The sequence below is a fragment of the Girardinichthys multiradiatus genome, chromosome 15 (assembly GCF_021462225.1).
Source record: "Girardinichthys multiradiatus isolate DD_20200921_A chromosome 15, DD_fGirMul_XY1, whole genome shotgun sequence".
Classification (NCBI taxonomy): domain Eukaryota; kingdom Metazoa; phylum Chordata; class Actinopteri; order Cyprinodontiformes; family Goodeidae; genus Girardinichthys; species Girardinichthys multiradiatus.
The window spans coordinates 9283390-9349455 of NC_061808.1; the positions used below are offsets into that span (position 1 = coordinate 9283390).

Here is a 66066-nt window from a genome sequence, read left to right on the forward strand (position 1 = left end):
GTGTAAAAAACAAAAAAAAGCAGAAAAACTGGCCCACACTAAGACTGAAAATCAATCAACCTTAACAAAAGTAAATTTTTGACAACATGTTCCCAAAATGTTTCTCAGTTTGCTAATCAGTTTTGTTGCAAATCATGATTCAGTTAAGAAAAGACGTAGAATGTAAAGCGCTTCTATGGGTGGAGGAGAAAAGCTCCAAATAAAGGAAAATCTGCTGGTAGATTCTCCCACATGCAAAAATTACAAATAATTATACATATCAGAAACATTATTAAAATAGGGAGTGAGGCAGTAAATGTGTGACAACAAAAAGTTCCTAATGTCATAAAGGTTGTCTAACTTTGTTTTTACTTTTTAGTTAATTAATGCAAGCTGACTGCCACAGCAATATTGTGCTAACATGTACACATAGGTGGTTCTAGACAGGGGCCAATAGAGGCCAGTGCCCCTGTAGAACTGGTCCTGGCCCCTGTTAGGGCCCCTGTACTGAAGACATAATACAAAATCAATTTCTTATGTTGATATGCACTGGGACAAAACCGTAACTGATTCCTCCTTTGGACCATTTTCATTTTTTTACTTTTACAGTTTTACTTTAACAATGAATTAAAAGTGAAGTTGAAACACTTTTAGCTTCAGCCATATGGAGATAGGATCTGAGTTTTCATCTGCTAGATCAGGGGTCTGCAACTTGCAGCTCCAGAGCCGCAAGTAGCTCTTTGGCTCTGTGGCTCACTTAACACATGAAACAATAAAATATTGCCCCGTTTTTTTTTTTTGTTTCACTGTTTTGTTCTGTGCCCGCATGAAAAACACTGACCACCCCCCCATCTTTCTGCATTTTATTTTTTTTATTTTGACCCATTATCTCATCACTGTCACTTTATCAGTCTCAGTGACATGTTTGTAAATCTAGAAGGTGAAATAACAACTGCAAATGTCAAACCGTGGAAGATAGCATCCATGTGAGTGACGGAGCTTTGACTATTTATCTTTAAAACGGACGTCAGAGCTTTAAATTTGGTTGTACCGTGGGGTTTTTGAGTTCAAGCACCAACATATGCTTTACAATTCTTCAGATGAGAATTTTCTATATGTCAACGATTTGCCCCCTCCCCAGGAGTTTGTATCCTTTTTTTCAGGCTTCATGACCCTGAGATGGCTCCCTTTGTTGGTTGTTGTCCTGTATTTTTCTGCTGCTTGGATACCTCATCAACAGAGCTGCTAACATAAGCCTGGTTAGTGTCAACTCTGACAAATAATGAGAAATAATAAAAAATCTTTTAGGAATCATTTCCTATATTTTGTGTAAGATATTTAAAAAATTATCATCTGTTTACTTGGATATGTAATTTAATGAGATGTTCCAGGAGGTCATTTTTCCCCAGTGCTGATGAAGTGTGCAACTGATAAAGAACAGAACCTCAAAACATTTCTGGAAGGAGTATTTTCACAAAATCTACTCAATAACATTCCATCTAAATACCTTGGACTCCTCTGAGCCTAGCAAGGTACCTGGATAATAAGAATACGGCGTCCTTGAACACATTTTAAAGACTTCTCAATTAATTTAAGGCATAAACATCTAGCTATAAATGTTTCTTCCTCATTAATTAATCTAATTTTGTATATGGTTCATTGTTATGTAGTTGTTTGCCCTGTCGTAACCTGTACTGCTGTCAGTCTGAAAGCAGACGCTTTTGTAAAACACATTATCCCAATTAGATTTTTCCTGGTGAAAGTAATGTTGAAAAAACAAACACTAATAAAACGTACATTCAAACTGTTAAGCCAGTGAGAAATCACATAATTATCCACTTAATTTTAATGGCATGTTTAGTATTGCATTTTGTGTATGTGCATGACTTAAAGACATGCAATGTTGATACTGTGTTTTTTTGGTGCAGATTTTGCTTAGCTTCGGGCTAAATAAATAATTGCTGGAGGTGTTGCAGAAGCATAAATGCTGAAATGCAAATGTTTGATCCTCCCTGTCAAGGTATCTTTATTAGCCACCCATATAAGAAATGCACGATTTGACTGCAAGTAATTGACATTGGCTAGTAGGCTAGTAGACGGTTACTAGTATCGAGGTACCGGTTACTAGTACCTCTGTACTTGTATCAAGGTTTACCAAGTTTTCAATACTGCTAAAATTATGCATAATGCCATTACAAGGTCTTTTAATGAGATTCCAGAGAAAGAGTCTAAGTGAATTGAGTTTATATACAGTAATTTAGCACTGCCCCTTACCCATATGTGGCCATGCACTGCCAAATTATTTTTAGATTCTAGTATCCTCTCTTATTTTTCAAAATATTTTTTATACAGTAGTCAGACAGGAAATGGTGTAGAAAGAATAGGGTAAGGGAGTGCAGAAAGCGTCAACGGGCCACATGAATAGTCTAATAAAGCAGAGCCATCCAATCTTCCGGTTAAAACTATGGTTTAAAAGTTACAAAGAGCATATCTGTTAAGCAGCTAATTGCAGACTGGCTACCTGAGCAGATGGCCTGACCAAATAAACAGCCAAGCGAGAACAGAAGAGGACCAAGAATAGAGCACAGATGTACCCCCCAGGGAAGGGCGGCAGATGCAGAGGTAAAATCATCCATCATCACACTGAAGCTCCTATCAGAAAGGTAGGACCTAAACCATTGCAGAGCTGAATCAGTGATGCCCACCCTCTGCTCCAGTCTGGAGATGAGGATATCATGGTTCACTGTAACAAAAACAGCTGTTAAATCTAAAAACACACGTGAAACACAGTTCCCAGAAATGTGTCATTTAAAAACCCTTAAAAGAGCAGATTTAGTGCTGTGGTATGCTTTGAATCCAGACTGGAACACTCCCAAAATTCTAGATTCATTCAGGCCTTCAGCTGGGGGTAAAAAACATTTGTGAGACAATGAGGCCAAAAGATTTTGCCATTTTTTGTAGAGTATGTACAAAACTGGTTTCAAATGTACCCATGTGTTAATTTGGGAGAGACAAATCCGTGTTAGGAATTTACATGATAAGACTTGAAAATGGATGTTTATGGAAACTTCTGTCCAATCTGACTGAGCTTTTTGCAAAGGAGAATCTGCAAAAGTTGAAAAATGCAGCTGGAATTGCTGCAGAAGGTGGTTTTAGAAACCATTGACTGATGGAGGCTGAATACAAATACAAGGTAGACTGTATTAGTAAAAAACAAAATGAAAATACATAAATTTTCCTTTCTCTTCACAGTTATGCACTACTTTGTGTAGGTTTTTTGCATAAAATCCTAAAAAAAAACACATTAAAGGTTGAAGTTGACCTGTGACAAAGATTTTAAAAAGTTCGAAGGAAGACCATGAATAATTTTGCAAGGCACTGAATATTGCACAAAAAAGATAACTTGATGAAGCAATCACTTAATCTAATTTATTTGGGAGGATTCACTGAACAATTAATTAGCAACTCATGCAAACTTACATTGATGAACCAAATCTCACACGAGCTGCAGGTAAAAAAAAAAACAACTTAATATTTCCTCAAGTCTAACACAAGTCAATGATGCTCAGTGAATACAGCGTGCTTAGACAGAATGAATAAATGAAGCATGTCAAATATCCTTTAACAAAACCATTACAGCTAATGAAAGCAACCTTCGGATGTCAGGATGGGCAGCCTTTGCTTTCCAGAGCATTTATGTACTTTTTTTTTTTTTTTTTAACTGTTTCGACTAATATTTTATCCACACCCGTTTCACAGAACTCCAAGCGATTGACAACACTCATCTAACTGCATTGCTTTGTTTGGCTCAACATGTCTGGATGTATTCATTATTGCTCATGGACACTTTTATATAAATAAACCTGGAAATGACCTCCAGAAATGTGGGAGCACTGACATCTAGTCAAACCATAGAGAGAAACAGCAGTTAGGATATCAGAAAAGAAAACTTTGACACCTCTGAACATGATAGACATTTTAAATAATAGCCAAAAACTGCTATTGGAATGAGTTTACTTTGTTGACTTTGACTTGGTCTCTCCTCAACCTTATTTGTGGTTTTTGCACTTCGACTTAATGTCAATAATTGATGACATTCTCATTAAACTTCTAGATAAAAATCCTCTAGATATTGGTAGAGAGCAAAATTCATGATTCCATAATTACAGCAAGTATGCCAGGTCCTGAAGCAGCCAAGCAACTCCTCATTGCACTACTGCCACCATATTCTATTCTCTATTATCACACTACTCATGTTCAACTTCCAAAAGGTTCACTTTTGAGTTATCAGTCTACAGAATATTCTTCCAACAGTGTTGGGAAACATCATGATGCTATTTGCCAAATGTTGTTTCAGCCTTTGCATTCTTTTTGGTCAGCAGCAGTTTTGGCCTTGAAACTCTCCCAACAACTCCTCCTGCCGATTAGCACTTGGAGTAATTAGGTAGGCTGGCCACTACTGGAAAGGTTCACTGCTGTTCCATGTTTCCTCCATTGATAGATAATGGCTGTCACTGTTGTTTGCTGGAGTCTCAAAGCCTTAAAAATATGGCATTGGAACCCATTCAGGGTGACATATGCCATTGACTTTACTTCTGATGTGTTCTTAAATTACTTTATAGCTGGGTTTTATGTGTTGCTTGTATGAAGACGCCTAGGTAGTAAAATAGATCATAGATCTTTTAGCCCATTTGATGTCAGACAGGTTTGTATTTATTTTGCTTGTATTGATTTCTTGGTTTCACAGGTCTAGCAGTTATCAGATCTGGGTGTTACTAGTGAATTTGAACACAGCTGACCAATAAGATTGTGGTAATTCACACCTTATTCAACATTTAACCATAGGGGCCATTATATTTACACATTATACTGTATTTATACACTGATTTAAATATTTTTATTTCACTCAATAAATGAAGTCATTTAAAAACTGCTCTCTTTTGTTTACTTAAGTTATCTTTGTCTGATATCAAAATTAGTTTGATGATCTGAAAAATGTAAATGTGACTAAACAAAAACAAATAAATCTGTACGGGGTAAATACTTTTTTTACAGCACATTAAAAGACATGTTGTTTGGAATGCGCCTCTGGGGATATTTACGTGCTTTGCCAAGGTATGCCAAGAATGTTGACGTAGAAGGGGACCTATTCTGTATGTTCAAATAAATGTTGTGGACAATGTCTATTGCTGCTTTTGCTAAAGTCAATACAGTTTGTTTGTTTCTTAGAGTAATGGACCTATGAACTATGGAGCCAGAAAAGGCCATCGATTGTTTGACATTTTCCAAGAGAGAACAAAAACTAAGAATTTTAAACCTCTGAACATGATTAGTATTATGGTGTGCAAATGTGTGTGGTGTTGGGAGCGCATAACCAGCCAGAAAGCATAAGACAGAATCTGAAACGTATCCAGACTTTGCATTTAATGATTACATTTATCAAGGGCTTAAAAAGAATGTTAAAAGAAAAAAAATAGAAAATCAGCGTGAGTTGATACTGACTGCGGTAGATAAACTAATGTGCAGATTTGAAAAATGAGTCCTATGTTGAGTCTTTTGTCGCACTCTTTTCAAAGGGACCCAGTCTATCAGTTCTGAGACTGAATCCAGACCAGTGGGGCTGCATTAACATCTGTTAAAACAGCCTCAACTCAAACCACCTGTCGCAGAATGCCTTTTGTATTCCAGTCACTTTCTTGACTTCAATAGTATCCTGTTACATTTAATTAGGTCAAATAAAGGACTTATGATGTCAGTGGCTTATAGAACAGCTTAAAAGTTAAATACAGATTTGAGAATCTATGCACACATCTCCTAAACTGGAAAATTATTTTTGTGGCCCATTGTGCTGAAGTTCGTTTATAGTTTGGAGGGCGGACATGAACAGTATGGAGGAAGCCAGTTTACTGGCCTGACAGAGTGAGGATGCAGGGAGTATGGTGTGCTTAGAGATGGAGGCATGGCAGTGGAGCCATTAACTGAGCCAGACTTGGAGCTGACTGTTATGATTTGGGGTTGTTTGGTTTTTGGTTTCTGGGTTTTTCTTATATTTCTCTCACAGTTTTTGAATCATGCTTCTGTTTATTATTTTTCTGGTCATGTTTTAGTCTTGTTCATGTTTTGTCAAGTTTGGTTTTTGGTTCTGGTCATGCTTTAGTTTTTGTTTGTATTCAAGAGTCTCTGTTCTTGCTCCAGCCACGTTCTGTTCTGTCTGTTAATTATCTTTATCCGGTTCACCTGCTCCAAACTAATCTGTCTCCTAGCTTCACCTGGTTTACTTTCCATATATTCACTCCTGTTCAGTTGTTCATCGCGGAAACATTATTCAAATATTGCTCTTGTCCTGTAGTCACGCCACGCCTGTCTCAACCAGCCTGGCTAAGTCTGTTTTTTGCCTGTTCTGCCTGCCCGTTCGTTGTTCTGTTCCTGCTTACCATCCCACTTACCATCATGCTGCCTGCTCATCTGCATTCTGGGGTTCTATCTCGCAAACCATAACACTGACCTGCTGAAAACAACTATAGCACTGTTTTGTTTCTTCTATTGTTTCTCCTAGATAAAAAGATGGGTCATTGACACCCGCAAGTAAGACACACATGTTTTCGGTTTTGACCATCTCGATAGAGATGCCTCTGAATCCAATTGGACATACTGGAGGGGCTTTTGTCCTTTAAGCCATACAACAAACCACTGGGTCTGCCGCAAAACTTACAGGGGTTGGACAATGAAACTGAAACACGTGTCATTTTAGTGTGGGAGGTTTCATGGCTAAATTGGACCAGCCTGGTAGCCAGTCTTCATTGATTGCACATTGCACCAGTAAGAGCAGAGTGTGAAGGTTCAATTAGCAGGGTAAGAGCACAGTTTTGCTCAAAATATTGAAATGCACACAACATTATGGGTGACATACCAGAGTTCAAAAGAGGACAAATTGTTGGTGCACGTCTTGCTGGCGCATCTGTGACCAAGACAGCAAGTCTTTGTGATGTATCAAGAGCCACGGTATCCAGGGTAATGTCAGCATACCACCAAGAAGGACGGACCACATCCAACAGGATTAACTGTGGACGCAAGAGGAAGCTGTCTGAAAGGGATGTTCGGGTGCTAACCCGGATTGTATCAAAAAACATAAAACCACGGCTGCCCAAATCACGGCAGAATTAAATGTGCACCTCAACTCTCCTGTTTCCAACAGAACTGTCCGTCGGGAGCTCCACAGGGTCAGTATACACGGCCGGGTATCAGGATGACAATGCACCAATACACATAGCAAGACTGGTGAAAGATTGGTTTGATGAACATGAAAGTGAAGTTGAACATCTCCCATGGCCTGCACAGTCACCAGATCTAAATATTATTGAGACACTTTGGGGTGTTTTGGAGGAGCGAGTCAGGAAACGTTTTCCTCCACCAGCATCACGTAGTGACCTGGCCATTATCCTGCAAGAAGAATGGTTTAAAATCCCTCTGACCACTGTGCAGGACTTGTATATGTCATTCCCAAGAGGAATTGACGCTGTATTGGCCGCAAAAGGAGGCCCTACACTATACTAATAAATTATTGTGGTCTAAAACCAGGTGTTTCAGTTTCATTGTCCAACCCATACTTCTCACTGCCAACTTTATGAGATACTCCTGTTAAACTTGTTAACATAAACACCAAATCAGCCCATCACACTGCAGCAACTTAATGCATTTAGGCATCTAGATGTGATTAAGATATAAGTGATATGATATAGAGAATGGTCAGAAAAAATAGAAAACATTCAAGGTTTAAGAAGAGAGAAAGGCAACATCTGCCCAAAGAAGTATTAATTACAACCAAAATATCCTGAAAAATATGACGCACAATCATGTCATTATAAATACAATGGCAAATAAAATACTGCCAGGCAATCAATTCCTAATGATTGACTATTCTAGTGAGACAATAGCCAATCATGAGAAATAATTGGCTATTAATTTAGGTGAAGATCAATAGAAGAAATGCAAAGCTAATATTTTGAGCCAGTACTGCATTTGATTGCCATGGAAACGGTACACAGGCTGGTGAAACATTGTTGCTGTTAGAGGAGTAGGACTGTTTTTCTTTTCCTGCTGCTTGGACATCAAGACATGTGGCAGGTGCTACTCCCAACACAAATATTGTTGATCTATGAACATTGCTAATAGCTCATTAATAGTATAATAATTTCTTAGTACCAGCTGTGCTATATGGCTATTAAATTTAAGCACAAATTGTTGACAAAAACAAATTGTTGTTTTTTTCTTATTAGACCAAAATACTCCATATGCATTTAGTCTCTATGTTCTATGCTACCCCAGTCACAAACTGTGAATTTTGGCATTACATTTTTACTTTATGATGTAAACTGCAATGCATACAGTCTATTCAGGATCAATGTTAATTCCACGACTGCTGCTTGTGTAACACTGTTAGGAGTAAACAGCGGTTCAACAGCTGCAACACTGCTGATGCTCAAAACAGCCCTTTGTGTTAGTTGACCAAATGTGGGGAAAACATTTTACTGGAAGCCCAATTAGAATTAAATAGGATCTGCATTTACACTCTCAGCAGCAATTACATCAGATGATAAAGAACATCCAAACGCCTTTTTTCCTCCCCAGCCCACAGTACTAAGGGATGCAAAGAACATTGTCCATGGAAAGCCATAAAAAGAAGCTGGCACACCGTAACGACCTAGTAGGCTGAAAATGGAACTGCATCAACATAACATTGCTATACATAGTCAGATATTTAAAAGTTTCAAAGTGAGTTGATGTTGCTGCAATGAAATATTAATTTACTTTAAGGCATTATACATTTCTGAAAGGGTTACTAATAACTATATAGTGCATTGTATGTTTTGTTGACTAGCTTAAAACAACTTAAGTGCAGGTCGGGCGCAAATGAAAGCATATACTTTATTTCCAGTCATTCCATTAAAGCCAAGGTTTGAGTTTCTCTTCAAAAGCAAGTCCAAAAGATGATGGAAGCAGACACACGTGCGCATGCTGCTCTGTTGATACAACACGATCATATGATTACTGTCATAGATTTGTCATTGGCCGTTATCAGAAACTCACTGGCATGATAAAAGTGAGATGATGAAATCTAGGTCATTTTTCTTTTCAAGCTCATCTGGAAAGAATAACTTTGGACTTAAAACTATTTTCTAAATACTTTCAGAGTGATAGATATAAAATAGAAAGCAAATGTCTCTGTTGCAAGCTAAACTCAAGTTGAACATTAAAAACATGTACCCACAGTGCAGATCAGAAGTTTACACACTGTCATTATCGCAAATAGGAGAACTAAATGAAAACAAATTATTTAAGAATTGGGTACGAGTTCTAGTTCTTCAATCCATACAGGGTCAGAATTTTACATATGGGCTCAAAAATATACCTACGGTACATCCCCACTAGTATTTGGTTAAATGTTCAATATAATGCAAAAGAAAGCACATGCTTTTGTAGCCATGAACAAGGTCCTGCAATAAGCTGGATATTGGACAATTCTTATTATCAGAAATGGTGCAGCTCATTTAAATTGGTTTGTTTTCTGCTATGGATTCAACTTTTAGGCACAGTCTGAGAATTTACAAAACGTCAAGGCCATTCCAGAAGCTTAATGTTAGCCTTCCTCATATCTTTTATACAGAGTTGTGTCCAGGTTTCCACCATCTAGCTGTTGATTTGAAATTGTAACAGTAGGAATTAGTCCTTCTTCTATTTGCTAACGTCTAAATTACTGTCAATACATTTTTATAGGGTCGCGGGCCACTATGGATAAGCGGTAGAAAATGACTGACTGACATTTTTATAGGGTTGAGTTTAGGGCTGGGGGAAGATATTTTAGACAATGTTACCTTACTTTATCTATTTAAAGAACAGTTTTTTTGTTTATTTTTATTATTTCCATATTTCAACCCTGTAGCTCTTGATTTGAAAGGAAATTAAAGAACTTGTAGGTAGTCCTCCATCCTCAGCAAAAAAAAAGCCCCAGAGCATAATACTACCTCCTCAGTTTTACTCCTGCTAATGATGAGTGTGTGTATACTTTGCACTGGCTTTGTATGTATTTTCTTTTATCCATTTTTTGTGTTAACCCAAACACTCCTTTCAGTTCATTGATGATCAAATAGGAAAGATGATATGCAAAGTTAATAGCCTGCCGGATTTAATGTAAACATGAGCAGCTGACAAGAAAAAAAATCACCTTATCAGTGATAAATTGCAAGGAGGGGATGGACAAACATTAAGACCCCTAGAGAAAATTGGAAGATCCTAATGTTGGTTGGTTTTACAGGATATTACTCCATCATCCCATTAATGCTTTATTCTGTGAGGGGTGCTGGAATTTATCCCAGTCAACAAGCAAATTATTCCACCAACTATCACTTCTTCTTAGCTTCAACACAGCCAACCATGCATACATGTTTTTCCAATGAAGTGTCATATAGATTCAAGGGCACATGAAGCCCTCAAGATGACTGACATGTTTTACCACTCCTCACTCATTTCCCTTTTGATGCTACATTACCGGAAAGTGACTTACTGCAGGAAGGCGTGTTGAGTCAAGAATCAGAAAGAAGCCTAAGGCCAGACTGGGACCTGTCTGGAAGCTAAACCTCTGCAGTAGGATGGGGGTCATGGAAGGTTTTGTTCAGCTGTCATAAAATGTCACTCATCAACTTCCTGTACATAAATGTGTATAGTGTATTTTCTAATGGATTATTCTGTTCAGGTGAAGTTGCATGGCATGTAAATACTTGTACTTCACAATGTTTTTTATTTTATTTAGTTATGTCCCTCCTTTTCGGCTTGCTTTCTTGTTTCTCCATTCTTCTTTTCTATTATTCCTTCTGTTTTTATACTGATTATGTATATTTTTTTGCCATATTTGGTTTTTTTTTGTTTCATTCCTTTGGTACTGTCAGACCCCCACAAATTTACCTCCATTGGGCCACTGGCATGAATGTCCAATATATATAAAGATATAATTGTCTCCCTCTCCGTCCTGAAATACATATACAAAATAAAAAGAAGATGGAAATAAACATCGGTTATTAATATTGGCACCCTCGTCCCTCACATCACACAGTCTTGGGGTGTGAGGGACCCCAAGACGTGGTTCCCTGGCTCTGGCAGCGGAGTTTATGTCAGTTTAGCAGATACTGAGGGCTGGGGATGGCCAAGGGATCATGGCAGTGCCATGGGGAAGCCCTTCTGGGGACAGTCTGTAATGGTGGGGTGTTGTCTGTGTGGGTGCTCGGGCCATGTCCCAGAGTGGTGGCGCCACGGGGGCTGTGCTGGGCTCTGTTGGGCATCCCACCCTCAAGACCTCTCAGGGACTGGGCCCCCAGGATGAAATACAATGTGCCCCTAATACCTTGGTCTCTGAGCCACACAACACTGATCCAGCGCATCCCCTGGCCTTAATTCAATAGAACATCTTTAGGACATCATGTTTAGGTCCATCCAACACCACCAGGTTGCACCTCAGACTATCCAGCAGCTCAGTGATGCCCCGGTCAGGATGTGGGAGGAGATACCCCAGGTGTCAACTCATAAGGAGTATGCTGTGATGCTGTCAGGCATGCATAGCAGCACATGGGGGCCATACAAACTATTGAGTACCATTTTAAGATGCAGCAATGACATTTCAGCAAATTGGACTAGCTCGCCGCATCAGTTTTTCAGTTTAAATTTCTCGGTGACTTTGGATTAAGCTTTCTGTTGGTTGATCATTTTCATTTCATCAAACAATGTGGCATTTGTTTCTTCTGACACATTATCCATTCCATATCATTATGGATATCCAGCACATTTTTTTTCAAATTGACATTTAATGTGTTTTCCGTGGCGACCTGTCAGGAATGTACCCCCTCTCGTCCAATTACGGTTGGAGATAGGCACCACCCCCCGCAACCCTACAAGGATACAGCTGGTGTAGACAATGGATGGATAGATGAGGACCTCTGCAAGTGATTAAGAGAGTATGTTCAACTTTAAAGTATAGAAACATGCGTGTTCGCGTTCCAAAGTAGACTCACATTTCAAACTAGTTATATTTGGGATTAATTTCATTTACTATAAATTTTTTGATATGCGGATCAGCAGATTATTTATGTTCTGAGCATTTCCTGCCTTCTTCCCTAACAGAGCTTCCAAACCAGACCAAAACACTGACATGTATAGGAGCTCAGATTAAGAAATCAACCAGATTGCTTTTGGCTCAAATTTAAATTGGCCCTTTTGCTCACACAGATTAACACTTAATAAATCTTTCGTATTACACAGCAGACTAGTCAACAATCAAGGTACCTGTAGGAGTGAAACGTTCTTCTCTCCATGCTGAAACAAGCACCGTATAGGGTCCCTGATCCCAGACAGACTCTTTGGCACCAAAGCTTGACTTTGACCTTAGGACCCCTCAGGGTACCACTTCATCCCAGGATATCTGAACCGACCTTCACCATCATCCAATACCTCCATGTCTGTCAAAGCACATAGCTCTGAAACCTGCTACACACCATTGAGAGATATGTGGGTCTTGCAAATGAAGAAGAAAAACTAAATAACGATGTAACTCAAAGAAGTTCACTTTCTGAAAACCTGTCGGTTGATAGTGGGTCTGTGCACCATCAGAAAGATAGTCAAAACTATCTGTTTTCATGCCACTGATAAGAGGTGGTTCTCTTTCATTTCTTGTTCTTTGTACACTTTTTCCCTTGTTTATCTAAAGTACTTTCTTCTAAATATCTTAAAAAGCATTTATTTAAATGAAATTTATTTTTGATGTTGAGGACCCATTTTAAATGATCTAATATTGTTGAAAAAATCTGCTGAAACACTTCACGTTGTTAAAAGAGGTACACATTGGACATCACAAATTGTTGTACTGAGAAAAATGGTTTGATGGGATTAAGAAATGGAGTTTGAAGTTTTGGGCTTTCAGTAAAGTTATAAATTGAGTTTGCTTATTTCCTTTTGATCTCTTAGTTCACAGTTTTTATTTCATAGTTTACTTTTTTAGGTTAATCAATATATCTAGAAAGGTTTCCTTTGTAATTGGTGTATTCATGTTCACTTGGGGAATGCATATGATGAGACACCAACGCAAATCTTCTTAGCCTCTGTACTCCAGGTTGAGTCTGGAATAAAGCAGATCATTCAAATGTAGAACTGGATTATCATTCTTGCTGTTAAGTATGGCAGAGGATCTGTAAGGCTGAGGGCTGGATTCTCTTCAAAATACCAACACATTTTTAAATAAAGATGTGGCTGCCTCTGTCAAAAAACATGAAAATGGGTCATTACTGGGTCTTTCAACTGGAAAATAATCCAAGGCATCAAACCAATCCCCTTCCCTGGTAACCTCAGGCTACAGACCTAAATCCTTTAGAAAATATATAGTGTAAATTAAAAAGAGGAGAGTATATCAGAGGACCCAGGACTCTCGTTGATCTAAAGTCTCTAGAAGGGATCTCCAACTCTAGTCCTTGAGAGCTACTATCCTCCAGCTCTTTGATGCATCTCCAACACACCTGAATCCAATTAATGTCTTGTTACCAGGATTTGCCAAACTTGATGGCATGCTAAAAAGGTAATTCAATCATTTGATTTAGTTGTGTTGGAGCAAGGATGTATCAAAAGGCTGCAGGGCAGTTGCTCTCGAGGACTGGAGTTGGAGATCCCTGCTCTAGAGAGTGCCAGACTATTGGCAAAAGGAGTTTCACATGTTACTATTTCCTTGTAGAAAAACTGTAAAAGTGCTGTTGATATTGTAGAAACCCAAGTTGGTAAAATGATGCAGAACACTGTGTTTGTCCATGTATTTTACTCGACATGATCTTAGGACATAATCAGTGGCCTAGTAGTCACTTGTTGTTTTTGTTCTGTTGACTTTTGTTAGGAAAAACCCACCCTAATACACAAGTAAAACTAGAAATTTACATACACTGTAAAGGTGAAGATGTGGGTTCAAGATGGTAAGAGAGTGTCATTTTCCAAATCCTGTAACAACATGGACCAAAAGGCCACTCAAAGAGAAAGACACAATTTTTAGAGACAAATAAAGTTTATGTTTATAATGAGTAAAAAGTCCCCTCATAACTGTGAAGTATGGGGGTGGTGCATTTTAATGCAAAAGGGACTCCTGCACTTCAGAATATAAATGGCATCGTAAGAACAGATCATCAAATTGGACAATTTGTATAAACATCTCAAGATATCACCCAGGAAATTTGGGCACAAATGGATCTTCAAAACAGATACTGACCCTCCTGCCAAATAAATAACAAAGTGGCTTAAGGACAGTAAAGTCAATGTTTTTGTGTGGCCATAACAAAGCCCTGATTTCAAGCCCATAGAAGATTTTTGGGCGGATTTGAAAAAGTGTGTGCAAGTGAGTCAGCATACAAATATGGTTAAATTACACCAGTTCAGTCAGGAGGAAAAGGCCAACATTTGAGCAAACTGTTGTTTGAATCTTGTGGAAGGAGACTCAAGATGTTTGACCCAATGAAATACATAAAACAGAGCTATTGTTCAATATCACACTTGTTTTCAAAAGATATAACAAGAAAAAATATTTAGTGGGTAACTGGGTGATGTGAAAAAGTTTCATCACTCTGCATGTCTTTCAGATAACAGCTGATACATTTGTTTGGTTTGAACTTGATTTAGTACACCTTTTACTAAGAAAAGTGTTGGATGACACTAGATGATAATAAAAAATCTTGAGCTGAATATTTTTCAATGCTTGTGGGAAAAGTGTCCTCTTAAGGTTTCTTTTTAGTCTACTACTAAATAACCATAAACGTATTACAAATGTAACATTTTACATAAAATTATTCAATTATATGTATAAAAATCCCAACGAACTCCCCATAATTCATAAAGCACTTCAGGTATTCTGCACCTCCACCTTGAAATGCCTCAGGTTCAGTTTCTGCAGTAAACTCACGTCGGCTCCTAGTGGTTGAAGCTGGAACTGCAAAAGGTGGTTGAAAGGCAATCCCAAAAACTGAAGCTCATCAGTTTATTATATAGAGAACATGACGAACAAATAATATAGAGAAAATATAGGGGAAAAATCCTGAAATGTATGAGAAATTCGGTTGAACACATGTATAAAATGAACAAACAAAATTTTATTAAAGGTCTTGAAAAGGAGACATCCACATGAGACTAATATTCAGTTTAGCACAACGGGTTGTGTAAATAATTTTAAAGATAATGTAATTTCTAATATACAAAAAGCAGTGAAAATATAAAGTTTGAAATATTCTGAGACATTCTCTGTGAGGTGAAAACGCCCCAGAGGTGATGGATGGGAGCGGGGAGAGGAAACACTGGCCTATTAAGAGTCTGATTGCAGCTCAAGTCCCTCGTCCAGTTCCCCCCTCCCTTCCTCCCTCCACGACGCCCTGTTTTCGTTTCCCCTCTCTCTCTAAAAAGGATAAGCTCGTCCCTTTTTCTCTCCTCACCATGATTGGACGAGGCCACGTCTTTACGAAGGCCATCAAACTATTTAAATAACACTTTGTGCTCCCTCAGGTTAAAACGGGAGTTTTTTAGCGGTAGATACCAGAGGAAGCACATTTTCAATGAGGCTAAGAGGAAAAAGAAGAGCCAGTTTTTTTATTCCTCATTTCGCTGCGGATTTTTTACTTTTTAAATAAGAACTTTGGAATTATTGCTTGTTTTTTTTTTTTTTTTTTGTTGTTGTTGGTTTTTTTTTTTTTTTTCTTTGGTTGTTTTACATATTTTCAAGGGATTTCAAAGCTTCTTTTTTTTTATCAAGGCGAAAAGGTTAGTGGCAAAATATTTCTCTTTGAGTTGTAACTTTTGCTCATATAGTGTACCTGTTACAACCCAGTCCTTAATGGCTGGATATTTCGATTTAATTGCGGCAGCAGATTCGTGCAGCACCATGAAGGTGACTGGAATATTTTTGCTGTTGATGCTTTGGACCTGTGAGGGTGCGAGAGTCGCAGGTGAGTTTGAATTATTTAAATTCCAGATTATTACATTTTTTTCCAGCATTTCCAGCATTAAGTTGATCCTAGAATTAAAAGAAAAAAGTTTGCATCGCCTTAAAACAATATTCAGTAATCCTGCAGAGAAATGCTCACTGCATCTTATTATTCACCCGCAGAGAATCGAGACGACAATAGTGTGTTTGATTTGTTTGAGCTCATCCGAGTCCCCAGTAAGAACCACGGGGTCGCCCTGGCGAAGGGAGACGACCCATACAGCCCTGCCTACAGGATCCTTAACCCGGACCTTATCCCCCCGGTCCCCGAGAGCGCCTTTAGGGACCTGATCGACTCAATCCACGCAGAGAGGGGCTTCCTACTTTTGCTCAACTTCAAGCAGTTCAAACGGACCAGAGGCAGCCTCCTGACCGTGGAGAAGCGAGACGGCTCCGGACCCATCTTCGAGATCGTCTCCAACGGCAAGGCGAACACCCTGGACATCGTTTACTCCACCGAGAACAAGCAGCAGGTGGTTTCCATCGAAGAGGTAGATCTGGCCACGGGTCACTGGAAAAACATCACGCTGTTCGTGCAGGAGGACCGGGCGCAGCTGTTCGCCGGATGCGAGGAGGTGAACACCGCCGAGCTGGATGCGCCCATCCAGAACATCCTGACGCACAGCACCCCGGCCGGCGCGCAGCTCCGAGTCGGCAAGGGGGCAGTGAACGACAGGTTCATGGTAAGAAGACGGAGCACTGTAGGCAGAAGAATGGGCTTTTTACTCTGGAATGCCTTGTGTTTTTAAGTTTTTAGAGAATAAATATGTCTAAAACATTCTATGTATGCGTAATAACGCACACAAATCATGAACGACTCGCTGGGCTTTTAAAAGTTTTAAAATATACAGCAATGATAACCACTTTTCCTTTGTGACTTCGATTTTTTGGAACATTGATGTTTGCAGGGGGTGCTGCAAAACGTGCGGTTTGTGTTTGGAACAACACTGGACGCAATCCTGCGCAACAAAGGATGCCAGAGCTGTAAGTAATCCTGACCAAGAAGCCAATTGCGCTTAATTATCCGCGCCAGGCAGTGCCGATACAAAGCAAGCCCCTGTCAATGAGCTGTTTTATTTGTAAATTGCATGCTCATTTATTTCTGAAAGCTCACAAGTGGTTAACTTGTCTCTGAGGAATGTCAGGGTACAAATCTCCCAGGGTGCTGTGGTCTATGTTCTGGCGTCTGATGTATTATCTAATTACATCTGACATTAATTTGAAAGGGGATTAGATCTGTCAGTAAGGATACATATAAATAACTTTTCTAGCTGTTACATTTGTGATGTCCTGTCTTGTCGTTCAGTTGCTCCAAGTGACACAATGATTGTGACGAATCTAAACGGTTCCTCTGCCATCAGAACAGAGTACACTGGACACAAGACTAAAGGTAAACATCACAGAGGGTGCTGACATTTGGGCTTTATCAAGGCATGGGCTGGTATGAGATGTTCACAGTGTATACAGAAATATGTGAAAACCAGCAATTATTAGCACTGCCATAATGACATAGTTTAACAATTGTTGAGGTAATGATGAGTTAATTTGTTTTGTTCTGGACACAATTAGGTTTATTATGCACTGGTAGCAGGCATGCAGTTAGTTGCTATATGGATATGCCACTAGATTCTTGCCAACTTTATTTTTAATACTAATTTACCCTAGTAAGAGTGATGGGTTGTGCCCCTTCAGCTATCACACCAAATATGTCCTTATTTTACCTGGTTGGAAATGTTTCCAAACATTTTTTTTTTTTCTTCTAAGCAAGGGAAACGTTTAGTTGTCTACTTTCAGCCAGCTGGCCAGTAGTGTGCAGCAACATATGGGGGAGGGCGGTGTTGTGTTACTCTATGCTCCACACAGATGGAGTAGAAGAATTTTAGCAGTTTTGAAACCGTAACTCAAAAAACAAATATAGTATATATAGTAGTATAGTAGTATAGTATGGTATAGCTTAAAACCTATAATCAGTCCATGTCTGAAACAGGCTCTGCTTTTTTCTGATAAGACCTGCAGATGGTCTGTGGCTTCTCCTGCGAGGATCTTATCAGCATGTTCAAGGAGCTGAAAAGCCTCGGTGTGGTGGTCAAGGAGCTGTCCTATGAGCTCCGTCAGCTGGTAAGGACCATTAACATTTTTCACTTTAGTGTAATTACCTACACTCACCATGTTCCTAATTTTCATCACCTCTCTCCTTATAATATAATTTCAAAACTCTTTACAATGTATTTTTCTCTTTTTCAACAACCCCAGACGAATGAGAACAAGCTTATTAAGAACCACATTGGCATACATAGTGGCGTCTGCATCCACAATGGCATTATGCGCAAAAACAAAGACGAGTGGACCGTCGATGACTGTACTGAGTGCACTTGTCAGGTGAAACCCTCCCACAATGACCTACTATATTTGTGTCTGCTGCATTTCAAATAGTCAGACAAATATGAAGGTATTAAACGTATACACAAACTCTTATATTAGGGCTATACAAACTTAAGGATGAACCCTTAACTATCACCTCAGCAGCTTAGGTTGGTAATTAGTATTTTGTTGGCTCGGCAGCAGGCCGACAGCCTTTAGTGTTGTAATTACATGTCTCTAGTTAGACGTTCAGAATGAGTGTGACCCTTAGGGACTTGAACAGACTTTAAATGACGTCCATAGTTAGGAACAAGACTTTGGCTCTGACAAAGAGGGGCTACTTGGTAGGAATCCTGTGAACAAGTGGATCTAATATCCAGTTTTGATTCCTCCTTCTATATCCTCATTGTTTCCTGTCAGTAATCAAATCCAGGAAGGTGAGTATTAGCATGCAAACATATAGTGCAGTTGGGATCCCAAAGTCACTTAAGGGAAATTCATAGAGGTTTTGGTGTAAGGTGTTATTTAGTTGTTTGTCTCCAAAGATCTTTAGCACCAGTGTGATACTGATATTTTCAGGAGTTCGGCCTTATGCCCACCTTCCCCTGACCCAGAGGGCAGGTGGTTGTCTACAGAGGGTATCCACTCTGTGTCAGAGCTCTGTGTTTTTAACTTTTCCGGCATGGTTGTTTTGTTCCGAGGTTGGAATGCATTGGTGGCACAAACAAACATGCAAACTGATTTAAATCGTTTTGGAAAGCACAGTATGAGTTAAAACATTGTTTTCTTTTCATGGTTCAAGGTTCAACGTATCTTTATAATCTCCAGTGGGCACACACCTTTACAATACAATGAAGATGACTTTTCTGTTTGACAAAAAAGGATCTGTTCCAGAACAGATAGGTTGTTTCAATATTTAAGCAGAAATGTTGACACTGACGTACAAGTTACTGTCAACCACATTCTTATGGTGTTTAATGACAGTCATCAGCAAATTTATTGGTGTGGCACCTGATATGATGGTTTTGACAATCATTAGTGTTTAAGATTAATATGAGTTTAGATGCAGCTGGAATCAAATTACATTTAAAGATTTTCCTTGATCCACTTGATCCATTTGTTTTATTATAAGGTTTTCTTTGTGCAGAACTCTGCCACTGTGTGCCGCAAGATCTCCTGCCCTCTGATCCCCTGTGCTAATGCCACTGTTCCCGATGGGGAGTGCTGTCCACGTTGTGGAACACGTAAGAATTGATGATAATCATATTTGCAAGCATTAATTATTGACCATTGAAGATTACTGTGCATATTTGACCGTATGTGATGTCATTGTGTGGATAAATTCAAGTCATAAGCTTGTATACAATTCAGCCAACAGAAGACACACTAGAACTGTGCCACATTCCCGGAAAGACCCATTTGTGTTTGCTGTACCATACTCGAGAAAAACCACAAAAAAATTCCCTATATGTTACGCTTTCTATTCAAGAGAAGGCTTGCTAAGTTTAAATAAAATTTGACTGAAATAACACCAGCTGAGGTGAAAAGAGGCTTCAGCTCTAAAGTAATTTCAATTCCGAGTGGGAAAAAACAGGGTCCACTGGGTCATCTCATCAATACAGTAAATGTTTCCCTGGGTTTTCTCATAGTGTTAGTCCTCGGCCTTAGCTCAAAACAGAAGATCTGTTCTGCATCTGAGTCCCAGCTAAATCTTCTCTATTAGCCCTCTCACTTGAGGAACTTCTCCTCTTTGTTTATGCTCATTGCTGTTTAAAAAGGGGCGGTGCCTCTCTGGAATACCACTTTAATTGTTTCCCTTTATTTCATATTCTCTCCCTTGCGCAGCGAGTGACTATGCCGAGGACGGCTGGTCGCCCTGGTCTGAATGGACTCATTGTTCGGTGTCATGTGGGCGGGGCATCCAGCAGCGTGGGCGCTCTTGCGACCGCATCAATAATATCTGCGAGGGCACCTCCGTGCAAACCCGTGACTGCTATCTCCAGGAGTGTGACAAGCGCTGTGAGTAAAACATTGCCAAGTATATTGTCACATCATTCAAAAAGCAACATTAGGCAACGTTTTGTTTTTCTGTCACCTGTAAAACATAATTTGCTTCAGTTATTATTCCAGCACATTACTTTCTGCCTACTGACCTCTGACCTCTTTTTTACAATCTTCAGTCAAGCAGGACGGAAACTGGAGTCATTGGTCACCCTGGTCGTCGTGCTCTGTCACCTGTGGCGCTGGTGTCATCACTCGTATCCGCCTCTGCAACTCCCCCACGCCTCAGCTGGGAGGGAGGGACTGTGTAGGAGAGGGCCGACAAACTGAAAAGTGTGAGAAGTCTCCATGTCCCAGTAAGTTTTAACTGGTTACATTAACTTCTTGGTTCCATTGTTGTTTTCTGCAGCAAGGGTAGAAATTAATAATGATTTCCTCTCTCCAGTTAATGGGAACTGGGGACCCTGGTCACCTTGGGGTACATGCACCCTCACCTGTGGTGGTGGAGTCCAAACTCGTAAGCGCCAGTGCAATGACCCTGCTCCACAGTATGGTGGTAAAGAGTGTGTTGGGGATGCTATAGACAGACAGATGTGCAGCAAGAAAGCTTGCCCAATAGGTGAGTCATTTTAATCATTACCAAAGCCCTACAGGTTGGTTGAGTTTTTTCTTCTCTCTTAAGTATTTGAAAACAGAGTACATTTTAAGGGTCATCATATGAGATTGCACTGTTGTTTTCAGATGGGTGTTTGTCCAATCCTTGCTTTTCTGGAGCCAAATGCACTAGTTTCCCTGATGGTTCCTGGAAGTGTGGAAAATGCCCAGTTGGCTACTCAGGCAATGGCATAAAGTGTAAAGATGTTGATGAGGTATGAATTTATAATTATAGGAGCAAAAAGGATTCCTTGAAATCTCTTATTTGAAAATAACACTTTTTTAACCACAAAAACAGTGCAAGGAGGTCCCAGATGCTTGCTTTGAGTTTAATGGTGTGCACCGCTGTGAGAATACAGAGCCAGGCTACAACTGTCTGCCCTGCCCTCCTCGCTACTCAGGACCCCAACCATTTGGCAAAGGTGTGGAGCAAGCTGCTACTAACAAACAGGCAAGTGCAGAACTGGCTTTTCTGTCAAAGAATGGATCAGATATAGTCAAAAAATATATGTACCTGTACAAACTATTTTTAAATATTTTTTGTATTGATATATTTCTCAGTAAATCTGTTGTCGCACCGTTTCTTCCCCTTCCATATATAATAACATATCAAATATATGTTCCTATCACTTCCAGTGTTGAAGGGATGAAGGCTATAAAATTAATACTGTCCTATTGTGTCACGATAGAGATGTATAGTTTTACTCTTGCGTTCTTTTTTTCAGTATTTAACAATCACCTAACCATCTGGGGATGAAAGTGGTTAAATCATTATTAGCTGATTTGTTTAGAAAATAAGCTGGAATGCCCTGTTTGAAACAAGCTGTGCATTTGAATGCCAATCTTCTTTAGAGCAGACAAAACGTCTGCATAGTGTAGTGTGAAATAAAGTAATTATGGGTCATTACTGCAACATTTGATTAGCACATGTACAGTCATATTCAATAAATTTGAATATTATTGAAAATCTCATATTTTTTTGTAGATCAATTCCATAAGTGAAACAGATTATAGACATTAATTACACAGACTGGTGTTTTCAAGCCTTAATTCTGTTAATCACAATGATTTTCTGCTTGTAGCCAATAAAACATAGCATTAAGATTAAAATGTTACATCTCGGCAATAAAAAACATTTTTAATACATAGATGTGTGTAACAAATATGTTTAATACCTGTTTCAAGGTTGTCAGAAGGTAGTTTTAATCTGACAAATGAGCCTTGTCGAAACACATTCTAATTTTTTGAATATGACTGTATATATTCTGTAACGATAAGAAATATGCCTCAATGCTCATGCTACAGTTTTTTCAATGTATAAATATTTTGTGGCAGGCTGGCTGAAGCGGTGAACAAACTATGTATGACATGCAATGGTGTCACAGGGGTATGAGGGAAAATGTAATGAATTAGAACTGTACAGAGTTAGTCTGAATACCTGTTGTTTAAACCTTTCAATCTGCAGATGTGCACACCACGTAATCCTTGCCTTGATGGAAGCCATGACTGCAACAAAAACGCCCGCTGTAACTACCTTGGACACTTTTCCGATCCCATGTTCCGCTGTGAGTGCAAGCCTGGATATGCTGGCAATGGTCATATCTGTGGAGAGGACACAGATCTGGATGGATGGCCCAATGCTGATCTGGTCTGTGTGGAGAATGCCACCTACCACTGTAAAAAGGTTTGTCAGAGTAGAGATAAATATTCCAGGGTTTAGGTCAAATTACATGTAATATTACTTTCTAACTGTCTGACCATATTTTCCATTATTCAGGACAATTGTCCCAATCTCCCAAACTCAGGGCAGGAAGATTATGATAAGGATGGAATTGGGGATGCATGTGATGACGATGATGACAATGATGGCATTCCTGATGACAGGGTTAGTAATTGGGTTCTGATATCTTAGCCCTCATGCTGTCTAGCACTAAAGTTGAGGTGGGGCACAGCAGGAAAGAAAATGTTTCTCACTGATTTTTAGCCAAAACCAAACATTCCAAAGCAAACGCATCAAGCAAAGGCATCTGCATTGTCTGATACTAATCCCAACATTAGGACTGAGCCTGAAAATTAAGCCCCTTTTCATCCTGCACAAATAGACAGGTTCAGACAGCAAAAGATAAGCACTGCAACTGAAAACCTGTCATCAACTCATCATTTTGTCTTTGTGAAACAGGACAACTGTCCGTTCGTGTACAATCCCAGGCAATATGATTATGACCGCGATGACGTGGGGGACCGTTGTGACAACTGCCCTTACAATAGTAACCCAGACCAGACAGACACAGACAACAACGGCGAGGGAGATGCCTGTGCTGTGGACATTGATGGAGATGGTAGGAGTAGAAGTATTTTTGTATATAAATACCTAAAAACATTATTTTGTTTTTTCAAGGTTTTTTCAACATCTTTCTGCTTAATTGCCAGGAATACTGAATGAGAAGGACAACTGTCCCTATATATACAACGTTGACCAGAGAGACACCGATCTGGACGGAGTGGGAGACATGTGTGATAACTGTCCTCTGGAACATAATCCCGATCAGGTGTGTGAACGCAGACACAAACACCCTTCCCCATTTCCTTCCGCCTCATCCACCAACAATAATCCACGTTCAGCTCCCTGCCTTTCTCTCTAACTCAGCATATATCTGTCTTTCAATTGAGAGAGAGCCTCGGCGATTAGCCCTGTGTGGCTGTCTAAGCTTTATCACGCCATGTAATGGTGAAGCAAATCCTGTATGCAGCTCAAGGGCACATTAGTTCAATAAGGCGTGGGGGTGGGGTGGGGTGGGGGCGTTCTTTTCATTGGCCCATTGACATTGGCTGGCTAATGTGAGGAAAGAGGCCCTAGGCTGGATATTATGGAGGAATTGGCAGGTCCTGGGGTATGTGCATGCCATGTCAATGCAGCACAGGCCTGCTCAGTCCACCTGTGCCATGCTACACTGAGAAATAGGAATGTGTTGAACTACAGGAATTGGGCAGAAGGTTGGAGGAAGGATAGGGTGTGTCAAAGCCTTAGTTTCAGTGTTTTTTAAAAACAAATGGCATGCAGCTTTAAATGGCTAGCTGCAGCAGTTTAATATTTTCAAAAGGTCTTAAACTGAGGAAATTTGAAGTCAGAAACCTCGCTCTGACTCTCTTTTCTTGTGCAACAAAGAGGGCTTATACCCAGATGTGAAATGTAGAATGCTCAACATGAAATCTGTAGGAAAGGCAATGCTATTGTGGTTTAATGTTAAAACAGTTGGAGATTTTTGAGGCAAATTGAGAGCAAATTCAAAGAAAGCCCTCAACAAAAACACAAGACATGTCAGTGAAACATGCATGTTTTTCTATCCAGTCAAAACCTGTATTACGCAATAATATAGATTTTTGAACATTAATTGTTGTAGGTGGATTCAGATGATGATCGAGTGGGAGACAAGTGTGACAGTAACCAGGACATTGATGAGGATGGACACCAGAACAACCTGGACAATTGCCCATATATCCCCAATGCCAACCAGGCTGATCATGATAAGGATGGCAAGGGAGATGCCTGTGACCATGATGACGACAACGACGGCATCCCTGATGAAAAAGACAACTGTAGACTGGCTTTCAACCCTGACCAGTTGGATTCTGATGGTGAGAAAAGTCTGAAATATATCCCATAGTGTGCTAGAACACCTTGAAAAATCTTCATTAACACCAAATGCACATTTCTCAGGCGATGGTCGTGGAGACGCTTGCAAAGATGATTTTGACCAAGACAACGTGCCTGATATCTATGATGTGTGTCCTGAGAACTTTGATATCAGTGAGACAGACTTCCGCAAGTTCCAAATGGTTCCTCTGGACCCAAAAGGCACCTCCCAGATTGATCCTAACTGGGTTGTCCGCCATCAAGGCAAAGAGCTGGTTCAGACTGTCAACTGTGATCCGGGCATTGCAGTCGGTATGTTAACAAATGTTTTAAGCCAAGCAAGTTCATCCACATTTTTGTGAATTCATAAAACTCAGGCCAGTGTCCACCATATACAGGTCCTTCTCAAAATATTAGCATATTGTGATAAAGTTCATTATTTTCCATAATGTAATGATGAAAATTTAACATTCATATATTTTAGATTCATTGCACACTAACTGAAATATTTCAGGTCTTTCATTGTCTTAATACGGATGATTTTGGCATACAGCTCATGAAAACCCAAAATTCCTATCTCACAAAATTAGCATATTTCATCCGACCAATAAAAGAAAAGTGTTTTTAATACAAAAAACGTCAACCTTCAAATAATCATGTACAGTTATGCACTCAATACTTGGTCGGGAATCCTTTTGCAGAAATGACTGCTTCAATGCGGCGTGGCATGGAGGCAATCAGCCTGTGGCACTGCTGAGGTCTTATGGAGGCCCAGGATGCTTCGATAGCGGCCTTTAGCTCATCCAGAGTGTTGGGTCTTGAGTCTCTCAACGTTCTCTTCACAATATCCCACAGATTCTCTATGGGGTTCAGGTCAGGAGAGTTGGCAGGCCAATTGAGCACAGTGATACCATGGTCAGTAAACCATTTACCAGTGGTTTTGGCACTGTGAGCAGGTGCCAGGTCGTGCTGAAAAATGAAATCTTCATCTCCATAAAGCTTTTCAGCAGATGGAAGCATGAAGTGCTCCAAAATCTCCTGATAGCTAGCTGCATTGACCCTGCCCTTGATAAAACACAGTGGACCAACACCAGCAGCTGACACGGCACCCCAGACCATCACTGACTGTGGGTACTTGACACTGGACTTCTGGCATTTTGGCATTTCCTTCTCCCCAGTCTTCCTCCAGACTCTGGCACCTTGGTTTCCGAATGACATGCAGAATTTGCTTTCATCCGAAAAAAGTACTTTGGACCACTGAGCAACAGTCCAGTGCTGCTTCTCTGTAGCCCAGGTCAGGCGTTTCTGCCACTGTTTCTGGTTCAAAAGTGGCTTGACCTGGGGAATGCGGCACCTGTAGCCCATTTCCTGCACACGCCTGTGCACGGTGGCTCTGGATGTTTCTACTCCAGACTCAGTCCACTGCTTCCGCAGGTCCCCCAAGGTCTGGAATCGGCCCTTCTCCACAATCTTCCTCAGGGTCCGGTCACCTCTTCTCGTTGTGCAGCGTTTTCTGCCACACTTTTTCCTTCCCACAGACTTCCCACTGAGGTGCCTTGATACAGCACTCTGGGAACAGCCTATTCGTTCAGAAATTTCTTTCTGTGTCTTACCCTCTTGCCTGAGGGTGTCATTAGTGGCCTTCTGGACAGCAGTCAGGTCGGCAGTCTTACCCACAATTGGGGTTTTGAGTGATGAACCAGGCTGGGAGTTTTAAAGGCCTCAGGAATCTTTTGCAGGTGTTTAGAGTTAACTCGTTGATTCAGATGATTAGGTTCATAGCTCGTTTAGAGACCCTTTTAATGATATGCTAATTTTGTGAGATAGGAATTTTGGGTTTTCATGAGCTGTATGCCAAAATCATCCGTATTAAGACAATAAAAGACCTGAAATATTTCAGTTAGTGTGCAATTAATATAATATATATGAATGTTAAATTATCATCATGACATTATGGAAAATAATGAACTTTATCACAATATGCTAATATTTTGAGAAGGACCTGTAGTTAAACTCTCAGCTGGTTTAAGCTCAACAAACTAGCCGGCAGAGTCAAGTGACTGGTTATACTGATTACTAATTAAATAATTATTATGCAAAGCAATAGTATTCAATAGCAATGCCTTTACTTTTTAATTTATTCCTGTTTTAAACCCACCTTTGGGAAAAAAAACTGTTTTGAAAAAGTCCTCTAGTGATTGTGGTGAAGTTGTTATGCCTCTTTCTTTAATCCTAATACACAATTTGAAAATTCACATGAATACCTTTCTTTTTGAACCCTTTCTTTCTACTCCCCCTTTTCTTCAATAGGTTACCATGAGTTCAACGCCGTAGACTTCAGTGGAACTTTCTTTATCAACACAGAGAGAGATGATGATTACGCTGGCTTTGTGTTTGGTTACCAGTCCAGTTCTAGGTTCTACGTTGTGATGTGGAAGCAGATCACTCAGACCTACTGGTCAAGTAAACCTACCAAGGCCCAGGGCTACTCAGGCCTGTCCATCAAAGTAGTTAACTCCACCACCGGCCCAGGAGAGCACCTCAGAAATGCCCTCTGGCACACAGGCAACACTGAAGGACAGGTACGCTAGACGTGTGTTACTCATTGTAATTAGAGTTTTGTCAGTCAGATCAAACTGCTAATCCTTATTTTTTGGTTGTTAGGTCCGCACTCTTTGGCATGACCCTAAAAATGTCGGATGGAAAGACTTCACTGCCTACAGGTGGCATCTGATCCACAGGCCAAGAACAGGACTTATTAGGTGGGAATAAGAAGTTTCAAAGCATATTTTTTCCATGGACTTCAGGTGTTGAAATGTAGAGCTTTGAGCTCAATTGTTTCTATTTGTCTTTCCACAGAGTTGTAATGTATGAGGGTAAGAAGATAATGGCAGATTCTGGTAGCATCTATGACAAGACATATGCAGGTGGCAGGCTTGGTCTTTTTGTCTTCTCACAAGAGATGGTTTATTTCTCAGACCTCAAGTATGAATGCAGAGGTAGGTAACGTTGAATAATGTGTAAAAATTGCATTAAATGCCTTAACTGATGCACTTATTAGCTTATATCCTAACTCCTTATATCATCTTTTATCTTTCGACAGACGCATAAATTGACGGTCAAAATCTCTGAGGAATGCACCTTTTTTTGTAAAGTAAGAACATATCTTCTCTTGCAAAGTCCAGGGACTGATTTATTTCTGCATTACTTTCTTCTGTGGCACACACTCTGGATGGGGTAGGGGCGTACTGTTGGCCTCAGGGTTACTTGAAGCTGGTTTGGGAAAGGCACCAATTAGCAGACTTCTGGTTGAGGATTAAAGATCATGGAGAGCTAAAAAACTCTGGCGTTGCAAGATGGACACCAGCAATTCGAAGGGCTCCTCCGAAAAAAATGCACTTCAAAGCTTTTGTATTACTCTTTGTCTCACATCTTCAGCCTGTGTGCCTTTCTTTCCCAATTTTTGGATAGCCATCCCAAAGAAAGAAAACAATATATTCTCTTTCCTTTACCAGACTACTCATTGTATGATTTGTGAATGATACTTTTGAGGATTCAAAGAATGAACACAATACATTTTAAGGCTTTTCTGCTGTTAAGGACTTGAAGTGATTTAAGGGGAATGTTAAATTGTGGGAGTATGTGTTTATTCATGTACAGTGTGTGTGTGGAAGATTCGCCATGAAAGGACAAAGAAAATCCCTCGCCTGTCTACCTAAGAATCTCTGTTGAGTAGAGAACTTAACTTTGCTTTGTTCTAGTTTACATGGAAGAACCATGCGCTTTGCTGATGTCTGATTTTTTGACTCAGGATAAGATGGAAGTAATGATCTTCCGATATTAAACCAATGAGAAAATCACTTCACCTGATATCACAAAGCCAGTATTCCTTACAAAATTACCACACTTGTTCACTGAAGAGATTTCTCCCTCAACTTTTGAGGATTTCAAGATAAAATTATGTAAATACATTTAGCTTATTGACTCTTGCCTACAATGTAGGCAGCAAACAGAAGCAATACTAAAACAAGTAAAACTCCTAACAACAGTTTCTTTGTTCCAGTAAAAGCTCATACAGATTGCTTTCCAAGGTAAATTGGGTATTCCTCACATAGAGCTTTTTATATGAAGTTGGTGTAATTTTTGTACCTTTTCTGCAGAAAGAGATGTTACATTTTTAATGTACAATTATTACCTCATTGCTGTTTATAATCTGATAGAACAAAACCAATGCTTTTTCACAATCTTCTGAAATGATGCACATCCTAGTGCTACTCTAGCATAAGCTGTAAATAGTTTTGTATCTAAGAAACAGAGCGGAGTTTCCAGGGCCATGATGTACCCCAGCAAAAATGGGAGATTTTTATAAATTTGCTTTGCCACTTATTTTCTGTGCTGTTTTTAGCAAATAAATTATTGTTTTGTTTGTCTAAGCTGTTTGTGAGAGCTTGATTTGTGCGTGCGTGTAGATACATGCTATTTAAATAATTTATCAGGATGTGTTGCCTCCTAAAATGGCACATGTCTGTCTGTATAAACAGTTTGCACAGTGACGCAAGGATGTTCTGTTCTTTATCATTTCACCTTGTTTGTTTGTTTTTTCTGTATCTGTTTCTATTATTTTTGTTTGTAAACATTTTCTTAGTTGTAAAAACCAAAATGCTGTTTTTATTCATTGTTAATGTTTTGTTACCAACTTTTAGAAAATAAATAGTTGCTAATATGTAATATGCCTTTGTTTGCTTTATTTCTGCATTAAATAGTCACCTAAAACATACAAATATAGTATATAAAGACAATCAAAGTTAAATACATTAAATCTTAAAGACATGTCAATCTATTAGCTAAAGCTAACTAAAGTCCAAATGATGATGAATTTCCAGTGAGTTAGAGTAATGTCTGTTTCAGCTTACTTATGAATCCCAATAAACTGCTCAATACTTACCAATCAGATACAACAGAATAGCAAAATATACAGTTCATTGATTAATCTTTTCAGCAGCAGTCCAGATGAGTTTAGTGTAAAACAAGCCTCTTTTTCTTCAAATTGCCTGCCTGAAGGCTATGAGGTGATGTATTGACAAAAAGGGGTTACAAAAAAGAACATTAAAAAGTGTGGGTGCCAGTAAAAGTGGCACTGGTGATACTTGAAAAAATGTAGCTTTTTCCAAAAACTCAAATAATGTAGTCAAATTAATTAATTAAGTTTTTATCAATAGTGTATTGATTAATTTTAAAACTTTGCAAGGCAAGGTAATGCAAGTTTATTTGTATAGCACATTTCAGTATCAAGACAATTTAAAGTGCTTTACATGAATCCATGTCCACAGTTTACCCGAACTTTGACACTACAACATGTGGGCAAATCTCTGAGATGGGCCCAAAATAGGACCGTTATTAAAGTTAAAAATCACATTTTGTTTAATTTAAAAATCTAGAAAGCTATGAAATAAATCGTAATTATCCTTACATTGAAATATTGATTGTTGATTGCTTCAGACTTCAGACTGAATTTGAATTATGTATTTTATTAAATTATGTAATTACGGGCTTAAAATAGAGCTGTTATGGCTAAAGTGAGGTATTGCTATTTTTCATTTTAGTTAAGCTTAGAGGGGTTTCTCTGATGCTAAAACGAAAGATCAACATTTAAGCTGAAAATAATACATACCTATAGGATTTAGGTTTAAAGTAATATTTTAATTTTAATACAGTGACTCTTTAGACTAGAAGTAATATCAACATTAACATCCTGACTTGAATCAGATAGAGCATCTGTAGTGAGAGCCAAAGATTAGGGTGACGGCAAGGAGGCCTTCTAAGCTCAAAGATAAGTCATCACAATACAAGTGAAAACATTCGAAAATCTGGTCAGCAATCTTAATTGGGGTGGAGGTATAGCAGGATCAACATGCAGATCAGGAGCTTCAGAGCAGCGTGGTAAGTCACAGTTCTTTAATAACACAAGACTGAAAACTTACAGGCAGGAGCAGGACACGGAAAATGAGGAGACATCAGACATGAAACAAGTTAGCAAACAGTATGATCCAGTGGCATAAAATAAAATCCATAGAGTATAAATACTGGGGTAGGGTGGAGAATGAACCAATGAACAATGGGAGCTAATCAGGAGAAATCTATAACAGCTGGTGAGGGGGACAGAGTAAGACAACTGAAGGTATGAGGCTGAGCAGGGAATCCCGGGGAACCACAAAACAGTGAGAGTGAAACAGCATGATTCGGTCCTCAAGCAAGGAAATCTGTTGTGTTCAGCTGAGGCTGTTGCCTGCTGCTGGTGAAGTTAGCTGATCACAAAGGTGGTTCTGAAGATAGACCAACGTCTCATTTCTTAGTTTCTCTCTTATTTTAAAGTTAATTATTAGAATTCATATTCATATATACAAAATTATTTTCTTTGACCTTCTTAGAGCAAGAATCACTCCTGGAAATTATTAAATATCATTAAGCAGTAAATTATTCAATGAGTGTGGATTACAAGTTGATTGATAGTGAATTTGATGTCTCTTGTCAACATTAAATGTTTTAACTAAAGTAGAAATATCTGTGTTGATTTAAAATAAATTCTGAATCCTGAGGAAAACATCCAATAACATCATTTGGCCACATCATACATTTTTTTTTACACATTTGTTTTTTACATGTGGACAACTATCAAATGGACCGTCCTCACACCTCAGGATTAAAACCTGAAATACTCAATTCAATGCGGCCAGCCGCCTACTCCATCATCCAACAATGTCTGATTCATGCTGAACCCAACTGAGTGTAGAGTTTTATTAATACATTTCCCTGCAATCTCGTACTCGTACTCGTACTCGTCGTCTTCCGCTTTATCCGGGACCGGGTCGCGGGGGCAGCAGACTCAACAGAGACGCCCGGACGTCCCTCTCTCCAGACACCTCCTCCAGCTCCTCCAGGGGGAGCCCCAGGCGTTCCCAGGCCAGCCGAGAGACATAGTCCCTCCAGCGTGTCCTGGGCCGTCCCCTGGGCCTCCTCCCGGTGGGACGTGCCTGGAACACCTCCCAAGGAAGGCGTCCAGGAGGCATCCGGTATAGATTTCCGAGCCACCTCAACTGGCTCCTCTCGATGTGGAGGAGCAGCGGCTCTACTCCGAGCCCCTCCCGGATGGCCGAGCTCCTCACCCTAACTCTAAGGGAGTGCCCGGCCACCCTACGGAGGAAGCTCATTTCAGCCGCTTGTATCCGGGATCTCGTTCTTTCGGTCATGACCCAAAGTTCATGGCCATAAGTGAGGGTAGGAACGTAGACCGACCAGTAAATTGAGAGCTTTGCTTTTCGGCTCAGCTCTCTCTTCACCACAACGGACCGGCACAGCGCCCCCATTACTGTGGCAGCCGCACCGATCCGTCTGTCGATCTCCCGCTCCATTCTTCCCTCACTCGTGAACAAGACCCCGAGATACTTAAACTCCTCCACTTGAGGCAGGAACTCCCCTCCAACCTGAAGAGGACAAGCCACCCTTTTCCGGTCGAGTACCATGGCCTCGGACTTGGAGGAGCTGATCCTCATCCCAGCCGCTTCACACTCAGCTGCGAACCGCCACAGCGCATGCTGTAGGTCTTGGCTAGAGGGGGCCAGCAGGACCACGTCATCTGCAAAAAGAAGAGACGAAATCCACTGGTCCCCAAACCCGACCCCCTCCGGCCCTTGGCTGCGTCTAGAAATCCTGTCCATAAAAGTTATGAACAGGACCGGTGACAAAGGGCAGCCCTGCCGGAGTCCAACATGCACTGGGAACAGGTCCGACTTAGTGCCGGCAATGCGGACCAAACTCCTGCTCCGCTCGTACAGGGACCGGATGGCCTCTAGTAAAGGGCCCCCAATTCCATACTCCTGGAGCACCCCCCACAGGGCATCACAAGGGATACAGTCGAATGCCTTCTCCAGGTCCGCAAAACACATGTGAACCGGTTGGGCAAACTCCCATGAACCCTCGAGCACCCTGTAGAGGGTGTAGAGCTGGTCCAGTGTTCCACGGTCGGGACGAAAACCACACTGCTCCTCCTGAAGCCGAGGTTCGACTATCGGTCTGACTCTCCTCTCCAATACCCTGGCGTAGGCCTTACCAGGGAGGCTGAGGAGTGTGATCCCCCTGTAGTTGGAACACACCCTCCGGTCCCCCTTCTTATGAAGGGGGACCACCACCCCAGTCTGCCAGTCCAGAGGCACTGTCCCCGACCGCCACGCAATGTTGAAGAGACGTGTCAACCATGACAGCCCTACAACATCCAGAGACTTGAGGTACTCAGGGCGGATCTCATCCACCCCCGAAGCCTTGCCACCGCGGAGCTTTTTAACCACCTCGGTGACTTCAGCCTGGGTGATGAAAGAGTCCGACCCCGAGTCCCCAGCCTCTGTTTCCACCACGGAATGCATGATGGCAGGATTGAGGAGATCCTCGAAGTACTCCTTCCACCGCCCGATAATGTCCTCAGTCGAGGTCAGCAGTCTCCCGCCCCCACTATAAACAGTGTTGGCGAAGCACAACCCCTCCACCACGTTAAGGTGGTGGTTCAAGGAGGGGTTCCCTGCAATCTTCTTCTGTAAAAACAAGGGCTTTTGGGTAACACCTGAACATGCAGTTTTTGAGACTTAAATAAGAACAGAATAACATTTTCTAAGACTATAAATCTATGGCCAACAGTCTGGAGTGTGGTTTGGAAAAAGTATTTTTTTTCTTCTTTTGTAGTAACCAGGATGTTGGATTGGGGTCTGTAAATTCTGCAAGTGTCAAGTTTTGTTACAAAAAAAACTGGTGCATCTGTTTGCAGAACCGTTCTCCTCTGAAGCATTAAGCTCAGATAAAGATGTTTAATTTAAATAATTACAATTTTTTTAACCGAACTGCCACTCTCTTCCGGGACACTTAAGGCTGGATTTTCAGAACATTAAGGTCAGAGGCCCCTAATCCACCCCTTAGCACAAGCCCAGGCCAGTTAGTTTAAGAAAATTACAACAATCTTTGCATTTAGGAAAGAGAGACATTATTCTTTTAATTAGGTGACATAACTGCCACATAATCGCATAAACACCTTGGCTACTTTTTTGTAATTACCTTCCGTAAGCTGTCATGAAAAACTGTAAATCCCCCAAGAGAACAAAACAGTTCCTGTGATTGTTGGCAGGCGTGTCGGGATTCCTGACGAGTATGTGCTCTGACCTTTGACCCCGGCACTGCCTAAACCTAAACACCTCTAACAATAAGCCTATATTGTTTTTGGAAAATAAAAAAAAATTGACCTGTGACGCAATAGAAGGTTTGATTTATAAATGCCATTACGGGCCTCCTACGTTTTTTTACTGACTGTCAGTTGGTTAAAAATCCGACTTAAAAACAATGACAGAAAAAATTTAATTATTTAGAGGATAGGGTATTGATTTTCTTTATGTTTCAGTTCTTGAACACATATTTATTTCCTAAATCCCTTGTGTGTGACATGCTTTTTGCTTTCTCTGTTGCATAAAACAAAAAATAAACTAAGAAAACAGAGGTCACATGATTGACTGATTCAAGCAGAAATGTGACTTTAATTTATTTAAGTTAATCATTCTTAAGTGTTATATGTATCCAACAGTTGAAATAACTAAAATACATCATTTTACTACAACTACACAGGAATAATACCAACAGTTAAAATAGTATTTGAATTCAAAATCTGAAACTCGTGTGGACTTCTTGCATATTGAATGATTATTTTGAAGAATATATTTCAGGAGATTTTGATGCATAAACTCAAAATCAGTCTCTCAGACATTTTGAATACTACAAGATACCAATAAAAGGGACATTTAATTCACAATCATTTTGAAGGCTGCTGTACAGACAGATGTCCAGCTGATAGTCACCAACAACCTCCTAAAGGATTGTATGACACAAAAAGTAATTTTATTTTTAATTAATGGAAAGTTGATTGGAAGTAAAACGTGTGGTAGAATAAAATGCACAAACAATAGGGATAACCACATCTTTGACAGTATTGTAAAGTGAATCCATTTTATGAATTTGGACATTCACAAGGTGTGGACAGCCGCTGGAATCAGCCATGTTTTCTGCTGCTGTTGGTCCACTGTTTAATCAGGTCTAAAGTCAGTGCAGCTGCCTACCAGGAAACTTTAAAACACTTTGCTTCGCTCTGCTGAAAAATGCTGATTTTATTTTCAGGTCTCGGCACTTGCTTGAAAAGCAAAAAATTGCCAATACCTGCTTTAAAGATCTTGGTATTATTGTAAAGGATTGGGCAGCAAACCCACCTGACCTTAACTCAGGGGTCTGTAACATTTACAACTCAAAGAGCCATTCTTGCCTTCAGTCCAGCTAAATAAAACTTCTTTAGAGCCACAAACATTACAATCTTTTAAAAAAGACAACCTATAATTTTTGATAAATATCTGCCATAGGAAACTTGTCATTTTTAAAGAACCACCATTTTATTTCTGTGTTTGGTTTTTTAATATATTAAAAAAAACATTAAACAAAAAGAGGATGAGTACATTTTCTTCTATAAGATGAATTATGTAAAAAAAAAAGCACATAGTTTCCAACCTAGTGACAAGAAAAATAGATATAAAAACATATTACTGGTACTTTTCTGTAACTCATTAAATCTGCTTTTATTGTTATATCTATATTTAAAAACATTAGCTGGTTCTTTGTCATTCTTAGCTAGAATTATTAAAAGTCATTGTGGATGGTCCAAAGAGCCAATAGTGGCTCCAGAGCCACAGGTTGCCACTCAACAATGTAGACAAGCTCAAAGCTGCTATGAAAGCAGTTAGGGCTTCCTTAAAACCGCAGTAGAAGTCAGAACACTACTGACATCTCTCTGCAGTACTGCATACTAATTGCCTCCATCCCTCGCCGTACTGATGCAGTAATTAATGCATAAAGAACCCCAACAAAGTATTAAATGCATACACATACACATATACAGGGGTTGGACAATGAAACTGAAACACCTGGTTTTAGACCACAATAATTTATTAGTATGGTGTAGGGCCTCCTTTTGCGGCCAATACAGCGTCAATTCATCTTGGGAATGACATATACAAGTCCTGCACAGTGGTCAGAGGGATTTTAAGCCATTCTTCTGGCAGGATAGTGGCCAGGTCACTACTTGATACTGGTAGAGGAAAACGTTTCCTGACTCGCTCCTCCAAAGTGGCTCAATGATATTTAGATCTGGTGACTGTGCAGGCCATGGGAGATGTTCAACTTCACTTTCATGTTGATCAAACAAATCTTTCACCGGTCTTGCTGTGTGTATTGGTGCATTGTCATCCTGATGCATGGCACCGCCTTCAGGATACAATGTTTGAACCATTGGATGCACATGGTCCTCAAGAATGGTTCGGTAATCCTTGGCAGTGACGCGCCCATCTAGCACAAGTATTGGGCCAAGGCAATGCCATGATATGGCAGCCAAACCATCATTGATCCACCCCCATGCTTCACTCTGGGCATGCAACAGTCTGGGTGGTACGCTTCTTCGGGGCTTCTCCACACCGTAACTCTCCCGGATGTGGGGAAAACAGTAAAGGTGGACTAATCAGAGAACAATACATGTTTCACATTGTCCACAGCCCAAGATTTGCACTCCTTGCACCATTGAAACCGACGTTTGGCATTGGCATGAGTGACCAAAGGTTTGGCTATAGCAGCCCGGCCGTGTATAACATCCCTTTCAGACAGCTTCCTCTTGCGTCCACAGTTAATCCTGTTGGATGTGGTTCATCCTTCTTGGTGGTATGCTGACATTACCCTGGATACCGTGGTTCTTGATACATCACAAAGACTTGCTATCTTGGTAACAGATGCGCCAGCAAGACGTGCACCAACAATTTGTCCACTTTTGAACTCTGGTATGTCACCCATAATGTTGTGTGCATTTCAATATTTTGAGCAAAACTGTGCTCTTACCCTGCTAATTGAACCTTCACGCTCTGCTCTTACTGGTGCAATGTGCAATCAATAAAGACTGGCTACCAGGCTGGTCCAATTTAGCCATGAAACCTCCCACACTAAAATGACAGGTGTTTCAGTTTCATTGTCCAACCCCTGTACATGTAAAGCTGATGGACATAGCTCTGACTAGACTCAAATTAAAAATTTTTATTGGTCAAATCATTTTTTTATTTATGTTCTGATTGCTTAAGCCTCTGGGAAGACCTAATCTGGATATATACAAAGTGAAGACGCCAGAAGGTTATCTGCTGTAGGTAAGATATTACCTTCTTATAATCCTTTAACAGAACCTCACTTCAAAAAATTTTGAACTATCCCTTTAAATTCAAGTGTTTTATCTATTCATTATACTACAAAATTGAAAACAATTTCTCCAGCAGAACATGTTTTTCCCTCCTTTTTTAGTAAAGTAAAAACATCCCATGGTCTCATAAACTGTATGAACTTGTTAGCTGTATTGTTTTACTTTTATTGTCAGTGGACTCAGACAGAGCAGCAAACAACATCTATGCTAAAAGCACAATGGTCAATGTCCAGTAGAGACAACAGCTGAGAAGAATGGACCAAGACGCTGTTAGAGTGCTATTCATTGACTGAGCTGGCAGCAGATGAGAGAAGATGGGCAGACTGAAGGAAGAAGCAGTAGCTTTTAATTTCCTGAAGGGAGCACGCCCTGCTGCTGCTCAGTAGCGTCTGTTTATCCGTCAACCTGTAATTCCTCCTGGCCCTGGCCTAGTGTTGAGTCACAGACTCGGCTTCAAAAAGAGCACCTCTGCCACAGCAAAGTCACTCTGTGCACATTCAGTATGTCTCCTCTCTCTGAGCAAGTGCAGCACAACCATGCATTAACATTACTGTAAAACCACGGGTCTAGTAATGACTGTTAGAACCACTGGGTCAGCTGCAGTGGTTTACAATTATTTGAGAGGGCTGTGTTAGTAGTGCCTATTTGTGAGTGTGTTAATCCTATTTTAAGTTATTTTTATCAGCAAACTTGCAAAAGATATTGGCCAATGTTGATCTTAACATTCTTTCCATCAGATGTTTCAAAATAAATGTAGTCTGTTATGTATTCTATTCTAAAGTAGAACAATGGAAAACATTTATCTTATTATGGTGAGAAATTAAAACCTATTGACTTTTGTTGATGAAATCAGGGTTTCGTTGAGAATTTTAATCAAATTTGGAGGAGATGAAGAGGGATTAAGAAGGGTAGGGACACCAGAAATTTACCTTAGCAGAAGAAAACCAAACTCAAACGTAGACTACAAATAATACAAAACATATAGATTTATAATACCCACAAAAGACCCAAGCCCAGGTAGTGGGACTTTGTTGTCCCAAGGAGCTCAAAAAGGAAATTCTAACATGTAATGAAGGATACGTCCTGGGGTAGTTTGTATGCTCTTATCTCTATTCCAATACCCCCGTGTGTATCAAGCCCCAGTATAAATAGGACTCCTATCCAGTGCCAGGTTGTTAGCCTTAGATTAAGTAACTCAGGCAAACTTTTTGTCATGGCTATCTTTTTTTCCCTGTGCTCTAGAATTACCAGCTCATCAAGATATTGTATATGAAGACCAGAAGGAATCCATCCAGTGGCAGATTGTCTGTTGCAGATGCCTATGTTGTCTCTCTAACAGAGCATTATCTCGATCCTGTTGTCATTTCCTGGTTTGATCAAACTTCTGCAATACTCACCTGAGACACTTACCAACCCTTAACCTACAACGGAGCTCACCACTGGTCTAAAAACATGTTCAATACACCCTACCTGCCTGTCCGCCATCATCAACAGCTTCAAGAGAAGATCAGTCAAATATACGACACCACCTACCTGTCATCCTTCACACCAGCCACCGCTGGATCCATGGTATTCCTCCAGAGACTGTTAGCTGGACTAATTACCATCATCTTCATTTCAGAACAATCACTAGACCACAAACAATGTTCTCAGACTTTCTTGCTTCAAAACTGTTCAAATGTTACAATAAACGTCATATAGGTCACATACTTAAGCATCCAAACTTGACAGAAAATAAAATAAAAAACATTACATTATCATCAACTTTAATCAAGGGGAACAAAAGATGTTAGTTTTTATGTAGTTTCCAGACTTACATGTCAAATAAAGGTTATAAATTTAGAGTAAAAATGAAAGAAGTAAGTTCAAAAACTAACGGCACTAACGCTTTGAGACTATGGGGAAATTATCTAAACAATTTCCTTTTTATTAGGTAGTTTGAATATATATGAAATTACAAGTTATTATATGTTATTTAAATGGAACATTTATGTACATAAAATGAATGTGTCTACAGGGTGCCTACTATCCGTGTGTTTGAGCTGAAATCAGCTACCTTTCACTCTCAACACTGGGGTGTGAAATATGAGAGATAGTTGTGGTAGACAGATTTTCGCACACACGGAACGCCTTGGCAGGACGGTGTTGAATGAGACGCTGGGATTTCTTCAGATGTAAACAGTTAGGACAGAAACTGTCTCGTCTGTTCGTCACAAGAAGGGGCTTAATGTAGGTTGAAGTTGACATTTCAATGACCTGAAACAGGATGATTTGGATTTGGAAGCTTGTACAAAAACTGGCTACACTTAAAGTAGGCCGAGAGAGTCACAAATGACCCAGAGACCCATAAAACAGTTTTTTTATTTTCAAGAAATTGGAATATCCATTGGCACAGTAAAAATTATTACAAGGCTGAATTTGCTCTGCAAAAATACGCAGAATCAGGAACATCTTGTTCCAACATGTTCGGTCCATCTGTTAGTGACTGTTTTCAACAGCACCTCTTTTCCAACTACTTGTATGTCGAGAAGGAATATAAAAGAATCTCCAACCAAGTTGTATCTCATTACAAACTCAGTGACACCTTTGAGCCAAAAGACTTTCAAAAAACAGCCCCTTTAATCAGAAGGTCTTAGTGTCTCTTGGGTGGATACAGAGTAAAGAGTCACTCATGGCCTTCATCATGTTTTCAATTTTGTTCCATGGTAAAACATAAACAGTATCTCAGAAAGATGCATGCATAAAGCCTGACATCTATTGCTTGGACATGCTTGTTTGAAAACCAAAAATGTGTTTATATTTTTTTTTGGATGAAATTGGGGCACCAGCATAAGCCAAAATATGGTTAAATCCCAAGATGTGATACAACAGACTGTTGATCAACTGTTTCTGTCTACAGTTAAAAATTCAGGGAACAGTTTTTCTTTTTCTTTACTTCTTACTGATGTAGGATTGTCGGATCTTTGTCATTGGACTATCCTGTATGAAGTTATAATTTTCTTTTACTGTGCCCCAAAAAACGATTCAGATAAACCTTTTCACAATTTGGGATAAAAGAGCAGATAATCCAGATAAAATACATTGTATTTATTAATCCTGATCAAATACAGTGCATTTTATCTGAACTGAATGTGACTGACCAACATGAAGTAGCATGTTATTGTAAACTGGAACTAACACATGGTTTTGAACATGGGTTGAAAGGGGTATGTTTCTACCAGCTTTGCACATCTAGTGACTATATTGTTGCTAATTTTTCTTGGTAAATTAGCTCAAATTTGATTGCACTGAGAGTGTCTGATCAGTAATTCTGAAGACGGTCTCAGTTCTGGACCTTGAATTGGTCACCCTAACACCTGAAAATGCTTTGCTTTAAGCATTAACGTTTGTTAATGGTCGTTGTCCTCCTGTAAGGCGAACCTCTGTCCCAGATTTAAGTGGCCCTAAAAAATTCTCTTCAGGGATTGCTCTCTATTTAACTCCACTCATCCACACATCAAACTGACCGACTTCCATTTCCCTGCTGAAGAAAAACATTCCCACAGCATGATGATACCACCACCACATTTCAGGTGTGGATGTTTTGGTTAGCTTTCTTCTTTTAACTGGTTTCTAAAGGCAAGAATAGTTGAGTGCCCTTGTAATGAAGAGGTCTTCATTACGTGGACTATCCCTATTTAAGTAATTCATAGCACTTTAAGAGCACCTTTGCACTTTATTAAAAGCACTTTATCTAGCACTTTAACAAACACTTTATTTAGCACTGCACTTTAGGCATGGGTTTGCACATAATCATTTGCACACAAGTTTAACTTTTTATTTAATATTTATTGAGTATTTTGGTGATGAGCATGCAGCCTTTTGTTCCAGGCTCTGCACAGCTGCTCCTCATTAAGAAGTGGCGTGGATGTCTGTGAAAGGATAATTGTTAGTCAGAGCAAACAAGGTCTACTGTTGTGAAACTTGAGCAAGTGTTTGTGTAAGGTCTGTTTAAAAGTGTCAGTGAAGGAGAAGTGTTGTGCTAAGGAAGTGACTCACTTGTCTTTTCTGTGTCCTCTCCAGGGTGTTTGGACAAATACTTACCTGGGGGTCCAGACACCATTTATAGGTTCCAGGAGAGACCATGGAAAATGTAGGGGATTTGTGCACTTAGTATTTGTGAGGTTTTATGGTGTTTGGGTGTGTAGGTTTAAAAAAGTATAAAATATTTATGAAAAGTAAGGGGGAATATGTATATATTTGATAAAATGTATGTTTGAGTTGGAAGTTGTGAGATGTTAAATTCCATGTGGAGAATGGTTTAGTCCTTTTTATCAGCTGTGCCTATTTAAGGCTGCAATTGTGTCTTGTTAAGAGGCTTGATGCTGTTAGGCTTGATGGTGTGCGCCTGAATAAATCAACTGCTACTTCAAACTTCCTCTGCCGTTACTATTATTTCTCACTGGTAATCCAGCTGCAAGGCCTCTAGTTAACAGCCCTGCAAACACATCTTGTCAACAGAGTCTTCCACCTGAACTGTTAATCTCTGCAACTCCTCCAGGGTTACCACAGGCCTCCTGGCTGATTTTCTGATTAATGCTCTTTTTGCTCTGTCTTTTAGTTCAGCTGGATGGTCATGTCTTGTTAGGTGTGCAGTCATGCAATAAATCTTTTCATTTTCAAATGTTGGGTTGAATCTAACCCTGCACAGGTTTAACCCTGACCTGTCCGCTGTGTTCCTTGGTCATCATGTTGCAGTTCTCCTACAAACCTCTGAGGACTTCATAAAACAGCTGGATTTATACTGAGATTAAATCACAGACAGGTGGATCCTATTTACCAGTTAGGTATCTTCTGAAGCATTGCATTTTATTTAGGGGTTTCAAGGTGATGGAGGCTGAAAAGAAATGCAAGCAGATTTTTTATTCCTACAAAATGTGAAAACCATGTATGATTTTCCTTTTTGTTGGTCGATGTAGGTGCAACATAAATTAATGACAAAAGTGTGGTAAATAACAAGACAAAATCACAGATTTAAGAGGAACAAAATGCGTTTTTGAAGCTTTTCACATTTAGGAAAGTGTAAAACAGCATACAAACATACAGTATAAAGCTCTCACAACCCAATATGGGATTGCAGAGTTCAGTATGCCTGGCAAATGTTCTAAAACTGAACAAAATGTATTATCAAAACCAAACTACAACATTCCTAACTGTGACTAAACAGTATTAGGATCTAAACCACACCAGTAGATTTTGGCACCAACTATTTAAGTCTCTCTCAGATAAATGTTGAGTTTAGATTTTAAGGATTCAAAATCCTGCTGGTGTGAACATAAGTCACCTCCCAATCTGTTTTGTTATGAAAATAACCAACAGCACAGACAAAAAAGGAGACCTGAGTACGGCTGGTACTTTACTCAGACTGGCAGCGTTTAACACACTGGGGTAAAAAAGGCAAACACTGTTAAACATTTTTCTAAAGACAGATGGTTGTCTATTTTTTATTTATTTTGTGGGAAATATTGAATTACTTTGTGTTCTTTTTAGTTCACAACCAGATCCATTAAAAGCTGTTCGCATGTGACTTCTTTCAGGCACTTCATACCTTTGATAGTGAAGGTCAGTTTTGGCACCACACATATCTGATGGCAAATCTGTTTACCGGCAACATTCCTTTACCAATAAAAAGCTCCAGTTTCAAGCCATCGTTGGAATAGGTCCTCTGTAAAATTTGGGTCCAGTGCCAGCACAGCGGAGCTACTCAAAGGAAGGCATTCTGCTCACATTACTAGGTCAGTGGCATTGCTTTTACTATGCAGCCCACCAGGGAAAGTTTCAAGTGTAAGCTGGAAATACCACTTTAAAGGTTACAAGGAGGGGGGATTGCTGTTTTTATTGTCAAGTTCCCAGTAAAAATTTAGCATTTCTGTACACTGAGACAGCAAGTGCATTATTCAACAGCTGTTCTGTATTCTCAGTTTCAGAAACATGTCCAGATTCTCCATTTTTGTGACAGCAGCTCTGACAGGGGCCAATGAGACCTGTGAGGACGCCATATTGGGTTCCTTCCAGACCCATTTTCTGTCCACAATCGGTGGCCTTGGACAAAAGCGGCACAGAAACCAGAGCTTGAGGTAGAGCTGCACTTTTACTGTGAGTGAGGAGGGGTAGAAGAAAGGAGTCCTTTCTCTGTTCATCCTGGTTACCTGTACTGTACACCTCAGAGAAGCACTCAGTGCTAAAGGGAGATGGGTTGTTTTTCATACACACACCCACACACACAGTCATCCTCTTCAGGCTCATCTTTGCTTTCTAGAGCCTTAAAGAAAAGCTCAGTGGAGTTCAAGGGACTTTGTCTTGGCAAAAATTCATCTCCTTTCTGAATCCTGACAATCATGTTTGCTTGGCGAAAGTTCAGACTGTGAGGGGGACTATCATCATAGTCTCATCTGATACTGCAGTCTTTTGTGAAAAAAATGACTTTTCATCACCGCTTTTTGTCATTTCAGAGACTGTGCGTGTCGTGCTGACACATATACAGCACACTGAGTGAATGGAGCTTTTGAGATCCGACTTGTTTCAGTGCTTCTTTCACACACCTAGACAATGAATTGGAGAGATGTCTATAGAAGAAATTAGCAGGTGTTGTTCTCATGGCTTAGAAAATGTTCTGCAGAATGTTTTAATCATCCCACGAGGACTATGCACAATTTTATCAAAGATATTTGTGACACAACAAAAACAATCTCTAGAAGTTAGAAATACATGATCCAAATGATAAAAACAGGTCTGACTGTGTACCTCCATTTTACCCCCCATCTCCCAGTATGCAACGGTCTGCATCAGTCCACACTAGTGGGGGACAGTCAGCGGGGCCAATTTGCCCAAAGAGGCCTGTGTGAGAGGGGGTTAGTCACAGTCTATCAAATATGTTTGAATTGTTGAGATGAATATGAACTTAATCGGGTACTATGAACTTATTCCTCCACTACCTCATTTTATTTGTTCCTCAGTTTGGATATTCAAGTGTTTTAGCAGCAAAGTGAAAGGCAAATAGATTTTGCAGAACACATAGTGATACAAAAGAATGGAATAGAGAAAAAATCTGAATTTTAGTCTAAAATAAACCTCAGAATATTTCACATATTTAACATGAAGGAAAAAATCCTTTCAAATCAACAAGTGTCATTTTGCCCATGGTTTAGTTGTTTTGTTTTTTTAAAGGAATCAACTTTTATGGATAAAATTTGTCAGTGTCTCAGATTGTCAGGATCTGTGCTTTGTCTGTTTGTTTGGTGCTGTTACTGTGCTTAGCCCCTAGATGGCATGGAACCTGGAGGAGAGGTGACAGGTGTTCATCATTCCCTTGATCACCTGCTGAGGAGTATATTAGGAGGAGGCTGCCAGCAACTCACTGCCAGAGTGCTGTCCCTTAGTGGTACAGCTCCAGCCACATTACCTTGTCTTGTTCTTGCCTTGAATGTTTAGTAATTTGAATTTTGTTACCTTGCAGGATTACCAGAACCTGACCTTGCCTTTTCGTGTGGAACTCTGCCTGGATTAACAACTTCTGGAAAGAAGCTGTCCAGCTCCATGATCAAAGACTCTAACCTCTCGTCACTTCATTGGACCACACCGGTTGGCAGCCTCCTGAATTCTTCGCTCCTTAGATTACCATTCAAGAACCCTGTCCACCCTCCTCCTTCCACTGTACCTACTTCTGAAAACCCTGGACCATCTTATCATCCTGGCACACCATAATCCGCCCTCATCTGCCTCACGGGTAAACAACTATTTGGTCTCTTCGCTCCCCACCCTCTGGCAAATCATTCTATCAACCCAGTAAGGCTGAATTATTATTCTTTAGTTTTGACCCTGAGTATTCCCTGCTTACCATCCTGTTTATTTTTACAGTTGGTTTCCCGGTTCCAGTTTCCCTGCCCATGTCACTACACTGTAAATAAACACTTTACCGTAAAACTCTGTCTCCTGTATTGCTTTCTGCATATGGGTTGAATCTGTTAAAAACAATATAACAGAACACTCTGGCCAACCAGACCCAGCAGAAGCGTTCAGGAGAACTCTATCTGAACAACATCACCAAATCATAACACATGATTCTTCCCTCCGTTCTGTTTGAACAGTAGAAACAGACCAATCAGCAAGTCGAACAACTAGCCTCCTTGTTTCAGCACACTTTGAGTAATTTCTCCGCCCCGGCAGTAGAGGGCGCTTCAGCCTCTCCGATTTCTCAGCAACTTCTGCACTCACAATTCATGTGTGTTTGTTTGTTTAAAGTACAACTGGAGATGAATGAAGTGGAAATGATCAATGATGATCACTTCCCCAAATCCTGAAAAATTATCTGGTGAGAAAGAAGATTGTAGGGGTTTTCTAGTTTTCAATCGCTCCCCACAATCCTTTCCACATGATTCCGTTAAGATTTCTTTTGACTTGGGTTACTTTCTGGAAAAGCTTTGAAATGGGCAGAGGACCGTTTTTCTAACTGTTTGGATTTTGGTTGCACATTTTCTGAATTTGAGGAGGAGTTTCAACAGGTTTTCTCTAGTGAGAAAGACTTAACCACTAACGCTCGAAGTCTATGGTCAATTAAACAGAGAAACCGGTCTGTTGCTGAGTTTTCCATTGATTTTCGCACCCTGGCTGCAGCTTCTGGATGGAATGACTGTGCTCTTAGAGCAGCTTTTTTCCAGTCGTTAAATGAATCATTAAAGGATGAGTTGGCATTAGTCGATGAGCCTAAAACGTTGAATGGGTTAATCAAGCTAGCCGTCAGATTAGATAACAGAATGAGAGAGAGAAAAAGATCTTGATTAGAACGGAGTGCAGTTGGGACTCATTTCTCTGGTCTACACCAGAAACTATTCGCTCCATTTCTGCCTCACAGAATTCTGGAACTGAACCTATGCAGATCGGGCGAACTCAGCTTTCCCCAGAGGAAAGACTGAGACGCCGCCAATCAAATCAGTGTTTTTACTGTGGCTCAACTGATCATTTTCTTGCAGACTGTCCTGTTCGTCCTTCGGGACCAAAAGGCCAGGTCCGTCAGTAAATGAGGGGATACTGACAGACCGTCCTCTTACCCCCAGATTTAGTTTGCCTGCCACATTAATTTCTCACCGTCCTTTTCAGGATCTTTCCGCGCTCATTGACTCAGGTACCGACCAGAACCTTATTGATCAGAGGTTAGTTGTTGAAGCTAAAATTGAGACTGAGCCACTTCCCATACCTCAGTCTGTTTCTTCGCTAGATGGGAAAAGATTACCCCGAATCACACATAGAACCAAACCGTTGACCTTAATCCTTTCGGGAAATCATAGGGAAGAGATTTCCTTTTTTGTGTTTCCCATAGCGTTGAATTCAATAGTTTTGGGTTTCCCTTGGCTCAAGAAACATAACCCTCACATTAACTGGGCAGAAAGCCAAATTGAATCCTGGTCCACTAACTGTCTTTCCTCTTGTTTACAGTCAGCAGTAGCTTCCCTCCCCTCTGAGTCAGATCCTGCAGATAACGAGATGTTCGATCTCACTAACGTTCCTCCAGAGTACCATGACCTCAGGTTAGGTTTCAGCAAATCCAAAGCTTTATCTTTACCCCCGCATAGACGCTATGACGCTAGATTTGCTTCCCGGTGCCCCCCTGCCTTCCAGTAGGCTTTATCACATCTCAGGACCAGAAAGAAAAGTTATGGAGAATTATATTAATGAGTCTCTGGTGACAAGATTAGTTCGACCCTCTTCATCTCCACTCGGTGCTGGGTTTTTCTTTGTGGAGAAAAAAGATGGCTCACTACGCCCTTGTATTGACTATAGGGGGTTAAACCAAATTACTGTCAAAAACAAATATCCACTTCCTCTTCTGTCCTCGGCCTTTGAACCAGTACACGGTTCAACCACTTTTTTCTAAATTAGATCTCCGTAATGCGTACCATTTAGTAAGGATCCACCAGGGGGATGAGTGGAAGACCGCTTTCAAAACCCCGTTGGGCAATTTTGAATACCTGGTTATGCCGTTTGGATTAAGTAATGCACCTGCAGTGTTTCAGTCTTTCATCAATGACGTACTTAGGGATTTTTTGAACGTTTTTGTCTACCTGGATGACATCCTGATCTACTCTAAAGACATTAAAGAACATACCTGTCACGTCCGTCTAGTTCTACAAAGACTTTTGGAAAATAGACTGTTTGTAAAGGCCGAGAAGTGTGAATTTCACAAAACCTCAATCACATTTTTGGGTTACATCCTGGAGGGTGGACAGGTTCGCTCGGATCCTGAGAAGATCAAGGCAGTGCTGGAGTGGCCTGTTCCAGACTCTCGCCAGCAGCTACAACGGTTCCTTGGATTTGCAAACTTTTATCAACAATTCATCAAGAACTTTCGTTTAATCGCCGCAACACTCACTGCCTTGACCTCCACAAACGTTGTGTTTTCCTGGACACCCGAAGCTAACAAGGCCTTCCAAGCATTAAAAGAGAGGTTTTCTCAAACACCCATTCTAGTTCAACCCGATTCTTCCAGACAGTTTATTTTAGAGGTAGACACCTCAGATACAGGTATTGGTGCTGTACTATCTCAGCAGTCAGCCACAGATGGAAAACTCCACCCATGTGCTTTTTTTTCTCGTCGTCTTACTAACACAGAAAGGAGTTGCAACGTGGGATTCCACTGAAAAAGAGACCGAGCCCATTGTGCCGTCCCATTGGACCTTTGGAGCCTTAGTTTGGGAGGTAGAGGACCTTATTGACAATGCCCAACGAAACGAACCGGACCCTGGTACTAGTCCTCCCAACAGGAAGTATCTACCTACCTCTGTTAGGTTTAGGCTCATCTGCTGGTTTCACACCACCAAATTCTCAGGTCACCCAGGGGTTAGCAGAACCATATCATTCATTTCAAGACGATTTAGGTGGCCAGCTCTTCATAAGGACGTTACTGAGTATGTACAGGCTTGTTTGGTATGTGCCAGACAAAAATTGAGCAACCAGCCTCCCTATGGTTTACTTCAGCCTCTCAATACACCCAAACGCCCTTGGTCGCACATCACTCTGGATTTTGTTACAGGTTTACCCATATCAAAAGGGAATACTGTCATTCTCACCATTGTTGACCGTTTTTCCAAGTCCTGCCATCTTGTACCATTAAAGAAACTCCCATCTGCTTTTCGTACTGCCCAGTTGTTGGTTCAGCATGTTTTTTGCCTTCATGGCATACCTCAGGACATTGTGTCACACCGTGGTCCTTAATTTATCTCTCGTGTTTGGAAACAGTTTTGTTTAGCTCTTGGAGCCAAAGCCTCCTTTACTTCTGGTTGTCATCCCCAATCTAATGGACAGACTGAACGCATGAACCAACAGATGGAGTCCGTTCTCAGATGCATGTCCACAACCGAACCACTTGACTGGTGTGTTTTTCTTCCCTGGGTAGAATATGCAATAAATTCACAAATCTCATCCGTAACAGGCCTCTCACACTTTGAGATTTCCCTGGGTTATCACCCTTCTTTATTCCCTGCTGATGAAAAAGAAATTGGTCTAGCATCCTTTCGGCACCACATACGCCGTTGTAAATGGATCTGGGGAAATACAACCAGAGCTCTCCTTCGTACAGCAGACCAGAACAAGAAGTACGCTGACCGCAGACGGCAGTCTGCACCAACGTACTATCCTGGCCGAAAAGTTTGGTTGTCCTCCTGAGACATTCCATTGAAGGCTATGTCCAAAAAACTGCCTCCTCGTTTCATTGGCCCCAACACTATTGACTCAGTCACCAGCCCCTCTGCTCTACGTCTGTGTCTGCCTTCCAGTTTACGTATTCATCCTGTGCTTCATGTCTCACAAGTCAAACCTTTCGTTGCCTGCATTCTTCATACTTTATTTCATTATATTTGTGCAGTTCTTAGTGGGTTTTTTTTTTTTGTTTGTTTACATATTCTATTTTCAGTACAATAAAAATGTCTTCTTTGTTGCAGGTTTAATTTAGGGGAAATCCAAATTAATCTAATGATGTCTACTTTAATAGTTTTAACAGGTCTTAAGGAGGTATAGTAAGACTATATGTGACAGGGCTTTGATATCAATGTCATGGTCTGGAGACCACAGATCTCAACCAGATTTTAAAAATGAGCTTATGCTAAATCATAATTTAAATCTGTTATCTGTTTTGTCCTATTCTAATTTAAGTATTTGGTTTCAACCCGTCGAATTTTCAATCTGTTGATAATTAACAATCACTCTTTTCACAATAAAGCCATTGCATAAAGTATTGCATGTGGAAGACTTTTACACAACGATAAAGTCTGTGTTCCTGCAGATTTCCTAAATCTTAAGATTATGGAGCTAATTACTGGCATTCCTTCAGGAACTTACAGACTTCTGCACTGAAAATGGAAGCTTAGGAGAACAGTAGGCTCTTTCTACACCACTGTAGCAGACAAACAATATGTTGTTCTGTCCTACAAGTGAACCATGCACTGGATATAAAATGTTGCAGACAAAAAACTTTTTCAGGAAAGGATTATATATACCTACATGCAAAATGACTGTGTTACTTTGGTGATCACCTTCCACATGGAATATCAGGTAACTTTAACACTGACATTGATCTCAGGCAATGAATACCCATAAACCATTCAAGAAAGAAATAATCATACCTCCAGAATATAATCAAAATGTATAATAGAAAAATCACAGAACCTAACACAAATTTTTTTTACATCAGCAACAAACTGCTGTCAGATCTCTAACCCATAAACAGACCCCACCTGTGAGTAAATTCATCATCAGTACAAATAAAGCGGTTCTGTAAAGGCATTGTAGGTTTGAAGAAAACATTAGAGAACAAACAGCATCATGAACACCAAGCAACACATCATACAGATCAGGGATAGTGCTGTTGAGAAATTTAAAGTAGGGTAGATTTTAAAACAATGCCCCGAGCTTTGAAGTTTTCACAGAGCACTGTTCAATCCAGTATATTTTAATGCAAAGAATAGAAAACAACTTGAAGCCTACCAAGACATTGCTGTCACCTAAACTGACAGGAAATAATCAGAAATCATCCAGAGAATCAGCCAAGAAGCCCCTGGTAATTCTGTTGACAGAATCTGCTGACGGGAAAATTATTAGTCAGACATCCCACAAAGATACCCAAGAGTGGCAAGAAGAAAGCCATTGTTGAAGGAAAAGGCACAACCAGTTCCATTTGCTGGCTGCTATAAGCCATGTAGGGGAAACAGTAAACATGTGGAAGAAGTGCTATGTTTAAAAACAACCAAAGCTGAACATTTTGATCATGCAAAATGTTAAATATGGCAGAAGACAAACCCTGCACATCACCCTGAACCCACATCCCCACGGTGAAACATGGTGGTGGCAGCATAATGCTGAGGGGATGCTTTTCTTCAGCGGGGAGAAGGAACCTGATTAAAGTTGACGGGAAGATAGAAAGAGCTAGGTATTTTGTTTCTCCCATAAACAAGCAACCCTACCCATAAACCTGGGCCAGATATTTGGGATTAGATCTGGACATCCCGTTGTACTAACTAATCATTTGCTACATGTCCAAACACAATGCATTTTTTTTTGTAAACAACTACAAAATGTTTGCTGCAAAATGAGTAAAACTCAATAATAAAATAGAGTGCCTTGCACAAGTATTTACACCCCTTGAACCTTTTCACATTTTGTCACATTCCAGTCACAAACTTTAATGTATTTATTTTGGAACTGGTTGTGATAGACCAACATAAAGTAGATCCTAACTGAAGAAACAAAATGGATATATGATTTTAATAGGTTTTCAATAAAGAAATACCTGGAAAATGTGACCTACATTTGTTTCATCCCCCAGAATCAGTGCATTTCAAAACCACCTTTTGTGTTGATTAAAGCCACAAATCATTAATACTTCACTAAAACAATTTGTCTTTGCAAAGCTAAGTTGGATTTAATGGAAAGATTTTAATGAACATTTTACAGTATTCCCACTGATTCTCAGTTAGGTTTAGAGACTGACTAGACCATTCTGACACTAGACACATGAAAATGCTTTGATCTAAACCGTATTGTATTCTGGGTGTATATTGAGAGTCTTGCTAGAAGGTGAACCTCTGTCCCAGTCTCACACTGACTTTCTCTGTCAGTGTGAAGGTTGTTTTTTTTTCCAGTATTGCCTTATATTTAACTCCACCCATCTTCCCATCAACCCTACAGTATGATGCAGCCACTACCATGTTTCTCAGAAACAAAATCAGAAAAAATCCAAATGTACACCACACAAAATGTATTTGTGAAAAAATGCAGAATTAAATACATTAATAAAAACATGTACCACTGTCCTTCCACTTCACAATTAGGCTCTACTATGCAATGGTCTTTCATAAAAAACTCATTAAAATACATTCAAGTTTGTGATTGGAATGTGACCACACATGAAATTTAAGGGGTATGAATACTTTTGCAAGGCACTGAACTGCATGATGTGTTTGTTTATATATGTATATACATATATATATATATATATATATATATATATATATATATGTATATACATATATATATATATATACATATATATATATATATATATATATATATATATATATATATATATATATATATATATATATAGTCAGTCAGTCAGTCATTTTCTACCGCTTATTCCATAGTGGGTCACGGGGTAGCTATGTGTGTGTGTGTGTGTGTGTGTGTGTGTGTGTGTGTGTGTGTGTGCGTGTGTGTTTAGCGTCCCGTGTAATAGAATTACACTGACTTTGATGATGAATCAAAAATCATAGTATATTGTAGGGCAAAATAAGTACCATTCTTTAACATTAACCACACAACCTGTAGAACATTATGCGAGAGATGAGTCATCAAAAGTCAAAAACCTGATCTTTTGCCACATAATCCCTTATAATAATAATGACGTATGTAACCTTTTCTTTTTCATCAAACAATATAGAAATGCAATCATGTTGAATTTTCATCAGTGCATATCAAGCTAAGTTCATGCAGCCCTCGACAGTCCAGGCGGGGATACCCGCTCCTTCCCTGCAGAGTTTCCGTGCATACGGATTTTCTACTCAATTTGAATATGCCTGTCCTTAGCATATAAAAAAGATGTCTGCCTAAGTTGTATTTCTAGGGCAGTTGAAAAAATGTGCTGTAATTAACAAAGCATTGCTGTAACATTTGAGTATTATTGCATAAACTCTGCAGCAGTGTTCCATATGTACTCTTTGGGGCCTCTGAGTTGTGATGCTCAGCTTTTAGTTCTTATGCTCCACTAATCTGGAATAAACTTCCAGAAAACTGTAAAAGTGCTGAAACCCTAGGTTGCTTTAAATCAAGATTAAAAACCTATTTGCTTAGAAGTGGCCTTTGACTGTGCCATCCAAACATTATTAGTTAAGTTTTCAGTTCAACTTTCCTTTCATTTTCTTATCAATTACTTTATCATTCATTTTTCATTTTTAATCTTTTTATTATTGTCTTATCATTTAAATTTTTCATGTTTATTCTCTATAATTATTTGTGTACGTTAACTATTTAATTACCTTTATGCCACTGTAATGTACTTTTCCTATTATGTCTCTCTGTCTTTTTTCATGTACAGCACTTTGAATTGTCTTGCTACTGAAAAACTGAAATGTGCTATAAAAATAAACTTGCCTTGCCTCAGTCCACAGGATTTTCCTGAAGATCAAATTACCTGTGCTAAAGTTTTGGATGCTTAGAAAGGCAAAGTTGGATCAACATTTACTTAAAGCCATGGATCTTCATATACCTTAAAACTGCACAGAAGACAGATGCACAAAGGTGTGACAAAGGCATTAGCAATTGCAATACCTTATTTGGTATTAGTATTTAGTAATCAAAATAATAGCTATAGAACTGAGAAACTTAATATAAAGGAATAATAGATAGAAAAAAATAAACACAATGAAATAGTCAGCACATGTGTATGTTTCCCTTCTGTTAAGATTTTGTAGTTACTTTATGAATGATTTCTGGACGAAGCCTATTCAGCCCTAGTTAAATAGATTGCTTTAGACTCAGACAGCAGACACAATGACCTGATTTGTTCCTGTCAGCATGGCAGACCCTGAAAATGACAGGGATGCAGTGGTGTAATCTGGGCCAGTGTCTTTCATCTACTGTATACTTTGTAGCCATCAACCGGCTCAGACAAAAAAGCAAGAAATTATGACCCTAATTTGAAAGAGGCTTTAGAAGTTTTTTGCTGGAGTGGGACGTACTTCGTAATTACATGGATTCTCCAAAAACCTATAACCACAAGGGGGTGTGGTGTGAATAAGGTAACTGAGGTGTCATAAAAGGCTTGTAAGGTTTATTATTCCACTGAGAATTCAAAATATTGAGATAACTGGAATTAAGGTACACTTTCACTTTCTAAAATATCCCAGATGGAATCCAGCTCATCCAGGAAATTTCTAAACTCTTTTCACTCCAGTAGAAAACTTGCAAACTTTTTAAAATCATTGGTCTACTAGGAGTATACTTCATGTATTTTCATATTTGTCTTTTCTTAAAATCCCAAACTCTTCTGTAATTATAGTGTAACATTGACGGTTTTAAACCATGTACTTATGTTGTTATCAACATGGCAATTAAGGAATCCAATCGTTTTAGGACACAGGCCACAAGTAAGCACTGAATTTCTCCCTCTCCCATCCCCCCACCACCCTTTTTGCTTAGAACGTTTTGCTGTTTACCAAGCCGCATAGGGCTAAGAAACATGTTGAAGGAAGTTGTTTTTTTAAATGAAAAATTATTAGGTTCATAGGCTTTGTGTGAGTTGAATGAAAAAATATCTTTGGGTGAATTAGAAGTGCATGGTCTAAACACCAGGAAAAAAGATACTTTATATGTTATATGTAAATATCCTTATGTGGTTAAACAAGAGAAAAAAAAAAGAAAAATAGACCCTATACGTAGCATAAATAAAGGTAAGGAATACATACCCTACCTCATAAGTATGCACTTGCACACGTAGCAAATACATATCCCCTAATATGCATGATTACAAACACATATTGATATTTAAAAGATTTATTTTTCAAGGTTGGTGAAAAGACATCTGTCCAAGGGAAAAAAAGCACATATTGTATTGCTGTTTTTTTTTTTTAAGTTCAATTAAAGGTAACTCAGTTTGACTGAAACAATGAGATCAGAGGGTGTGAATTATTGTAGACCTGCATTTCATGTCTGGAGTGAGAGCTGGTTTGAGGAAATAATCTTCCTCCCCTGACTGAAAAACTGATTAAATATATTCCAATGTTTTAGTAAAATGGTAAAAACAATGATTCTTTCAATTTGTTCCCACAATTAATACTTGTGCTTCTTCTACATTTTTTACATGAAATTACACTGTTGCATTTAAAGTTTCATTTATATTAAGGCTTTCATAGATCATTATGAGGCATGCAAATAAATGTGTCCCAGTATATTTTGACTTACAGAAAAATGGCTAAGCCTGTTATTAATCTTGTTTTCTTTATAAATATTATCCTTCATATAAACCAGATATTGCTCAGCATAACAATGCTGCTGATGTTTTGCAGGAGTGCTTTTATTTTGTAAATGCTCTGTCAGTCACAGTTTGACAGACCATTCAAACACACAGTTCCAAAACAATAAATACATGCTGGTACTCCACAGAGACATTTTTCCAATAAAACAATGATGGTTTATTCTATTTTAATTTGCTGGAGGAAGGTAAGGATATGTCATTGTTTGACATGTTTCTGTCTGTGTGTGACACCAGTGTGTTTCAGTCAAAACGTACCTCTCTTAGGGTCACCACGCCACATCAGCTCCTGCTTATCTAAAAAAAGCCACGGCAAGGCTCTGTTGTTCTCCCTCTGTTTGCTCCACTGGACTGCAACAAATCCTCTGATCTTTTTTTTTCTTTCTTTTCTTTGTAGAGTCTTTCATCGTTCTTCTATGAGGAGCTTTAAGTTTAATCTTTAAAATGATGTTGCATATACAAAATATTTGGGAAGCACTGTTTTCTTCTTTATACAGTAAATAATCATAGCGGCACTTTTAGTCTCAGAACTCTAAAATCTACACATAGTTCTTCAGAGTGAGTGTTTATTTTTGTGCACCTGTAGATGCATGAGAGCGTATATGTACAAAACATCTGGTCTTCCTGGTGGGTTTAGTTAAATGAAAGAAAGAGAAAGTCCTTCTCCCTCGGCTCCAGGGTGGCCTGGATGCAATTAGAGTCCAATCTGAGAGGCAGAAGGTGGTCGGAATGTCAGAAATGCCCAGTTTAACCAGACTGTGGCTGCACTGGCCAGATGGGATTGTGCTCAGTTCACTTTGGTTTTGCCACAAATTGCCTGGGTAATAATTGACGGTGAATGCCACAGCTGCAGGGTGTTCCAAGTGATGAAAGCCTGCAGTGAGAAATCCCAGATACAACACCCCAATAAAAGGCAAAAGGTTTGTCTAAACAGAACAAACCGTAGACTCTCAGTGTTCAGTCTCAATTTGGGAGGTGGATTTAACATAATCATAACATTATGATCATGCCAATCAAATCATAGAGCTATTTGGGGGAGTGGCAGTGGCTCAGGGGTAATGCACCCATATACAGAGGCTGCAGTCCTCGACTCAGACGTTGCAGGTCTGAGACCCAGCTCCATCGACCCAGCTCCATCAACCTCTCTCTCCACCCCGTTTCCTGTTGGCCAGTTTACAAAATAAACGCTCCCATTGCCACAAAATTTAAAAAATGTATGGTGCTATTTAATAAATTAGAATATGTTTTCTGATGAGGCCCATTTGTCAGATTAAAAGTACCTTTTGAAAATGACAACCTTTAAGCAACTATTAAACATATATTTCATAAAGCCGACATTTTGAGGGTTTAAAACCTAATTACCTAATTAATCTTGAGATGAGCCCTTAATAGCTATGTAACACCTACAGTTAACTTTGGACTTTATGGTAAATTAGGATGGTTAAATATTGGACTTCTTCTCACTTATGAAGCCATTTGTATGTCTGAACCAACCAGAAATAATAATGGTGGGTTTTGCCTGCCTTTGCTTCAGGCTTTATTTCGAGAGAGAACAACAAACAACATCTAATTGCCCCTCCTGTATCAGAGGATCAGATCCAGACCAATGACTTCAACCACAAATTGTATATGTCGCTTCATTGCTCAGACTCAAAGTTCAGGGTTGTGATTGCAGTTTGTGTCGCTGTTGCAGGATCCCAAAACAACCAAGTTTAAGATCAGACTTTATAAAACCAAAGGTCCTTAATTGCTAATGGATAAAAATGGATAATCGCTGTGGAAACAAATAAATCAAATTGGCTGTGTTTACAACATGTTTGAAGTACAATTGTTTTGCAATGTTATCCTTGTAAACAAGAAATGTACGTTATGTACTAAAAGAAAAGGTAATTGAAGAAAATACTTTTATAATATTCTTTATTTAGGCTTGGTTTATTAAGTAAATAAATCCTATGTCATTTGTTGCATTTTATTAGGCATAAAACAAAAATCTGAAAAAAAGAAGGCAAACCTTCAACCAATTAATACACTCATCATGGGCATGAAGATCATACACAATTTGTGCTTTTTATGATTCATTTGAAGCTTCTTTATCAGCCAGGAGCTTCAGTGACTTTTACAAGCAACAACTGTGTGCAGAGGTTTGAATTTACTGTCAATTCAAATACTCTCTATTCAGGGGGAACATGTTACATACAAGCTCGTATGAATGTAAATGTGGCCATTTATTTTTTTATTTGTCCTGTACTCATACTCGTACTCGTTGTCTTCCGCTTATCTGGGACAGGGTTGCAGGGGCAGCAGACTCAGCAGAGACACCCAGACGTCCATCTCCCCAGACACCTCCTCCAGCTCCTCCGGGGGAAGCCCAAGGCGTTCCCAGGCCAGCCGAGAGACATAGTCCCTCCAGCGTGTCCTGGGCCGTGCCCTGGGCCTCCTCCCGGTGGGACGTGCCACCTCCTGAGGAAGGCGTCCAGGAGGCATCCGGTATAGATGCCCGAGCCATCTCAGCTGGCTCCTCTCGATGTGGAGGAGCAGCGACTCTACTCCGAGCCCCTCCCGGATGGCTGAGCTCCTCACCCTATCTCTAAGGGAGTGCCCGGCCACCCTACGGAGGAAGCTCATTTCAGCCGCTTGTACCCGGGATCTTGTTCTTTCCTTCATGACCCAAAGTTCATGGCCATAGGTGAGGGTAGGAACGTAGACCGACCAGTAAATTGAGAGCTTCGCTTTTCGGCTCAGCTCTCTCTTCACCACAACGGACCGGCACAGGGTCCCCATTATTGCGGCAGCTGCACCGATCCGTCTGTCGATGTCCCGCTCCATTCTTCCCTCACTCGTGAACAAGACCCCGAGATACTTGAACTCCTCCACTTGAGGCAGGAACTCCCCTCCAACCTGAAGAGGACAAGCCACCCTTTTCCGGTCGAGTACCATGGCCTCGGACTTGGAGGAGCTGATCTTCATCCCAGCTCTTGGGTCCTGTCTGACCTTTAAACTTCCCACCACTAGGCATTTTTGTTTGTCCATACAACGAGATGCACATTTTAGCCAAGCTTGAAGGTGACAATTTTGGAACAGGGATTTTTTTCTTGGTCAGCTTCCTCTCAAGCTACGATAAAGAAAATGGGGTTTGTCTGTTGAAAGTGGCACTGGTGTTGCAGCAGTTTCCAGGTCATGGCAGCTTTGGTTTCTCCTGAACAAGTTTCAGTCAGACTTCTGCAAATTGGACACAGAGGGGTTTTCCAAACAATCAATGACCCCAAACTTACATCTAAACCAGTTTTGTTATAGATAAAACAGGCTAGCATTTCAACTATGTCCTTAAAAACTGAGCCTGTGCCATAAAACCAGATAAAAAGCCAACTAAGATATTATTTGGGTTATATTTAAACCTGAATGTAAAGTTTGATAATGTGTGGATGAAAGAAAATGGGAAAATTTAGAATGAATCCAAATTTTTGTTAGTCTCAACATTGTCACTTCAGTATTTTATTCTGAAAGCGGCAAGGTTTAAATAATTCACTCATTCCCAAACATGAAAATCCAGCAAGTGACAAGTGTATGTCAATATCTGACTAGAACTATATAAATGATCAGGTCTTAGCCAGGTTCTAAAGTCTAACATTTAGTGTACAAAAACATACAAGAGATCTCCATTGATCCTTATGAATACAAAATAAGCCCAAAATAGGGAAAAAAAATCCTTTGTTTGCCATAAATGTAGCTGATGAGTCCTGATATTGTTATCAAGCCACTTTCTCTTATTTGTCAGACCTACTTTCTGCCTGTGTACAAATGTCTCAACAACGTTCTTTGTGTGAACAGTGTGAAAGAAAACCTTTAGAACCTTTGTGGCATCCCATCCAGTCTCAATGCCATACAACACATACGACTCACAGGTTTCAGCATACAAAGAAAACAGGCCACTAATCGTCTTTTGTCACCCAGCAACATTCCTGATGTTCGCACCCAGCAACCGGGACTTAAGGAAGAACGGGGATTCAGTTTGACAGCCTGTCACAGAGTTTAGTGTTTCTAAAGGTAGGACTGACCGCCTGAGACGTCTGTATTTGGGTGCAGGAGGGATGGGGAGATCTGCCAAAGACTCAAACATGGTGATTATGCTGAATATCAAAACAAGGTAACAAGTTTGATTAATGAACCCGACCACTTTTTATCCAGCCTGAGCGAAAACTGACAGCTGAAAGACGTATCTATGGGGTGGTATGACAATGCTGAAACAGAATGCATTCTTCACGCTAACCATTCATTATTTCAGTCTTTGGATTCAAGTTCATGAATGTCAAGAAGCTGTTCTGTGTAGCTCACTATATTTATCAAGGTGCAAAATTTATTTTTTTGATATTCTTTACGAACTATTGAGATATAAAAGCAAAAATTATTCACCCCAAAAGTTGCTTTACTTTAGAGATTAGATTGAACACTTTTTTTATGTAGAGAAAAAACAAACTACCACACCACAAATATTCTCTAATGCTGACATATGACATCACAGATTTGTCACACTCCTGATATTAAGTTGTTTTTTTTTCATTCAAGAAAGAAGTTGTTTTCTGATTGGAAATTACACGTGTATCTCTCAAAAAATGCAAGCAGCCACAATTCACAGCCGCAGGTCCTCACTGAGCCTCGTTTTATCCATGACTTGCCACAAACCAACTGCAGACAGCGGCTGTTTTTCACCTGTTGAATTGATGAAAACACCTTTTACCAGGGTAAATACCATGATTTACAACAGCATGGCATAGAACCTCTAATTTTCCCACAGACTCTCACAATTTGCTATGGGTATGAATAATTTCAGACTTGCCCTACATAAATAGTAAGACAAACATAGATACCAATGGAACATTGAAGTATTATATTTTGGCACACATCTATATACTTTCCACTCAGAAGAACATGTTGGTAATGTTAAAAAGATTACTTTAAACCTAAATCTGAATAACTTTTGGATTAACTGTAATTAGAAAAGTGTTTATGATGCAAAATGAACTTGTGGTACAACTTTCTTGAGGGACTTTTTTACGTTTGTCAAGTCTGACACCATCTGAAATGTGGAAATTGGGCATGAAAACATGCTGTTATCACAATAAGAAAATTGAAAATTAAAACTTTTAGACTACTAACGTTTTAATAATCTTAAAAGTACTTTTTAAGTATTTTAAAGCAAAGATTCTGGTACTATGCAGCACTGTACAAACTATAGGGTAGTTTAGGACAGAGTATAATTTTGACTCAGACAGTTGAATTAAATAAACAAATACATACATACAATTTTGCAGATTGGTGAGCAGGGTGTGACTGGCAGATGTGCTTCCTCACCAGCAGCTCATCAAGCCTAATCAGGAGAAGCATAAAGAGGAGCGGACTCCCAGAGCATGATGCCAGTACAGTGCCAAGCGTCGGTTGGTGAAGACAGCAGCAGAGGTGGGAAGTGGGAGGGAACGTTTCTCAGGGCGGTAGGATTTCAAAAGTTATTTGGTGGATTGCATAAAATGTACTCTGAGAGTAGCTTCATGGCCTCCACATCAGGAGGGAATAGTGGTAATGAAAGGAAGTGGATGATATCAAGATTGTCTAAAATGAAAAGAGCATTTAGGAGAAGGCAAGAGAGAGAAAGAGGAGTTGGTCAGATGAGAGTGAGAAAAGAGGTGACGCCAGTATAAAAACAAAAATAAATTCAAGTCCGAGCAATCAGACCCAGGTAGAGCAAAGTAGGGAAGAGGAGTGGAAAGTTTTTGTAGAGTTTCAACGAGAAGGGGGACATTTTCATCCAATTAAACTAACTAAAGCAATCGAGAAGGAAATTGGCAATATCAAACTAGCCAGACTTCTTAACAGAAAAATGTTAATGCATGCAGTCAGAGCACAACAAGAAAAACATCATCAAAATGACAACTTTAGCAGGGGAAATGATAAAAGCATATATTTCGGGGTCTTTTGCAAGAGGAGATATTTCAGATGTGCTATTGGATATGACTATGGAAGATGTGAAACAGGAAATAAGAGTAGAGACTGTTTCAGAAGCAACAAGATTAAAGAGTAAAGGGATAGAATCGTAAAAGATACCAATCAGTCATGATGCAGTTTGAAAATGCTCTGCAGAGTCGGTGCAAATGGGTTTTGTGAAAGTAAGAGAATACATACCAAATCCTATCAGATGCTTTATATGGCAAAGAATGAGCCACGTAGCTAAAGAATGTAAGGGAAAAGCAAAGATGTGGAGGTCCTCATGAGTATTGAAAGTGTGGTAAAGATGCTAAAATAAAATGTTTTAATTGTGGATGTGAACACAGTGCAGCATATGGAGGATGTATAGTTCAGAGGGAGGCCAGAGAAGCTCAGAAAATCAAGATAACAAAGAATATCATATGCTGAAGCACTCACAAAAGTGAGAATGGAGGGTTCAAGAATCATGAGTACTGGAGAAACAAATCAGATAATCACCATACAAGATACAAATAATAATTAGATCAATCAGATGCAAATCCTCATTCCTCCAGCTGCTGAATGTAGTGGGTGTAAACACCAGTGTAAAGTGGATGAAAATACAATGATAGTTAATATGGAAAACTTTATTGCATTTATTTGACATATTGTGAATATAACAGTACAAATGACAAGAAAAGTGATAAAATAAAGGCAGTTGTTACAGCAGCAGAAAAGTTTCTAAATATGAAAGAAATCCAAGCAGATTCATTCTATACTAAGTTCAACTGAAGCAACAGAAAATGTACAACGGGACTAAAGAATGGTTATACTTATACTTCAATGGAACGCTAGGAGCTTAATAGCAAACAGACAATAACTTAAAAGATGTATACATGAAATAGAAACAATACCAGATATAATATGTGTGCAGGAGACCTGGTTAAAACTTAGACTTTAATGCAAATAGCCGTTGGGGAAGCAGTCAAACAAATAATAATGGTAATACCGTGGAAGACATAATAGTTTAAAGGTCACTAGTATGTCTGAATAATGGTCAGGGTACAAGAATTAATTAATAAGCGTAGAGTTTCGTGTATTGATCTCACTTTAGTTTCTGATTTTCTCGCAAAATCGTGTGAATGGAGTGTAAGGGGAGCCTCTACATTAGGGAGTGATCATTTTCCGATAAGTACAATCATTTATGACAATTTATCCAAACTAAAAGAGTATATATTAACAAAATGGTGCCTTTATAAAGCAAATTGGGAAACTTTTTTAACTAATTGTGATAAAACGAGTCAGCGGGCAACATTAATCTGGAATATAGAGGAATGTAATAATCAAATAACTGAACACATTATAAATGCTGCAGAATTAAGTATTTCCACAGTTACAACAAAAGGAAAGATAAAAGTGGTCAAAAAACGCAATGCGGCACTTAAAACCTTACAGAAAAATATGACAGAAATCTAACAGAGTGGAAAAAGAAAAGGGCAGTAGCTCGTAAAGTTATTAAAGATGCAAAAAAGAAAACACGGAGAGACTATTGTTCTGCCATAGGTTCTGAAATAAAGCTTCAACAGGTCTGGTCAATGTTTAAGAGAATGAGAGGGAAAAGTTGTCCAGTAAAAATCCCAGCTCTGATTAGAAATCAGGACATAATAGTGTCATAAAATAAGGCTGATGTTCTGGGTGAGGTATTTGCTGCAGTCCATAGCAGAAAACATCTGGGTGATTTACATAGACAACAGAAGGACCAAAAACTCAGAAACTGCAGTGATATAGATGAGAAGAGAAGAAGCAGTATGTCAGCACTAGATCAAGATATAACAATGGAAGAAGTTAAAAAAGCAATAAAAGATAAAGGATATTCAGTTCTAAGGGAGGACAATTTGTGCTATGCCATATTCGGACAGCTTCCAGAAGAATCATTAATATTAGTATTAAAACGAATAAAATTTGGAGAGAAGGCATCATTCCAAGAAGCTGGAAAAAGCAATAATTGTGCCATTTAATAAACCAGGGAAGGATGCTACTGACCCAAATAACTACAGACTAATAGCTTTAACATCCCATGTGCATAAATGAATGGAGAAAGTAAAAGTCAACAGGTTAATGTACACCCTTGAACATAAAGAGATTATTAGTAACTGTCAGTGTGGTTTCAGAGCAGGTCGATCCACAGTAGATGCCCTGGTTAGGGTATGCAGTGATATGGAGAAAACATTTTTAAAAAAACGAAATAAATGATGATCATTTTAGTCTTAGACATCAAAAAAGCACATGATTCATTGTGGAGCGAAGGACTATTAATAAAACTAGATCAAATGGGAATAGGTGGAAAACTGTACAATTGGATAACTAGCTAACTATAATTAGCATTATATTCAGATGACCGGGCAATCTGGATGAGGGGAAGGAATGAGTCACATGTAGTAAGAAGCATTAAAAGAGCAATTAATCAAATAGAGAAATGGTCATATGAATGGGGTTTTAAACTATCAGTAACCAAGTCCTGCTACATGGTTATAACAAATAGGAGAAATATTAATATAGATTTTTAAAAATTTGAATACAGGGCATTATGTGTGTTCAGGAGCAATAAAGACCACTCCCATTAATGAATTATTAATAGAAAATGGTGAGACGCTGTTAGACCTGAGAAGAATAAAACAAAACAAAAAAAGGTAATCCAATATTGACATATTGGATTATATTGGAAATTAAAAGGCAAGTAAAGAAGATAACCATTCATCAAAAATATTACAGAACAGTTGGGAATACTCAAAGTTTCAAAGAAATTAGTTTGAGTTGAAAGGAAAGTTCATATACTTTACCCAGTGGGGTAAAGTATATGAACTAGATAATAAAATATTTTCACAGAATAATCCAGTTAGTGTTATTCCTTCGTGGTTGTATCCAAAGATAAAAGTAGACATGAGTTTACTTGAAAGGAAAAAAGTATGGAAATAAAAGGAAATAGGGTGAAAACTAGTGTATATGTTGGACATGATTATAACACTTACCTTGAAATTTACACAGATGGATCAAAGAACATTAAGGAGATGTGTAGGAATAGGGATATTTATAATATAGTTTCAAATATGCATTTCCAAATGACTCATAGATAATTTATCGGTTTTCACAGCAGAAATGGTGGCAGTCATTATTAGTCTGCAGTGGGTGGAGGAGGTCAGACCGGATAGGTGGTGGTGTGCACAGATGCAAAAGCAGTCATAGAAAGTATAAGGTGTATAGGAAACAACAGGCAGGATCTTTTATTAGAAATTCATCACAGTTTGTTTAGATTGCAGAGGGGTGGTTTGGATATACAGTTTTGTTTGGTGCCAGCACATGAGGGGTGAAAGGAAACAAAACCACAGATAAACTGGCTAAAAGGCTTTGGGGAATGAAATACCATTACATATTCTATATGGGAAAGGTGAGGACAAATCAATAACCAAAAGAAAACAAGTAGAAATATGGCAGAAAAGGTGGAATGAAGACAAGAATGAAAAAATGTATATAAAATATAAAAATCAGCAGTAACAAACAACTTTGTAGAAAGATCTCGAAGAGAAGACGTGATAATGATGAGATTACGGGTAGGTCATACATTTTTCAATGATGTTCTTTATATAATAGGGAACAGGAAAAAACAAAAGTATAAGGGTTGTGGAGAAAAAGAAATTGTAGAACATGTACTAATGAAATGTGTAATATATTTAACTGAAAGAGAGAAGCTAAAGAAAGCGGTAGAAGAGGCAGGGTGAAAATGGAGTTTAAAAGGAATTTTGGGAAAAGAAGGGGACAAAGAAGAAATTAATAATGTGAGAAAAGCAATATTTACATATCTATAGGATACAAAACAGAAAAAGAGTTCAGTTGGCCGACCCGGAGGCTGTCCCCGGCAGACCCAGACCCAGAGTTCAGACTGCCGGCCCGGAGGCGGCCGGCCCGGAGACATAGGGTCATTTTTAAAGATTAATAGCAGCTAACCCTAAAACCCTACTTTGTCAACAAAAATGCGTGAATTTCTGCTGAGGCCTTTGATATCCTTTTTATCTGGTTGGTACTATAATTGCCCGTGTCATTTCCAAAATATAGCAGTTCGGATCCTTTGATTAGAGACGTAGTCTGCTGAAAACCCCAAAATAAGCAGGGGTTTGCCTGATTAAAAATAACTACAGCATAGTTTAGCTAGCCAGCAGAAAGGCTGTTTCATGTTATACTGCTACTGGCTATTCCTGTCACTTCTCCACAGGGTTCGGATAAACACTTCCATTCTGCAGTCTCGAAGACATAGTTAAGAGACCACGATTATAGCCTTGGGAGTGTTGTATAAATATCTCCTCTGGGAGAGAGCTGTGTCCTGACAGCCGCAGTTCCTGTTCCCCATTTCTATTTAACATTTTTCCAGCAATTTTTCTCTCTCAGGCTTGTTGACCTGTAAAGTGAACTGTTTCTGCACGTGCTAAGAGTTTCCCTTTTCCTAAAAGTAGGCCTGCTCAGACAGTCTGGCTCCGTGGCTGTGGTTCTGTATTATATGAGCAAAGGAACTATGTTTATTCTTTTTAGTCAACGTCACCCTTACATGTTCACTGCAAAACCTCTGCTCTCCTGAATCTTTACAGGTATTCAGTTATTTAATTGCACATGCTAAACTGACTTTTGTTAATAGCAAGATTGAAATTCTCACAACAAACTATAAAATATTGCACCTTTTTGTGACCTAGATTACAGTATCTACCTAAACACCGACACAGGGAGCACGTTATGTGAAGAAATGTGAAAAAGCTTTAATGCCTAGTTCAAGTCTGCAGCTGCAGCATCCAGATCCTAGAAGAAAAACAATGGGAAGCAGCTGAGCAGTGAATGTGGTCTACAGAAGAAAAGCTGCCTCTTACCTTTTCATGTGGTTTCAAGCTGTCCCACTGGCAGCCAACTGCTTGTGAATTTACACCACAGCAGCAATTCACAACCTAAACACACCCCAGACGAATAATTATGGTAACTTGGGTCTTTTGAATCATCAAGGAAATTAAAGTGAAAATATTGACCACAAAGGCCATCATCAGTATAGTGCAACACAAGACGGAATCACATACTCTTCCTGAAGATCTACTACAGTGCATAAACAGAGACTTGGGAAATGTCATGTTTTACAAGTTTAAATAAAGTGGTGCAAGAAAAAGAAATTAAAAAATGAAAGGATGTGTGAAACATTGCAAAACAACATTGCAAACAACTTTTCTGCCCGAATCCTGGTTTATTTCTTGAATGCACAACAAAAAAACGGCATGGTTTACTGCAAAAATATGTTTACAAAGGTTTTACAATAAAATATACAGACACTGATGTGTAACATATTCCGGAATACTTTTTCGGTAATTGTAACTTTTAAAGCTGAAAACCTTTTCTATAAAAATAAATTAGAAGTTTTAAGACAATAACAATAATCGGGTTAGTGGTATTTTATGTTAATACAACAGCTACAGTGTAAACCTAATTACTGACTCTCAGCTATGAACCCCTTGTGACCATCCTCTTAGCGATCTCAAGTGTTGGTCTGG

The 66066-nt window shown here is 39.4% G+C and overlaps 1 protein-coding gene across 3 annotated transcripts; it reads left to right on the forward strand.

Annotated features, from left to right (window-relative positions):
• Positions 1-15547: 15547 nt before the first annotated feature.
• On the forward strand, positions 15548-29107 carry thbs1b (thrombospondin 1b). 3 transcript variants are annotated; one of them, XM_047388872.1, is made up of 23 exons: positions 15548-15801; positions 15906-15986; positions 16148-16707; positions 16933-17008; positions 17331-17414; positions 18033-18142; positions 18278-18403; positions 19533-19629; positions 20231-20404; positions 20566-20742; positions 20832-21005; positions 21128-21255; positions 21339-21491; positions 22506-22724; positions 22818-22925; positions 23220-23379; positions 23471-23589; positions 24442-24676; positions 24759-24986; positions 26985-27256; positions 27339-27436; positions 27534-27673; positions 27778-29107. In XM_047388872.1, exons 2-23 carry the CDS (start codon positions 15923-15925, stop codon positions 27783-27785), a joined length of 3510 nt encoding a protein of 1169 aa, XP_047244828.1. In that variant the 5' UTR covers positions 15548-15801; positions 15906-15922; the 3' UTR covers positions 27786-29107. The 3 variants fall into 3 exon arrangements, with proteins under 3 accessions (XP_047244828.1, XP_047244827.1, XP_047244826.1); XM_047388871.1 differs by having other exon boundaries at positions 15909-15986; XM_047388870.1 differs by lacking the exon at positions 15548-15801 and having other exon boundaries at positions 15833-15986.
• Positions 29108-66066: the final 36959 nt, after the last annotated feature.

Coding starts and splice junctions, on each gene's coding strand:
- thbs1b (XM_047388870.1), top strand. CDS start 15,875: ATGGCTGGATATTTCGATTTAATTGCGGCAGCAGATTCGTGCAGCACC. Junction 21,006..21,127: donor CAAGAAAGCTTGCCCAATAG/GTGAGTCATTTT, acceptor TGTTGTTTTCAG/ATGGGTGTTTGTCCAATCCT. Junction 23,380..23,470: donor TGTGGACATTGATGGAGATG/GTAGGAGTAGAA, acceptor CTTAATTGCCAG/GAATACTGAATGAGAAGGAC.